The sequence below is a fragment of the Triticum aestivum genome, chromosome 3B (assembly GCF_018294505.1).
Source record: "Triticum aestivum cultivar Chinese Spring chromosome 3B, IWGSC CS RefSeq v2.1, whole genome shotgun sequence".
Lineage (NCBI taxonomy): Eukaryota > Viridiplantae > Streptophyta > Magnoliopsida > Poales > Poaceae > Triticum > Triticum aestivum.
In genome coordinates, this window is record NC_057801.1 from 193395840 (window position 1) to 193467928 (window position 72089).

Consider the following 72089-nt stretch of genomic DNA (forward strand, 5'->3'; position numbering starts at 1 on the left):
GTTATTATTTATTTCTTTATTTCATGATAAATGTTTATTATTCATGCTAGAATTGTATTAACCGAAAACTTAGTACATGTGTGAATACATAGACAAAACATATTGTCCCTAGTATGCCTCTACTTGACTAGCTCGTTAATCAGAGATGGTTATGTTTCCTAACCATAGACGTGTGTTGTCATTTCATGAACGGGATCACATCATTAGGAGAATGATGTGATGGACATGACCCATCCGTTAGCTTAGCATTACGATCGTTACAGTTTCATTGCTACTGCTTTCTTCATGACATATAGATGTTCCTCAGACTATGAGATTATGCAACTCCCGAATACTGGAGGAACACTTTGTGTGCTACCAAACGTCACAACGTAAATGGGTGATTGTAAAGGTGCTCTATAGGTGTCTCTGAAGGTGTTTGTTGGGTTGGCATAGATCAAGATTAGGATTTGTCACTCCATGTTTCGGAGAGGTATCTCTAGGCCCTCTTGGTAATGCTCATCATTATAAGCCTTGCAAGCATTGTGACTACTGAGTTACTTGCGGGATGAAGTATTACATAACGAGTAATGAGACTTGCCGGTAACGAGATTGAACTAGGTATGATGATACCAACGATGAAATCTCGGGCAAGTAACATACCGATGACAAAGGGAACAACATATGTTGTTATGCAGTTTGACCGATAAAGATCTTCGTAGAATATATAGGAGCCAATATGGGCATCCAGGTTCTGCTATTGGTTATTGGCCGGGGATGTGTCTCGGTCATGTATACATAGTTCTCGAACCCGTAGGGTCCACACGCTTAACGTTCAATAACAATTTATTACGAGTTATGTGTTTTGATGAACGAAGTTTGTTCAGAGTCCCGGATGAGATCACAGACATGACGAGGAGTCTCGAAATGGTCGAGATATAAATATTCATATATTGGAAGGCTACATTCGGACACCAGAATGGTTCCGGTCATTTCGGATAAGTTTCGGAGTACTGGGGGTTACCGGAACCCTCCCCGGGAAGTTATTGGGCCTCATGGGCCTAGTGGTGGAAGAGAGGAGGTAGGCCAAGGAGTGGCGCACGCCTCCTGAGGGAGTCCTGGACTAGGGGGTGTCCGGACAGCCGGACTATCATCATCCACCGGACTCCAAGACTACGAAGATACAAGATTGAAGACTCCGTCCCGTGTCTGGATGGGACTTTCCTTGGCGTGGAAGGCAAGCTTGGCGATACGGATATGTAGATCTCCTACCATTGTAACCGACTCTGTGTAACCCTAGCCCTCTCCGGTGTCTATATAAACCGGAGGGCTTTAGTCCGTAGGACACAACATACATTACAACAATCATACCATAGGCTAGCTTCTAGGGTTTAGCCTCCTTGATCTCGTGGTAGATCCACTCTTGTACTACCCATATCATCAATATTAATCAAGCAGGACGTAGGGTTTTACCTCCATCAAGAGGGCCCGAACCTGGGTAAAAACATCGTGTCCCTCGTCTCTTGTTACCATCCGCCTAGACGCACAGTTCGGGAACCCCTACCCGAGATCCGCCGGTTTTGACACCGACATTGGTGCTTTCATTGAGAGTTCCTCTGTGCCGTCACCGATAGGCCCGATGGCATCTTCAACCAACAACGCTGTCCAAGGTGAGACTTTTCTCCCCGGGCAGATCTTCGTATTCGGCGGCTTCGCACTGCGGGCTAATTCACTTGGCCATCTGGAGCAGATCGAAAGCTACGCCCCTGGCCGTCAGGTCAGATTCGGAAGCCTAAACTTCACGGCCGATGTCCGCAGAGACTTGATCTTCGACGGACTCGAGCCACAGCCAAGCGCGCCACACTGTGATGATGGGCACGATCTAGCTCTGCCGCCGAACAGTGCCTTGGTGGCCGCACACGAATCCGCTCCGGCCATTAGTCCGGAGCCGATCGCCCAGATCGAGGGTCGGTGGATAGACGCCGCCCTGGGGGCTTCAACATCCACGGCGATGGAGCCGAACACTAATCTTGTCCCCTGCGAAACTCGTGATTCCGAGGCGCCGCACTCCTTGCCGGACTCCGAACCTCCCGCGCCCCTACCAATCGATTTGGATTGGGCGCCGATTATGGAATTCACCGCCGCGGACATCTTCCAACACTCGCCCTTTGGCGACATCCTAAACTCGCTAAAGCATCTCTCGCTATCGGGAGAGCCCTGGCCGGACTATGGCCAGGATGGTTGGGGTACGGACGACGAAGAAATTCAGAGCCCACCCACCACCCACTTTGTAGCCACTGTCGACGATCTAACCGACATGCTAGACTACGACTCCGACGACATCGACGCTATGGACGACGATGCCGGAGACGAACAGGAACCAGCGCCTACAGGGCACTGGAAGACCACCTCGTCATACGACATATATATGGTGGACACCCCAAAAGACGGGGACGGCGAAGAAGCAGCGGAGGCGGACTCTTTAAAGAAGCAGCCCAAACGCCGGCGTCAGCGGCGCCGCTCTAAATCCCGCCACAGCAAGAATGGAGATTCCGGCACAGGAGATAATAATACCCCAGAGAGTGCCGAAGACAATCCCCTCCAGCAAGACTCAGCGCAGGAGGATGCAGAAGCAAGCCCTCACGAGAGGGCGGTAGACGAAGAGGTTGAGGATCATAATTATATGCCTCCCTCCAAAGACGAAGCAAGCCTCAACGATGACGAATTCGTCGTACCTGAGGATCCCATCGAACAAGAGCGTTTTAAACGCAGGCTTATCGCCACGGCAAACAGCCTAAAGAAAAAGCAGCAGCAGCTTCAAGCTGACCAGGACCTGCTGGCCGATCGATGGACCGAGGTCCTCGCGGCCGAAGAGTATAAACTCGAACGCCCCTCCAAAAGCTATCCAAGAAGCAAGCTGCTCCCCCGATTAGAGGAGGAAGCATACATACCTCCATCACCAGCGCACGCTACGGCTGACCGACCACCCCGCGGTCGTGACAGAGAGGCATCCAGGCCCCCAGCCAAGACCGTACCCCGGCATCGCTCCAAAAGTACGAAGCCAAGAGGGAACGCGCCGGACTTGCGAGATATATTGGAGGACAAAGCAAGGCAATCCAGATCCATCTACGGATCACGTGGGCGCCCCACGACCCATGACGAATACCGTCGTATCGGATATAATAACCCCGGCCGGGCCAAACACGGCAGACAGCGCTCTCTCGAGCTGCGTCGTGATATTGCTCAATACAGAGGCGCCGCACACCCACTATGCTTCACTGACGAATTAATGGACCATCAAATCCCAGAAGGGTTTAAACCCGTAAACATTGAATCCTATGATGGCACAACAGACCCCGCGGTTTGGATAGAAGATTATCTTCTCCACATCCATATGGCCCACGGCGACGATCTCCACACCATCAAGTATCTCCCACTCAAGCTTAAAGGACCAGCTCGGCATTGGCTTAACAGCTTGCCCGCAGAGTCAATTGGGTGTTGGGAAGACCTGGAAGCCGCATTCCTCGACAACTTCCAGGGCACGTATGTGCGACCACCAGACGCCGATGACCTAAGCCACATTATTCAGCAGCCAGACGTATCGGCCAGACAATTCTGGACACGGTTCTTGACAAAGAAAAACCAAATCATCGACTGTCCAGATGCAGAGGCCCTTGCAGCCTTCAAACATAACATCCGGGACGAATGGCTAGCCCGGCACCTGGGGCAGGAAAAGCCGAAATCCATGGCAGCCCTCACATCGTTAATGACCCGCTTTTGCGCGGGAGAGGACAGCTGGCTAGCTCACAGCAACAATCTCCGTAAAATTTCTGGCAGTCCGGATACTAAGGACAACAACGGCAGGTCACGTCGAAACAAAAACAAACGCCGCATTAACGGCGACGATAAGGAGGATACGGCAGTCAACGCCGGATTCCGAGGCTCTAAACCCGGTCAGCGGAAGAAGCCATTCAAAAGAACCACTCGGGGTCCGTCCAATCTGGACCGAATACTCGACCGCTTATGCCAGATACATGGCACCTCTAAAAAGCCAGCTAACCATACTAATAGAGATTGCTGGGTGTTCAAGCGGGCCGGCAAGTTAATTGCCGATAACAATGACAAGGGGCTAAACATCGACGACGAGGAAGAGACCCGACCGCCGAACAATAGAGGACAGAAGGGTTTTCCCCCACAAGTGCGGACGGTGAACATGATTTATGCAACCCATATACCCAAGAGGGAGAGGAAGCGCGCACTAAGGGACGTCTATGCGATGGAGCCAGTCGCCCCGAAGTTCAATCCATGGTCCTCTTGTCCGATCACTTTCGATCGAAGAGACCATCCGACCAGCATACGCCATGGCGGATTCGCCGCATTGGTTTTAGACCCAATCGTCGATGGATTTCACCTCACGAGAGTCCTGATGGACGGCGGCAGTAGCCTGAACCTGCTTTATCAGGATACAGTGCGCAAAATGGGCATAGACCCCTCAAGGATTAAACCTACAAAGACAACCTTTAAAGGTGTCATACCAGGAGTGGAAGCCAACTGTACAGGCTCAGTCACACTGGAAGTGGTCTTCGGATCCCCGGATAATTTCCGGAGCGAAGAGTTAATCTTCGACATAGTCCCGTTTCGCAGCGGCTATCACGCTCTGCTCGGACGAACCGCGTTTGCAAAATTCAATGCGGTGCCGCATTATGCATAGCTAAAGCTCAAGATGCCAGGCCCTCGTGGAGTCATCACGGTCAATGGGAATACGGAACGCTCCCTCCGAACGGAGGAACATACAGCGGCTCTCGCGGCAGAAGTACAGAGTAGTCTCTTAAGGCAATTCTCTAGTCCGGTCGTTAAACAGCCGGATACAGCAAAACGCGCCCAAAGCAATACCAACCAAGACCACCTGGCGCGATCAGAGCATGCGTAGCAATGCGGCCCCAACCCTCACCCACGCATGATCGCAATAATAACACTCCGCGTACATCATTACACTTTGGAGATACCATGGGCACAGGGGAGGGGGCACGATCGCAACGGACCCAGAGTGCGGTTCGACCACACCGGGGGCTCGCAAGTGTGCCCCCCCTTTTTTTATTTTTTATTTTCCTTCTTTTATGTACACAGGACTCCGTTAACCAGAGGCCCTGTCCGGTGATGAACCTGCCGAACTCATGATGCAATAGTCAGGGACGAAAGAAGGCTGCGACGAACACTCAGGTGGTCTCAATTATGAGCATTAAATTCGATTATATATGCCAAGTCCGCAGCTCACCCCTGGAGGGGGACATGTTTATTTAGTCCAAATCCCTTGCTTACCACACTATTTGTATCAGTCCGCTCTCCTAGGAGACTTTCTTTCATAAATGCAGCACCTTTTTGATTGCAATTGCATTACCTTATATATATATGTTCATTACATGACATCTTGCACCCGTATATTTTGGTACGGCCGAATACGCTAGGGGCTTCTGTTCCCCAAATTATGGTGTGATAAAGTCCGAACACTTTCATAAGTGCGGCACCCCGAACTTATAGCATTATATGAATCGGCTCCGAATCATGTCTTGGGTCAATAGTTGGGTTTGCCCGGCTCCCACATTTTGGTGCCTTACGTTCCGTTCTGTCGGCTAAGGTGGCACTGGGAGAACCACTGCGATTGCGCCCCGATTGAGCCGGGCGAGCGCCTCAGTGGAGAAAGCTAAAACTGACTGGCATGATAAGGCGAGAGACTGGTCGCTGTTCGAGAGGTTTTTTTGGGTCCTTAAAGACTCATGCCGCTTCGAGCGAAGTTCCGGACAATGTTCGACGAAGGCGTGGATAGCGCCCCGGATTCGGTCTCCCGAATACCAGGGGCTTCGCCGAAATTTAAAATTATAGAATTCTATGGCTAAGTGAGAGTGTTCAAGCATTATAAGTCCGGTTGCCTTGTTCGTTGTGTTGAGCGCCTCCCTAGATGGACCCAAAAATGGGAACAAGAGTGCTCAAGTTTATCCCGAAGACCCCAGCACTCGTGGCTTGGGGGCTCAAGCCAACAACTTGCCATCTCTCAGATTTTATAAACGGCCGCACAGAAGGTAATATTTTAAATTAAACAAGCGTTGCTTAACGCGCACATGAACAAAGTCTCAGCGCAAAGGATAATACATAACGAGTCTACTCAAAGATTACATTTCTGGGGCACTCATCCGCAATATCGCAGGCTCCCTTCAGGATAGTTTTATAATACATTTCGGGCGTACGATACTCCTTGCCCGGTGGCGGTGGGTCCGTGAGAAGCTTCTCCGCATCCAACCTGCCCCAATGCACCTTTGTGCGGGCAAGGGCCCGGCGAGCGCCTTCAATACAGGCGGAGCGCTTGATGACGTCCACCCAGGGGCATGCATCCACCAGCCGCCGCACGAGGCCAAAGTAGCTCCCAGGCATGACCTGTTCAGGCCACAGCCGGACTATAAGGCCCTTCATGGCCTCCTCAGCTACCTTGTGGAGTTCGACCAGTTGCTTCAGTTGGTCGCTTGGGGGCACCGGATGGCCGGCCTCAGCGTACTGAGACCAGAAGACCTTCTCCGTCGAGCTCCCCTCCTCGCCACGATAGAATGCGGCGGCATCAGACGCACTACGCGGCAGATCTGCAAACGCCCCTGGAGAGCTCCGAATGCGGGTAAGTGTCAGGTAGTTTACATCAACATGCCTGCTTTGCATGAAAAATGCCTTACCGCCGCTATCTTATTTATATCTTCAACCTCCTGAAGGGCCCTATGGGCCTCGGCCTTGGCGGACTTGGCACTTTCGAGAGCCGAGGCAAGCTCGGACTCTCGAGTCTTGGAGTCACGCTCCAAACTCTCATGCTTTTCCATGAGAGCCTGGAGCTCTTGCCGAACTTCCGCCACCCGTGCCTCCTGCTTTTCTCGCTCTGCCCGTTCCGCGGCCGCACTGCGTTCGGCCGCAGACACAGCCTCCTTCAGGGCTGCCACCTCGTTAGTGGCCCCTGCAATACACATATTATCCTTGTTAACTTTATTGCAACCAAAATCCTTTTTTATAAGGTAACTATTCAAAGTGGTGTTACTCACCTTCTTTGTCCTCGAGCTGCTTCTTTGCATGGCCGAGCTCTCGCTCGGACCGCTCGAGATCCTGCTTTAGCACATCGACCTCCGCCGTTAGTGCGGCAGAGGTCAGCAGCGCAACCTGCAAACCCATATTAACATATTTTAAGCAACCCTGCGTATATCTTGTTAGATCCTCAGTCCGGCTTTTTCTTTCCGAACACCGAACTGAGCATCAGGGGCTACTGTCTAGGCGGTATTACATTACATAATTTTAACTTCTTACCTCAAAGCCTGTTAGAAGGCTGCTGCAGGCTTTGGTCAGTCCGCTTTTGGCGAGCTGAACCTTTTGAATCACCGCACTCATGATAGTGCGGTGTTCTTCCTCGATGGAAGCGCCTTTAAGCGCCTCCAACAAGTTATCCGGCGCCTCCGGTTGGACGAAGGCCGCCGGTGTCACGGTCTTGCCCTTCTTTCGAAGTGGCCGCTTGCCGAACTCTGGAACCACTGCGGGTTCCGATGTAGAGTCCGGCGCAAAGTCCGGGAGGCTGCCTGACGGCGCCTCCGGAGCCTCCTCCTGATGGGTCCCTCTCTGGGATCCCACCTCGGCGTCCTCGTCGGCGCGTGGGGTAGAGGCAGTCGGAAGTGAATCCACATCCGACGGGGCCAACGACCCGCTCGATGAGTCGGGGAGATCGTCATCGGCCGGACTACGGACAGAATGCGGCGTTAGAAGGACACTACGCGACGTAAAAGATATTGCATATCAAGGATCCGGATACTTACGATCTCGCCGGACGCCTGGCCCTTGGAGGCCATTCATCCTCGCCAATGGTGGTATTGGCGAAACTGTCCGGGGGGATAGTTCTCCCCCTCTTGGACCCTTTGGCCTCCCCTATTGGGGAAGCCTTCCTCTTCTTCTCTCCCTCATCCGGGAGAGAGTACTCCTCCTCCTACTCGTCTTCTGGGGAGGAGTACGCCTCGTCGTCAGACGCCTGATTGCGGGAACTCGTTCGAGTCCCCGCGGCCACCTTCTTGGCCTTCTTCTCCGGCACCACGTGCGGTGCCGGAACCAGCAGCCCTGCTAAACGGGCGTCCACTGGGTCTTCTGGCATGGGAGCCGGGCTGATAAGCAGCTTGGCCTTCTCCATCTATTCCTGTCAAAGGAAGAGGCAGAATGAAACCCCTCTAGAATCAATTTGATTACCACAAGTGTCCCGTAAAGGGGTTGAATCACTTACCTCGTCAGCCGGATGCTGCGAGCGAAATCCACGATCTTCTATCGCGGATGCGGGGGCTTCGGCGCCCTTAAACAGCACCCTCTAGGCGCCTTCATATGTCGTATCGAAGAGCCCGCTTAGCGCCTGGTGCTGTTCCGGATTGAACTCCCACAGATTGAATGCCCGTTCTTGGCATGAGAGGATCCGGCGGATGAGCATGATTTGGACCACGTCGACGAGCCTGAGCTTACCGCTCACCAGCTTCTGGATGTAGGCTCGGAGTCCCGTCAGCTCCTTCGGATTGCCCCACAACAAGCCCTTCTCTTTCCAGGAGGTGAGTTGCGTGGGGACGCCAGATCTAAACTCGGGGGCCGCCGCCCATGTGGCCTTGCGCGGCTCGGTGATGTAGAACCACCCCGATTGCCACCCCTTGACGGAGTCCACGAAGGCCCCTTCGAGCCAGAGGACGTTGGGCAACTTACCCAACATGGCGCCTCTGCATGTTTCGCCAACACCATCGTCGGCGAGGATGAATGGTCCCCAAGGGCCAGGCGTCCGGCAAGATCGTAAGTATGCTGGTCGGATGGTCTCTTCGATCGAAAGTGATCAGACAAGAGGACCATGGATTGAACTTCGGGGCGACTGGCTCCATCGCATAGACGTCCCTTAGTGCGCGCTTCCTCTCCCTCTTGGGTATATGGGTTGCGTAAATCATGTTCACCGTCCGCACTTGTGGGGGAAAACCCTTCTGTTGTCACATCCCTGGTCCTGTTATGCACTAGGCTAGACCTCATGTGAGCATCATGTTTAAATTCAAATGAAATTGAATTGAGGAATTTTCAAAGCCTCAGAAGACCTCTAAAAATAACCAACATTTAAATTTCATCAAATGAGTCCAAGAAAATGTTCCTGTTATTCCATGGAAATATTGGTGAGAGGTAAAATTTAAACCAATATTTTTGGAGTCACAGAGATATTTATTTTGGCCATTTGAATTAATCCAATAACTATTTGCTTTGGATTTATATTTAATATATATTAAATATGACTCCAAATAATTCTGGAAGTTTGTGAGTGGCTTTGTATATATTTTAGTAAGCCACATAATAAACTACAGAATTTATTAAAATGGTTTAGTTGCTAAACTAAATCAAAACAAAGACAAAAAAAATAGAAAACAGAAACTAATAAAGAGAGGGAGAGAAGGCCACCAGGCCACCTACCTAACTTACCTGGCGCCCACTTACCTGGCCCAGCACGGCCCAGCCCATCTCCACTCCTCCCCTGTCGTCTTCCCCGCGCCAGTAGGCAGCGCGCGTGGCCGACGGGCGCCGACGCTGCCTCGGCCACCTCCTGCTTCCCCTGGCCACCTCCTGCTTCCTCCCCGAGCCCTCTAGCGACGCCACGCACCCCTCCTGGAACCCGTCGCTCACTCTCTCGTCCCCATCCTCTCCTCTGCTCTCTCTCCCTCTCACCCGAACGGAGCCACCGCCGCCGACGAGCGTCGCCGTGGCCACAGCCACTGCCTCGCCTCATCGTTGCGCCCAGAGGCTCCGCCTCGACCCCCTCTTCCTCTCCACCAACCCATGCCCCGCCGGACGCCCTGCATCGCCGCCCACGCCGTCTTCCCCATCTCCGGCCGCCGAGGATCTTCGCCGTCGATTCGCCACCATCGTCGCTTCCCCGAGCCCGCTTCTACGGCCCCTGCAACCGCTGTGAGGCCACGACCCTTTTCCCTCTAACCCCATGCTCGATTGCCTCCCCTAACCGCCCTAACCACCTTGACGAGCGCTCCTCGCCGCCGGCCATGGCACCGCCGTGACCACAGATGTCTTAGCTCGCGTCTGAGCACGCCCTCGGGCTCGAGATGTTCCCAGGAGCCGAAAACTCCCATCGGTTCGTCCGTAGCTGCACCATAGCATCGTCTTAGGCGATGCTCGAGCTCCGGCCGCCGCCTCGCTCGCCGTAGTTGCCGCTACCGGCCACCCCAGCCGCGGCCACAGCCACCGCTGGACGCGCCGCGTCGCGGACGTTCCAATGAGCCAAACCATCGCCCCTAGCTCAAATCCGAGCCGCGCCGCCGTACGGAATGGTCGCCGCCGGCGATACTCCGGCGACTACCGACGTGGCACGCTTAATTAGTGTTAATGATCCAACTAATTAAACCCACAACCACTGACAGTGGGCCCCACCCCTGGTCAAACCCCAGTCAGCGCTGGGTTTGACCGGGATTAGCTCCTGTGTCACTGACGTGTGGCCCCAACACGTCAGGTTTGACCTGGGGCGCCCAGTTGACCCTGCTGACGTCACCGTGACGTGGTGCTGACGTCATAAATCATTTCTGGATTTATTATTATTTCAGGAATTTCAGAAAATGCCCTAAACCTCAATAAATCATAGAAATTCAACCGTAACTCCAAATTAAATAATTTATATATGAAAAATTATCAGAAAAATTCAAGGAATCCATCTGTACCATTTTCATGCATGTTAGAACAACTTATAGCTGCTGTTTAGCACAAATCAATTAAATGGCATTTGAATAATCACATATGGAGTTTGAATTTGAATCTTGTATTCAAACCAACTTCATTTAACCTGTTGCTAGTTGCATTAGCTCAAAACACATTCATATTGCCATGTCATGAGCATGCATCATATTGTGCATTGCATTGATTGTGTTCTTTCTTGTTTGCCAGTAATTGTCCCCTCCCGATAGACGTGATACCGATGATGTGATCGTTGACACTGATGAAGACTCAATGTTATCTTCAGAAGTGCCAGGCAAGCAAAACCCCCTTGTTCATTCCGATACAATCCTACTCTCTCGCTCCTGCTCTCTTTTACTGCATTAGGTCAACAACGACATATTTGTTACTTGCTGCGGTAGCTGAACCCCTTTATCCTTTGCATGACCTGTCATTGCCACAGTAAATAGATGAAACCCACTAGCATGAGTAGGAGTTGTTTGAGCCCTGTTGTGCCTACTCATTCATGCTTGTTTGTCATGCCTGCTACTGCTTAGAGTTGTGTCAGGTCTGATTCATCCGGGATGAATCAGAGGTGTGTGAACATGTCCTACTGTGTGTGAGCTAAGTGTGTGAACACGATTTGGTAAAGGTATCGGTGAGAGGCCATGTAGGAGTACATGGTGGGTTGTCTCATTGAAGCCGTTCTCAGGAACTGAGTTCTGTGTTTGTGATCCATGATTCAGCTACTACCATACATTGGGCCCTGAAATATGACCCCGCTCGACTTCTTATTCACCCTTGTTCTCTGTCCAGGAGTTGCAAGTAGTTTCTGGTGTTTGTAGTATGCTGGAGGCCGTGGACAGCGCTGACCGTAGGGGTGGGCTGTGATGCGGTAGGCACGTGGCCGGGTATACCGGGCGCCCGTTTGGTGTCACGGAACCCTGTTCACATCGTTTGGGGCTGTGAGCGAAACTCCGGCCGGATCTCCTCATGGATGGAACCCGAATAGGCGATAAACCTGGACTAGAGACTTGAGTGTTTAGGTAGGTCGTGGTCTACACCCACGTCGGCTTTCGCTTGAAGTCTGCCGAGCACATGTCGTGTGCAGACGCTAAGTGGTGGAAACATGTATGAAGAAGTACACCCCTGCAGGGTTAACATCATCTATTCGAATAGCCGTGTCCGCGGAAAAGGACTTCTGGGTTGCTTATATCAGTTCATAGACAAGTGAAAGTGGATACTCTAAAATACGCAAGATAAGCGTGAGTGCTATGGATGGCGTTCTCGTAGGGAGACGGGAGCGGATCCATAGTGGTGTATTGATATGGTGAATATGTGGACTCGTGTGCGCCACCTCAAAAGAGTTACTTGCAGTCGTAGTTTAGGATAGCCACCGACTCAAAGCTGGCTTGCTGCAGTTAAACCCCACCATCCCCTTTGTTGATAATGATGCATATGTAGTTAGTTCTGATGTAAGTCTTGCTGGGTACATTTGTACTCACGTTTGCCTATTTTATGTTTTTGCAGAGAGACTTCAGTCTCACTAGTAATTCCGCGTGGTCTTCGACGTTTAGCTTGTTACCTCAGCTACGATCTTGTGCCCTCGGCAGGATCTGGTAGATAGTCAGGCTTCTCAGCCTTTTTCATTTATAGATGTCTGTACTCAGACATGATAGCTTCCGCTTGTGCTTTGACTTGTATGCTCTGAGTGTTGGGTCATGAGACCCATGTTTGTAATATCTCGCTCCTCGGAGCCTATTGAATAAATACTTGAGTCGTAGAGTCATGTTGTGATGCCATGTTGTGTTTGCACATATCGAGCATATTGTGTGTATGTTATTGAAATGCTTGGTATGTGTGGGATCTGACTATCTAGTTGTTTATCTTTAGTAGCCTCTCTTACCGGGAAATGTCTCCTAGTGCTTCCACCGAGCCATGGTAGCTTGCTACTGCTCCGGAACACTTAGGCTGGCCGGCATGTGTCCTTCTTCGTTCCTGTGTCTGTCCCTTCGGGGAAATGTCACGCGATGAATACCGGAGTCCTGTTAGCCCGCTACAGCCTGGTTCACCGGAGTCCTGCTAGCCCAGTGCTACAGCCTGGATTCACTCGCTGATGACCGACACGTTCGATGTTGGGTCATGGATGCCTGTCCTTGTAAGTTTGTGCCACTTTGGGTTTACGACTAGCCATGTCAGCCTGGGCTCCTTATCATATGGATGCTAGCGACACTATCATATACGTGTGCCAAAAGACGCAAACGGTCCCGGGCAAAGGTAAGGCGACACCCGTGGGAATACCGTGCGTGAGGCCGCAAAGTGATATGAGGTGTTACATGCTAGATCGATGTGGCATTGAGTCGGGGTCCTGACAGCGTTGGTATCAGAGCTTGACTGCCTGTAGGATTACCAAGCCAAACTGGTCGAAGTTGAGTCTAGAAATTCTTTAGTTATATAAGGGAATTGATTGTGGGATGGAACGTAAGGCTCTTTTTACTCCTTATACCTTATGCCCTTCTGATCTGAGTCATCTTATCTTTCCTACGGGGTTAAGGAACTAGGCTATCTCTTCTTTCTATCAGGATCACGTGTTACTAATCCGTAGACTTATAGGATTGTTGGACTTAAGCCTCGTTTCAGTTCCTATTACTTCCGTATGTTAATTGTTGATCTCGAAACCTTGATGTTGTGCTTCTGAGTGGTTATGCCACCATTTTTGTGAATGTCTCAAATCTTTTCTGAGCATTTACAGCCGTTATGCTGTCCGAGTCATCCCAGGTTTCTAAATAGTCGGATGCATTTGCAAATCCCTTCCTCCTGTTTCCGATGTGCCTTTGGTCAGATTAATCACACAAATCAGTGAGTTGAGGTACTTTATTGCCTTGACATATATGTTGGAGCTAGTATTATGAACCTAGGTGTCTTAGGGGATCATCTAGTAGTCTAGCCATGATCTGTGTTTCCAGTGTGGTGATTCTGGCCATCATTATCGAAAGCATCCCGTGATGCCATTTAGTTAGTAGGCATTCTATTTCTGGGTTCTTGAACCCGAGATTCACCCTACTTACATTATGTTGATAGTGTTGCTAGTTCCTTTAGGATATTAGTAACCTTTACGATAGTCCTTGAAGTCCGTGGTATCTTCTTCTTCCAAATACCATGAACTACTTATGGCAGAAGTTCCTCGTTGAACTGAACGATCATAACCAGAGTGCTCTCGATGAGTTCTCCATTATATATTGTGGCTCTGCCAGTTCTACCTTTCTGCATGGGTTATCCGGAAGAAATATGTTGAATTTGGTTCGACATACTAATCTATGCATCCACAACTTAGAACATTATATGTTCCTTTGAGTTGTCCCTCTTTAGTTATCTACTGACCTTCGTCTATCAATTGATAGTCAAGGGTATGCATGCATTCGTTTATCGATGCCTATTACCCTTGTGGTCCGTCAAGCCATTCTGTCCTGAATGACTTGGAGAAACAAACTCCAGTACCTCTTCCATATCCAAGATTGGGTCAAAGAAGTTGTGCTCCACAGAACAAATTGCTAATCCAGCTTTTGTTCTGCTCTACCTTGGAGTATTACCATATTTTATATTGGGATTGTTATAGGAATTGCACACCATCCTATGAACTCTTGATACAGTGATACTTCTTGCCATCATTGTTCATTCCTCGGTTCCTGTGTTATTGTAACTGGAATGCCAACAAGTGAATCGTGATGTGTGAAATCAATACTGCTAGCAACTCTGTTGTTTGGTAGTTAATGGACAATAGTTTCATTCCTAGTGTGTTGGTTCTTGAATCATCATTCTAAGACTGATTGTGCTACCTAGTCCTTATTTCCTGGTGCACTCCTCGATCAATGAGTTAGGATTTGGCAATCCCTCGCTCTATTGATCATATCGTCTTGCCCTCAAAAGCGAGATTGTTCTCGAGCTTAGTAACATACCGGTGGTTCATGATATTCCGAATTTCTTCTCGGAAGTATCACCAGGTTGTCGCCTGACCGCTATGTTGATCTCGTGATCAAGTTGGTTTCTTGTGAACCACTTTCTCTCCAAGAATCGGTGTTAGATATTCCTGAGCTAGTTGGTTAATCTAGGCAACAACTTGGAGAGTTGGAAGATAAAATCTTGCCTGACTTAGTTCGTTCCAAAGGGATATTCTTGTGTAGTGTGTGTTGAAGAAAGATGATATCTTCATCGATTGGTCCCTGTGATCAGTTGCTGGACCTATTGTCTTATCAATCCTTTGATTGGAGTATGGGCTATCATCCAATCAAGTCAGAACCAACGATGTTCGTAATGTTGTCTTACTCGTGGTTTTTCCTCGAGCATACACCGTTATATTCTTGGGTCTGACCAATGCTATCACCATGTTCACTTAACTATGGAATTCCTTTTAAAAGGAAACCCAGATGAATTGTTGTTGAGCCCATTGACAACATCCTTGTCTTCTCCATAATTTTGCTGAACATTAAGCTAGTGTTGGAAACTTTTGAAAGCATTTTCTTCATGCTAGCTCATGAAGTACTTGTTTGATGAAAGGAGTGACTTCCTCTTATACACGTGCATTTGGTGAAAGTTGCCGCCGTGAATTTGAGAAAGTTAGTTTTGCTTCCTCTGGAATCATCCCAAATCAGTCATGCATACGTGCGAAGTATTCTGTGGTTTGAAGACTTGCAACCTTCAATCTATTTGTATCCCTAGCACACCAAGCCACTGATTGAGTTGTCCAAGGAGAAGGAGTTCCTTCATAAGAGCTAGTCCGGACTTATGTAAGGACTTCGATACCCTCGTTGATGGTTCCCCACCTGAACTCGGTAGTGTTTTATTGTAAGACTACCACGTGGTCATGCTTGTCTGGGACAACGTGTTCACATGTTGTAGCAGAACCAGCTCATGTTTTGGAGCTTACTATCGTAGTTCATTTCCCGAGAATCTCGCAACGTCATCTCGTCGAATTGTGTTGCAAACTTTCATTTTTCTTCCTAGACTCGATGAGTCTGGAATATCCTGACACCAACCAGATCTGAATCTCAGGCAGATATGATGTTTGGAACATTTCCCAAGAACTATAATATTGGTCCCTCGATAACCGGTAAAGTGGATGTCGTGGCCAACACACCCAGCCGGAAGACCCATTATTATAGTATCTTGATTGAAGCAGTTGGCCACCTCCCCATAGGGATCTCGTGGGATTTACTCCCTAGTTGTTCCTTATGGATTTTTGTGCTCCCGAAGTCCGACCTTTTACTTGATGTTCTAGATATCAAACCATATCTATGGGTGGATTACGCTAGCACATCAAGGAGAACATTAGAAGCGGAGTGCTAAATGTCTCTGGGTCGATCATCCAGATTTCGTTCCCTTGGCCTCGCTAAGATGAAATCTGAGAAGGTGTTATCTTCCTTTGCATCTGCATCTTCCACCGGTATTCATCATGGTAGTACGTTGTGTTGCCAGGATCCTTGACACGGATGTTGGTAAAACCTTGATGAATATGGAAATGCTCAAGTTCTTGAGAGCACGCACAAGCGCTACGTGTTATCATCGGCACCAACTGGGATTCCTCTCAGTTTCCTCGGAAATGCTATGACCTTTCAAACAGTGAATTCACTCTCTATTGTTGGGTTCTTCCCCAGTTACCAGAATCATTCCCAGCATTTGCATTTTGTTCCCAGCTTGCACCGCCAATGTGCCATTCTACCATGGGTCTCTTCCATTTCCGGTGGTAAGCAAATTCATCCATTACGTTGTCTTCAACAAGGTAATCCACATCATCCAAGTCCGAGTATGCCATTCTACCGACCCCCTCCAAACGATCGCTCGAGAATTGCCTTAGGCTGGTATAAAGAGTTTCAATGATCTCTGAATCAAAGGTAATTCTTTTTGCCACTTAAGGGGATATATCTACGAGTCACGGTTCCTAAGGTGTCTCGTTATGGTATCATAGCAACTCAACTCCTCGCTACTTGACAACCGTTCACCACCCTCTTAGGTGTGGAATTGTTGTCTACCTAGTGAACCCTCATCATCTGTTCCACTCCATCCCTCTAGAGGTGTGCTTCGTCTCTCAGCTCGAGAGATGTTGCTACGTCTCATTCCGAGAGTTAACCCTGAGTTGTTCGACCTTCGAGAAGATTGATCCTTCTAGAGTTCCCTTCTCCTCTCGTTGTCATGTTGGTTGGAGTTCCCAGAGCAAGACGTCGAGACAAGATGGTGATTTAATCAACGTTCATTTGAAGTGCACCCTGGATCGTGAAGATTATACTAGTTTGCGTTCCCCCTTCACCTTACCCTACGCTTGAATCTCGGGACGAGATTTTTGTTTAGTGGGGGTGAGTTGTCACATCCCTGGTCCTGTTATGCACTAGGCTAGACCTCATGTGAGCATCATGTTTAAATTCAAATGAAATTGAATTGAGGAATTTTCAAAGCCTCAGAAGACCTCTAAAAATAACCAACATTTAAATTTCATCAAATGAGTCCAAGAAAATGTTCCTGTTATTCCATGGAAATATTGGTGAGAGGTAAAATTTAAACCAATATTTTTGGAGTCACAGAGATATTTATTTTGGCCATTTGAATTAATCCAATAACTATTTGCTTTGGATTTATATTTAATATATATTAAATATGACTCCAAATAATTCTGGAAGTTTGTGAGTGGCTTTGTATATATTTTAGTAAGCCACATAATAAACTACAGAATTTATTAAAATGGTTTAGTTGCTAAACTAAATCAAAACAAAGACAGAAAAAAATAGAAAACAGAAACTAATAAAGAGAGGGAGAGAAGGCCACCAGGCCACCTACCTAACTTACCTGGCGCCCACTTACCTGGCCCAGCACGGCCCAGCCCATCTCCACTCCTCCCCTGTCGTCTTCCCCGCGCCAGTAGGCAGCGCGCGTGGCCGACGGGCGCTGACGCTGCCTCGGCCACCTCCTGCTTCCCCTGGCCACCTTCTGCTTCCTCCCCGAGCCCTCTAGCGACGCCACGCACCCCTCCTGGAACCCGTCGCTCACTCTCTCGTCCCCATCCTCTCCTCTGCTCTCTCTCCCTCTCACCCGAACGGAGCCACCGCCGCCGACGAGCGTCGCCGTGGCCACAGCCACTGCCTCGCCTCGTCATTGCGCCCAGAGGCTCCGCCTCGACCCCCTCTTCCTCTCCACCAACCCATGCCCCGCCGGACGCCCTGCATCGCCGCCCACGCCGTCTTCCCCATCTCCGGCCGCCGAGGATCTTCGCCGTCGATTCGCCACCATCGTCGCTTCCCCGAGCCCGCTTCTACGGCCCCTGCAACCGCTGTGAGGCCACGACCCTTTTCCCTCTAACCCCATGCTCGATTGCCTCCCCTAACCGCCCTAACCACCTTGCCGAGCGCTCCTCGCCGCCGGCCATGGCACCGCCGTGGCCACAGATGTCTTAGCTCGCGTCTGAGCATGCCCTCGGGCTCGAGATGTTCCCAGGAGCCGAAAACTCCCATCGGTTCGTCCGTAGCTGCACCATAGCATCGTCTTAGGCGATGCCCGAGCTCCGGCCGCCGCCTCGCTCGCCGTAGTTGCCGCTACCGGCCACCCCAGCCGCGGCCACAGCCACCGCTGGACGCGCCGCGTCGCGGACGTTCCAATGAGCCAAACCGCGCGCCAAACCATCGCCCCTAGCTCAAATCCGAGCCGCGCCGCCGTACGGAATGGTCGCCGCCGGCGATACTCCGGTGACTACCGACGTGGCACACTTAATTAGTGTTAATGATCCAACTAATTAAACCCACAACCACTGACAGTGGGCCCCACCCCTGGTCAAACCCCAGTCAGTGCTGGGTTTGACCGGGATTAGCTCCTGTGTCACTGACGTGTGGCCCCCACACGTCAGGTTTGACCTGGGGCGCCCAGTTGACCCTGCTGACGTCACCATGACGTGGTGCTGACGTCATAAATCATTTCTGGATTTATTATTATTTCAGGAATTTCAGAAAATGCCCTAAACCTCAATAAATCATAGAAATTCAACCGTAACTCCAAATTAAATAATTTATATATGAAAAATTATCAGAAAAATTCAAGGAATCCATCTGTACCATTTTCATGCATGTTAGAACAACTTATAGCTGCTGTTTAGCACAAATCAATTAAATGGCATTTGAATAATCACATATGGAGTTTGAATTTGAATCTTGTATTCAAACCAACTTCATTTAACCTGTTGCTAGTTGCATTAGCTCAAAACACATTCATATTGCCATGTCATGAGCATGCATCATATTGTGCATTGCATTGATTGTGTTCTTTCTTGTTTGCCGGTATTGTCCCCTCTCGATAGACGTGATACCGATGATGTGATCGTTGACACTGATGAAGACTCAATGTTATCTTCAGAAGTGCCAGGCAAGCAAAACCCCCTTGTTCATTCCGATACAATCCTACTCTCTCGCTCCTGCTCTCTTTTACTGCATTAGGTCAACAACGACATATTGTTACTTGCTGCGGTAGCTGAACCCCTTTATCCTTTGCATGACCTGTCATTGCCACAGTAAATAGATGAAACCCACTAGCATGAGTAGGAGTTGTTTGAGCCCTGTTGTGCCTACTCATTCATGCTTGTTTGTCATGCCTGCTACTGCTTAGAGTTGAGTCAGGTCTGATTCATCCGGGATGAATCAGAGGTGTGTGAACATGTCCTACTGTGTGTGAGCTAAGTGTGTGAACACGATTTGGTAAAGGTAGCGGTGAGAGGCCATGTAGGAGTACATGGTGGGTTGTCTCATTGAAGCCGTCCTCAGGAACTGAGTTCTGTGTTTGTGATCCATGATTCAGCTACTACCATACATTGGGCCCTGAAATATGACCCCGCTCGACTTCTTATTCACCCTTGTCCTCTGTCCAGGAGTTGCAAGTAGTTTCTGGTGTTTGTAGTATGCTGGAGGCCGTGGACAGCGCTGACCGTAGGGGTGGGCTGTGATGCGGTAGGCACGTGGCCGGGTATACCGGGCGCCCGTTTGGTGTCCCGGAACCCTGTTCACATCGTTTGGGGCTGTGAGCGAAACTCCGGCCGGATCTCCTCATGGATGGAACCCGAATAGGCGATAAACCTGGACTAGAGACTTGAGTGTTTAGGTAGGTCGTGGTCTACACCCACGTCGGCTTTCGCTTGAAGTCTGCCGAGCACATGTCGTGTGCAGACGCTAAGTGGTGGAAACATGTATGAAGAAGTACACCCCTGCAGGGTTAACATCATCTATTCGAATAGCCGTGTCCGCGGAAAAGGACTTCTGGGTTGCTTATATCAGTTCATAGACAAGTGAAAGTGGATACTCTAAAATACGCAAGATAAGCGTGAGTGCTATGGATGGCGTTCTCGTAGGGAGACGGGAGCGGATCCATAGTGGTGTATTGATATGGTGAATATGTGGACTCGTGTGCGCCACCTCAAAAGAGTTACTTGCAGTCGTAGTTTAGGATAGCCACCGAGTCAAAGCTGGCTTGCTGCAGTTAAACCCCACCATCCCCTTTGTTGATAATGATGCATATGTAGTTAGTTCTGATGTAAGTCTTGCTGGGTACATTTGTACTCACGTTTGCCTATTTTATGTTTTTGCAGAGAGACTTCAGTCTCACTAGTAGTTCCGCGTGGACTTCGACGTTTAGCTTGTTACCTCAGCTACGATCTTGTGCCCTCGGCAGGATCTGGTAGATAGTCAGGCTTTCAGCCTTTTTCATTTATAGATGTCTGTACTCAGACATGATAGCTTCCGCTTGTGCTTTGACTTGTATGCTCTGATGTTGGGTCATGAGACCCATGTTTGTAATATCTCGCTCCTCGGAGCCTATTGAATAAATACTTGAGTCGTAGAGTCATGTTGTGATGCCATGTTGTGTTTGCACATATCGAGCATATTGTGTGTATGTTATTGAAATGCTTGGTATGTGTGGGATCTGACTATCTAGTTGTTTATCTTTAGTAGCCTCTCTTACCGGGAAATGTCTCCTAGTGTTTCCACCGAGCCATGGTAGCTTGCTACTGCTCCGGAACACTTAGGCTGGCCGGCATGTGTCCTTCTTCGTTCCTGTGTCTGTCCCTTCGGGGAAATGTCACGCGATGAATACCGGAGTCCTGTTAGCCCGCTACAGCCCGGTTCACCGGAGTCCTGCTAGCCCAGTGCTACAGCCTGGATTCACTCGCTGATGACCGACACGTTCGATGCTGGGTCATGGATGCCTGTCCCTGTAAGTTTGTGCCACTTTGGGTTTACGACTAGCCATGTCAGCCCGGGCTCCTTATCATATGGATGCTAGCGACACTATCATATACGTGTGCCAAAAGGCGCAAACGGTCCCGGGCAAAGGTAAGGCGACACCCGTGGGAATACCGTGCGTGAGGCCGCAAAGTGATATGAGGTGTTACATGCTAGATCGATGTGGCATTGAGTCGGGGTCCTGACAGCGTTGGTATCAGAGCTTGACTGCCTGTAGGATTACCAAGCCAAACTGGTCGAAGTTGAGTCTAGAAATTCTTTAGTTATATAAGGGAATTGATTGTGGGATGGAACGTAAGGCTCTTTTTACTCCTTATACCTTATGCCCTTCTGATCTGAGTCATCTTATCTTTCCTACGGGGATTAAGAACTAGGCTATCTCTTCTTTCTATCAGGATCACGTGTTACTAATCCGTAGACTTATAGATTGTTGGACTTAAGCCTCAGTTTCAGTTCCTACTACTTCGTATGTTAATTGTTGATCTCGAAACCTTGATATTGTGCTTCTGAGTGGTTATGCCACCATTTTTGTGAATGTCTCAAATCTTTTCTGAGCATTTACAGCCGTTATGCTGTCCGAGTCATCCCAGGTTTCTAAATAGTCTGATGCATTTGCAAATCCCTTCCTCCTGTTTCGATGTGCCTTTGGCCAGATTAATCACACAAATCAGTGAGTTGAGGTACTTTATTGCCTTGACATATATGTTGGAGCTAGTATTATGACCCTAGGTGTCTTAGGGGATCATCTAGTAGTCTAGCCATGATCTGTGTTTCTAGTGTGGTGATTCTGGCCGTCATTATCGAAAGCATCCCGTGATGCCATTTAGTTAGTAGGCATTCTATTTCTGGGTTCTTGAACCCGAGATTCACCCTACTTACATTATGTTGATAGTGTTGTTAGTTCCTTTAGGATATTAGTAACCTTTACGATAGTCCTTGAAGTCCGTGGTATCTTCTTCTTCCAAATACCATGAACTACTTATGGCAGAAGTTCCTCGTTGAACTGAACGATCATAACTAGAGTGCTCTCGATGAGTTCTCCATTATATATTGTGGCTCTGCCAGTTCTACCTTTCTGCATGGGTTATCCGGAAGCAATATGTTGAACTTGGTTCGACATACTAATCTATGCATCCACAACTTAGAACATTATATGTTCCTTTGAGTTGTCCCTCTTTAGTTATCTACTAACCTTCGTCTATCAATTGATAGTCAAGGGTATGCATGCATTCGTTTATCGATGCCTATTACCCTTGTGGTCCGTCAAGCCATTCTGTCCTGAATGACTTGGAGAAACAAACTCCAGTACCTCTTCCATATCCAGGATTGGGTCAAAGAAGTTGTGCTCCACAGAACAAATTGCTAATCCAACTTTTGTTCTGCTCTACCTTGGAGTATTACCATATTTCATATCGGGATTGTTATAGGAATTGCACACCATCCTATGAACTCTTGATACAGTGATACTTCTTGCCATCATTGTTCATTCCTCGGTTCCTGTGTTATTGTAACCGGAATGCCGACAAGTGAATCGTGATGTGTGAAATCAATACTTCTAGCAACTCTGTTGTTTGGTAGTTAATGGACAATAGTTTCATTCCTAGTGTGTTGGTTCTTGAATCATCATTCTAAGACTGATTGTGCTACCTAGTCCTTATTTCCTGGTGCACTCCTCGATCAATGAGTTAGGATTTGGCAATCCCTCGCTCTATTGATCATATCGTCTTGCCCTCAAAAGCGAGATTGTTCTCGAGCTTAGTAACATACCGGTGGTTCATGATATTCCGAATTTCTTCTCGGAAGTATCACCAGGTTGTCGCCTGACCGCTATGTTGATCTCGTGATCAAGTTGGTTTCTTGTGAACCACTTTCTCTCCAAGAATTGGTGTTAGATATTCCTGAGCTAGTTGGTTAAGCTAGGCAACAACTTGGAGAGTTGGAAGATAAAAGCTTGCCTGACTTAGTTCGTTCCAAAGGGATATTCTTGTGTAGTGTGTGTTGAAGGAAGATGATATCTTCATCGATTGGTCCCTGTGATCAGTTGCTGGACCTATTGTCTTATCAATCCTTTGATTGGAGTATGGGCTATCATCCAATCAAGTCAGAACCAACGATATTCATAATGTTGTCTTACTCGTGGTTTTTCCTCGAGCATACACCGTTATATTCTTGGGTCTGACCAATGCTATCACCGTGTTCACTTAACTATGGAATTCCTTTTAAAAGGAAACCCAGATGAATTGTTGTTGAGCCCATTGACAACATCCTTGTCTTCTCCATAATTTTGCTGAACATTAAGCTAGTGTTGGAAACTTTTGAAAGCATTTTCTTCATGCTAGCTCATGAAGTACTTGTTTGATGAAAGGAGTGACTTCCTCTTATACACGTGCATTTGGTGAAAGTTGCCGCCGTGAATTTGAGAAAGTTAGTTTTGCTTCCTCTGGAATCATCCCAAATCAGTCATGCATACATGCGAAGTATTCTGTGGTTTGAAGACTTGCAACCTTCAATCTATATGTATCCCTAGCACACCAAGCCACTGATTGAGTTGTCCAAGGAGAAGGAGTTCCTTCATAAGAGCTAATCCGGACTTATGTAAGGACTTCGATACCCTCGTTGATGGTTCCCAACCTGAACTCGGTAGTGTTTTATTGTAAGACTACCACGTGGTCATGCTTGTCTGGGACAACGTGTTCACATGTTGTAGCAGAACCAGCTCATGTTTTGGAGCTTACTATCGTAGTTCATTTCCCGAGAATCTCGCAACGTCATCTCGTCGAATTGTGTTGCAAACTTTCATTTTTCTTCCTAGACTCGATGAGTCTGGAATATCCTGACACCAACCAGATCTGAATCTCAGGCAGATATGATGTTTGGAACATTTCCCAAGAACTATAATATTGGTCCCTCGATAACCGGTAAAGTGGATGTCGTGGCCAACACACCCAGCCGGAAGACCCATTATTATAGTATCTTGATTGAGCAGTTGGCCACCTCCCCATAGGGATCTCGTGGGATTTACTCCCTAGTTGTTCCTTATGGATTTTTGTGCTCCCGAAGTCCGACCTTTTACTTGATGTTCTAGATATCAAACCATATCTATGGGTGGATTATGCTAGCACATCAAGGAGAACATTAAAAGCGGACTGCTAAATGTCTCTGGGTCGATCATCCAGATTTCGTTCCCTTGGCCTCGCTAAGATGAAATCTGAGAAGGTGTTATCTTCCTTTGCATCTGCATCTTCCACCGGTATTCATCATGGTAGTACGTTGTGTTGCCAGGATCCTTGACACGGATGTTGGTAAAACCTTGATGAATATGGAAATGCTCAAGTTCTTGAGAGCACGCACAAGCGCTACGTGTTATCATCGGCACCAACTGGGATTCCTCTCAGTTTCCTCGGAATGCTATGACCTTTCAAACAGTGAATTCACTCTCTATTGTTGGGTTCTTCCCCAGTTACCAGAATCATTCCCAGCATTTGCATTTTGTTCCCAGCTTGCACCGCCAATGTGCCATTCTACCATGGGTCTCTTCCATTTCCGGTGGTAAGCAAATTCATCCATTACGTTGTCTTCAACAAGGTAATCCACATCATCCAAGTCCGAGTATGCCATTCTACCGACCCCCTCCAAACGATCGCTCGAGAATTGCCTTAGGCTGGTATAAAGAGTTTCAATGATCTCTGAATCAAAGGTAATTCTTTTTGCCACTTAAGGGGATATATCTACGAGTCATGGTTCCTAAGGTGTCTCGTTATGGTATCATAGCAACTCAACTCCTCGCTACTTGACAACCGTTCACCACCCTCTTAGGTGTGGAATTGTTGTCTACCTAGTGAACCCTCATCATCTGTTCCACTCCATCCCTCTAGAGGTGTGCTTCGTCTCTCAGCTCGAGAGATGTTGCTACGTCTCATTCCGAGAGTTAAACCTGAGTTGTTCGACCTTCGAGAAGATTGATCCTTCTAGAGTTCCTTCTCCTCTCGTTGTCATGTTGGTTGGAGTTCCCAAGGCAAGACGTCGAGACAAGATGGTGATCGAATCAACGTTCATTGAAGTGCAACCTGGATCGTGAAGATTGTGCTAGTTTGCGTTCCCCCTTCACCTTACCCTACGCTTGAATCTCGGGACGAGATTTTTGTTTAGTGGGGGTGAGTTGTCACATCCCTGGTCCTGTTATGCACTAGGCTAGACCTCATGTGAGCATCATGTTTAAATTCAAATGAAATTGAATTGAGGAATTTTCAAAGCCTCAGAAGACCTCTAAAAATAACCAACATTTAAATTTCATCAAATGAGTCCAAGAAAATGTTCCTGTTAGTCTCTGAAATATTGCAAAGAGGAAAAACTCAAAACAATATTTTTGGTATCTCAGAGTTAATTATTTTGGGCCTTTGAATTAAATAAATAGCTATTTGCATTGGATATATATTTGATATATAAATAATATATGTCCAATAATTACTGGAACATTTTATGTGGTTTGGTATATTTTAGTTCTAGCCACATAACTATTTTCAGGATTTTATAAAATGTTTAGTATATTACTAAACTAAAACAACACAGAACAAAATAGATAAATAAAAACAAAAATAGAAGAGCAGAGACTACCTGGCGCTCACCTCAGCCCACCTGGCCCAGCTCCTCCAGCCGGCCCAGCCCACCAGGGGCTCCCCTCCTGTCGTCTTCCCCGCGCCAGTAGGCAGCGCGCGTGGCCGACGGGCGCCGACGCTGCCTCGGCCACCTCCTGCTTCCCTGGCCACCTCTTGCTTCCTCCCCGAGCCTCTAGCGACGCCACGCACCCCTCCTGGAACCATCGCTCACTCTCTCATCCCCATCCTCTCCTCTGCTCTCTCTCCCTCTCACCCGAACGGAGCCACCGCCGCCGACGAGCGTCGCCATGGCCACAGCCACTGCCTCGCCTCGTCGTTGCGCCCAGAGGCTCCGCCTCGACCCCCTCTTCCTCTCCACCAACCCATGCCCCGCCGGACGCCCTGCATCGCCGCCCACGCCGTCTTCCCCATCTCCGGCCGCCGAGGATCTTCGCCGTCGATTCGCCACCATCATCGCTTCCCCGAGCCCGCTTCTACGGCCCCTGCAACCGCTGTGAGGCCACGACCCTTTTCCCTCTAACCCCATGCTCGATTGCCTCCCCTAACCGCCCTAACCACCTTGCCGAGCGCTCCTCGCCGCTGGCCATGGCACCGCCGTGGCCACAGATGTCTTAGCTCGCGTCTGAGCACGCCCTCGGGCTCGAGATGTTCCCAGGAGCCGAAAACTCCCATCGGTTCGTCCGTAGCTGCACCATAGCATCGTCTTAGGCGATGCCCGAGCTCGGCCGCCGCCTCGCTCGCCGTAGTTGCCGCTACCGGCCACCCAGCCGCGGCCACAGCCACCGCTGGACGCGCCGCGTCGCGGACGTTCCAATGAGCCAAACCGCACGCCAAACCATCGCCCCTAGCTCAAATCCAAGCCGCGCCGCCATACGGAATGGTCGCCGCCGGCGATACTCCGGCGACTGCTGACGTGGCACACTTAATTAGTGTTAATGATCCAACTAATTAAACCCACAACCACTGACAGTGGGCCCCACCCCTGGTCAAACCCCAGTCATGCTGGGTTTGACCGGGATTAGCTCCTGTGTCACTGACATGTGGCCCCACACGTCAGGTTTGACCTGGGGCGCCCATTTAACCCTGCTGACGTCACCGTGACGTGGTGCTGACGTCATAAATCATTTCTGGATTTATTATTATTTCAGGAATTTCAGAAAATGCCCTAAACCTCAATAAATCATAGAAATTCAACCGTAACTCCAAATTAAATAATTTATATATGAAAAATTATCAGAAAAATTCAAGGAATCCATCTGTACCATTTTCATGCATGTTAGAACAACTTATAGCTGCTGTTTAGCACAAATCAATTAAATGGCATTTGAATAATCACATATGGAGTTTGAATTTGAATCTTGTATTCAAACCAACTTCATTTAACCTGTTGCTAGTTGCATTAGCTCAAAACACATTCATATTGCCATGTCATGAGCATGCATCATATTGTGCATTGCATTGATTGTGTTCTTTCTTGTTTGCCGGTAATTGTCCCCTCTCGATAGACGTGATACCGATGATGTGATCGTTGACACTGATGAAGACTCAATGTTATCTTCAGAAGTGCCAGGCAAGCAAAACCCCCTTGTTCATTCCGATACAATCCTACTCTCTCGCTCCTGCTCTCTTTTACTGCATTAGGTCAACAACGACATATTTGTTACTTGCTGCGGTAGCTGAACCCCTTTATCCTTTGCATGACCTGTCATTGCCACAGTAAATAGATGAAACCCACTAGCATGAGTAGGAGTTGTTTGAGCCCTGTTGTGCCTACTCATTCATGCTTGTTTGTCATGCCTGCTACTGCTTAGAGTTGTGTCAGGTCTGATTCATCCGGGATGAATCAGAGGTGTGTGAACATGTCCTACTGTGTGTGAGCTAAGTGTGTGAACACGATTTGGTAAAGGTAGCGGTGAGAGGCCATGTAGGAGTACATGGTGGGTTGTCTCATTGAAGCCGTCCTCAGGAACTGAGTTCTGTGTTTGTGATCCATGATTCAGCTACTACCATACATTGGGCCCTGAAATATGACCCCGCTCGACTTCTTATTCACCCTTGTTCTCTGTCCAGGAGTTGCAAGTAGTTTCTGGTGTTTGTAGTATGCTGGAGGCCGTGGACAGCGCTGACTGTAGGGGTGGGCTATGATGCGGTAGGCACGTGGCCGGGAATACCTGGCGCCCGTTTGGTGTCACGGAACCCTGTTCACATCGTTTGGGGCTGTGAGCGAAACTCCGGCCGGATCTCCTCATGGATGGAACCCGAATAGGCGATAAACCTGGACTAGAGACTTGAGTGTTTAGGTAGGTCGTTGTCTACACCCACGTCGGCTTTCGCTTGAAGTCTGCCGAGCACATGTCGTGTGCAGACGCTAAGTGGTGGAAACATGTATGAAGAAGTACACCCCTGCAGGGTTAACATCATCTATTCGAATAGCCGTGTCCGCGGAAAAGGACTTCTGGGTTGCTTATATCAGTTCATAGACAAGTGAAAGTGGATACTCTAAAATACGCAAGATAAGCATGAGTGCTATGGATGGCGTTCTCGTAGGGAGACGGGAGCGGATCCATAGTGGTGTATTGATATGGTGAATATGTGGACTCGTGTGCGCCACCTCAAAAGAGTTACTTGCAGTCGTAGCTTAGGATAGCCACCGACTCAAAGCTGGCTTGCTGCAGTTAAACCCCACCATCCCCTTTGTTGATAATGATGCATATGTAGTTAGTTCTGATGTAAGTCTTGCTGGGTACATTTGTACTCACGTTTGCCTATTTTATGTTTTTGCAGAGAGACTTCAGTCTCACTAGTAATTCCGCGTGGTCTTCGACGTTTAGCTTGTTACCTCAGCTACGATCTTGTGCCCTCGGCAGGATCTGGTAGATAGTCAGGCTTTCAAGCCTTTTTCATTTATAGATGTCTGTACTCAGACATGATAGCTTCCGCTTGTGCTTTGACTTGTATGCTCTGAGTGTTGGGTCATGAGACCCATGTTTGTAATATCTCGCTCCTCGGAGCCTATTGAATAAATACTTGAGTCGTAGAGTCATGTTGTGATGCCATGTTGTGTTTGCACATATCGAGCATATTGTGTGTATGTTATTGAAATGCTTGGTATGTGTGGGATCTGACTATCTAGTTGTTTATCTTTAGTAGCCTCTCTTACCGGGAAATGTCTCCTAGTGCTTCCACCGAGCCATGGTAGCTTGCTACTGCTCCGGAACACTTAGGCTGGCCGGCATGTGTCCTTTTTCGTTCCTGTGTCTGTCCCTTCGGGGAAATGTCACGCGATGAATACCGGAGTCCTGTTAGCCCGCTACAGCCCGGTTCACCGGAGTCCTGCTAGCCCAGTGCTACAGCCTGGATTCACTCGCTGATGACCGACACGTTCGATGTTGGGTCATGGATGCCTGTCCTTGTAAGTTTGTGCCACTTTGGGTTTATGACTAGCCATGTCAGCCCGGGCTCCTTATCATATGGATGCTAGCGACACTATCATATACGTGTGCCAAAAGACGCAAATGGTCCCGGGCAAAGGTAAGGCGACACCCGTGGGAATACCGTGCGTGAGGCCGCAAAGTGATATGAGGTGTTACATGCTAGATCGATGTGGCATTGAGTCGGGGTCCTGACATCTGTCCTCTATTGTTCGGCGGTCGGGTCTCTTCCTCGTCGTCGCTGTTTAGCCCCTTGTCATTGTTTTCGGCAATTAACTTGCTGGCCTGCTTGAACACCCAGCAATCTCTATTAGTGTGGTTAGCTGGCTTTTCAGAGGTGCCATGTATCTGGCATAAGCGGTCGTGTATTCGGTCCAGATTGGACGGACCCGGAGTGGTTCTTTTGAATGGCTTCTTCCGCTGACCGGGTTTAGAGCCTCGGAATCCGGCGTTGACTGCCGTATCCTCCTTATCGTCGCCGTTAATGCGGCGTTTGTTTTTGTTTCGACGTGACCTGCCGTTGTTGTCCTTAGTATCCGGACTGCCAGAGTTTTTACGGAGATTGTTGCTGCGAGCTAACCAGCTGTCCTCTCCCGCGCAAAAGTGGGTCATTAACGATGTGAGGGCTGCCATTGATTTCGGCTTTTCCTGCCCCAGGTGCCGGGCTAGCCATTCGTCCCGGATGTTATGTTTGAAGGCTGCAAGGGCCTCTGCATCCGGACAGTCGACGATTTGGTTTTTCTTTGTCAAGAATCGTGTCCAGAATTGTCTGGCCGATTCGTCTGGCTGCTGAATAATGTGGCTTAGGTCATCGGCGTCTGGTGGTCGCACATACTTGCCCTGGAAGTTGTCGAGGAATGCGGCTTCTAGGTCTTCCCAGCACCCAATTGACTCTGCGGGCAAGCTGTTTAGCCAATGCCGAGCTGGTCCTTTAAGATTGAGCGGGAGATACTTGATGGCATGGAGATCGTCGCCGCGGGCCATATGGATGTGGAGAAGATAATCTTAGATCCAAACCGCGGGGTCTGTTGTGCCATCGTAAGATTCGATGTTTACGGGTTTAAACCCTTCGGGGATTTGATGATCCATTACTTCGTCAGTGAAGCATAGCGGGTGTGCGGCGCCTCTGTATTGAGCAATATCGCGACGCAGCTCGAGAGAGCGCTGTCCGCTGTGTTCGGCCCGGCCGGGGTTATTGTATCCGGCGCGACGGTATTCCTCATGGGTCGTGGGGCGCCCACGTGATCGTAGATGGATCTGGATTGCCTTGCTTTGTCCTCCAATATGTCTCGCAAGTCCGGCGCATTCCCTCTTGGCTTCGTACTTTTGGAGCGATGCCGGGGGATGGTCTTGGCTGAGGGCCTGGATGCCTCTCTGTCACGACCACGGGGTGGTCGGTCAGCCATATCGTGCGCTGGTGATGGAGGTATGTATGCTTCCTCCTCTAATCGGGGGAGCACCTTGCGTCTTGGGTAACTTTTGGAGGGGCGTTCGAGTTTATACTCTTCGGCCGCGAGGACCTCGGTCCATCGATCGGCCACCAGGTCCTGATCAGCTCGAAGCTGTTGCTGCATTTTCTTTAGGCTGTTTGCCGTGGCGATAAGCCTGCATTTAAAATGCTCTTGTTCGACGGGATCCTCAGGTACGACGAATCCGTCATCGTTGAGGCTTGCTTTGTCTTCGGAGGGAGGCATATAGTTATGATCCTCAACCTCTTCGTCTGCCGCCCTCTCGTGAGGGCTTGCTTCTGCATCCTCCTGTGCTGAGTCTTGCTGGAGGGGATTGTCTTGGGCACTCTCTGGGGTATTATTATCTCCTGTGCCGGAATCTCCATTCTTGCTGTGGCGGGATTTAGAGCGGCGCCGCTGACGCTGGCGTTTGGGCTGCTTCTTTAAAGAGTCCGCCTCCGCTGCTTCTTCATCGTCCCCGTCTTTGGGGTGTCCACCATATATATGTCGTATGACGAGGTGGTCTTCCAGTGCCCTGTAGGCGCTGGTTCCTGTTCGTCTCCGGCATCGTCGTCCATAGCGTCGATGTCGTCAGAGTCGTAGTCTAGCATGTCGGTTAGATCGTCGACAGTGGCTACAAAGTGGGTGGTGGGTGGGCTCTGAATTTCTTCATCGTCCGTACCCCAACCATCCTGGCCATAGTCCGGCCAGGGCTCTCCCGATAGCGAGAGATGCTTTAGCGAGTTTAGGATGTCGCCAAAGGGCGAGTGTTGTAAGATGTCCGCAGCGGTGAATTCCATAACCGGCACCCAATCCGAATCGATTGGTAGGGGCGCGGGAGGTTCGGAGTCCGGCAAGGAGTCCGGCGCCTCGGAATCACGAGTTTCGCAGGGGACAAGTTAGTGTTCGGCTCCATCGCCATGGATGTTGAAGCCCCCAGGGCGGCGTCTATCCACCGACCCTCGATCTGGGCGATCGGCTCCGGACTAATGGCCGAAGCGGATTCGTGTGCGGCCACCAAGGCACTGTTCGGCGGCAGAGCTAGATCATGCCCGTCGTCACAGTGCGGCGCGCTTGGTTGTGGCTCGAGTCCGTCGAAGATCAAGTCTCCACGGACATCATCCGTGAAGTTTAGGCTTCCGAATCTGACCTGACGGACAGGGGCGTAGCTTTTGATCTGCTCCAGATGGCCAAGTGAATTAGCCCGCAGTGCGAAGCCGCCGAATACGAAGATCTGCCCGGGGAGAAAAGTCTCACCCTGGACAGCGTTGTTGGTTGAAGATGCCATCGGGCCTATATGTGACGGCACAAAGGAACTCTCAATGAAAGCACCAATGTCGGTGTCAAAACCGGCGGATCTCGGGTAGGGGGTCCCGAACTATGCGTCTAGGCGGATGGTAACAGGAGACCAGGGACACGATGTTTTACCCAGGTTCGGGCCCTCTCGATGGAGGTAAAACCCTACGTCCTGCTTGATTAATATTGATGATATGGGTAGTACAAGAGTGGATCTACCACAAGATCAAGGAGGCTAAACCCTAGAAGCTAGCATATGGTATGATTGTTGTAATGTATGTTGTGCACTACGGACTAAAGCCCTCCGGTTTATATAGACACCGGAGAGGGCTAGGGTTACACAGAGTCGGTTACAATGGTAGGAGATCTACATATCCGTATCTCCAAGCTTGCCTTCCACGCCAAGGAAAGTCCCATCCGGACACGGGACGGAGTCTTCAATCTTGTATCTTCGTAGTCTTGGAGTCCGGCGGACGATGATAGTCCGGCTGTCCAAACACCCCCTAGTCCAGGACTCCCTCAATCACCCAATCCTCGAGGGTCATCGTCATCTCCCCGCATGGGAGATTGAAAGAATGGGTCTCCAGTTGCCACCGGTCAATCAAAGCTTTCTGAGCTGCATGGACAAGCGTCAGCGGCTAACACTTGAACTTCAACACGAGACCCAACAATCGGGCTCTCAAAGAACGATGTGTAGCGCTCATCGTAGTCCATATTCCAGGCAACCCTATGACCCCTCATGCACAGTGGCTGGAGCATCTGTCAAAAAGTGGACGGCAAGAGTTAGGAACTTATTTTCATAAATCTGAAAACGTTGATCAATATTTCCTTCATATTGCTTAGCACTCCGTTCTCTATGGAACGGGCACGATGACCCTTGTCGAATGCGTAGTCAAGCATGGAGTACCGTGGGCCAATGTTGTCCGCAAGAGGTGCCCGCCTTAATAAAATTTCATAAACAAAAGCATAATAAGCATACATAAACAAAAAAAATGAAATTTCTTGGGTAAATGAACTAGGGTTCATCTTAAGCATATTCCTCCAACAACATCTAGTACACATGATGGATCACATCATATCAACATGCATCATATCAAAATAAAATCCTCCAACATGCATCATATCATCAATTTTTTAACATTTTTTTACAAATAGAGTTCATCTTGAATGTATTCTCTCCAAACAACATCTTCATATCATCATATCAGCATGCATCATAAAACAAAACAAGTCCTCCGACATGCATTACATCATAATTTTTTTAACAAAAAAATTATGAACTAGGGTTCATCTTCACACTAACACATGAACTATTGATTAGAGTTCATATTCAATACCACTAGTTACTAAAGAACTAAGAACTAGAACTACAATCAAGCTAAAACAATCCTAGGTGAATTTTTTTTCCAATCTAAGTTCAAAAAGATGAGGGATTTCAAGCAAATAATGCATCGAATCGGAAGCAAGTTTACAAAAACTACTTGGAGGGATCGGAGGAGCTTACATTTCTCCCTTCGGGGCCATCTCGATCCGCAAAAACGATGAAGAAACAGTGAAGATCCAAGGGGGAGAGTGGAGGAGATGAGAGAGGGAGAGAGGGGCGAGGGGGGAAAGAAGAGAAACTGCCAATGGGGGAGGGGGAGGGGTGGGAAGATGGGCAGGGGCGGTGGGTCGGGTGAAATAACTACTCGCACCCTACCGCCAGGGGTTCTGGCGGTAGGGTTAGACAGCCTACCGCCAGTGTCCATGGCAGTAAGGTGCAATGGAGGGGGATGGCGGCCGTCTCCACATGCTGACGTGGATTAGTATCCTACTGCCAGGGACCCTGGCGGTAGGCTGTTTAACCCTACCGCTAGCGCCCCTGGCGGTAAGAAAAAGGGTGAAATCCCAAAATTGTTTCCAGCCGGGGTCAGATTCTGAATTGGAATACAAGAAGGGCCAAAACACGAAATTTTGACATCTTGCTAACTTATTCACTTCAGAGTATATGTTGTTGTCGTTGTTGTAGTGTTTTCCCATTTACTTTTTGGCATTTACTATTGACAAGTGCGTAAAACTTTTCTGAATTGCCGTCTGGCGAATGTCAGATTTCTGCCATGTCCCAACGAACACATCGACTCTCGTGTCATGTTAGATTTCACTATACATTCTTGCCGAACACCCCACCCCCCCCCCACAACACAAAAATAGCACTCAGGGGCATCGGGGTCTCAAATATGTGGCCTCTGAAGCAATGACGGGGCGCTTGGACTGAAGTTGTTTATGAACAAATGTGGTAACACTTTATACGTATATTTTGAAGCTAATATGATATTTTTAATTTGGTGTTTCATTAAAAAAACTGTCAGAAAAAATCTCAACCTTTTCCATATATTGAAAGAACAAAAATCCCTAACTTTTATAATGTGCCAGTGCAAATACCAAAAGTTGCCATGTTTTTAGAGGAACACATTTTAAATTTTGATGTATTTTCAAAGGAGATTTTTTTCCAAACTTTCCATGTGCAATCTTATTATATGTGGCACGGCAGTTTCATTTACTTATACCATGGATTTTTTTTCAATTAGTCCATGCCAATTTTTTATTAGTTACACCATGGTAGATCTTTTGTAGGTACCCTTGAAATTTCATTTTTAGACCATGGTAGGTTTTGTAGGTTGCATGACATTTTCATTATTGTAGACCATGGCAATTTCATTTTTACACCGTACCAATTTTATTAATCTGCCGTGGCAATTTTTTCAGTTAAACTATCGAAATTTTATTATTTACACCATGAAAATTAATTTAATTATACCATGGCAAAATTATTGTTTACACCATGACAAATTTTTTTAATTACACCACGACAATGTTATTAGTTAAACCATGGCAATTTTACAAGTTAGACCATGTCAATTTTATGGTAGGTAGCATGACAAATTAAAATATTAGAATGTGACGTTTTGAATTTGAATTGTAGGTAGCACTTTTCAACTAGGACAAGCAACTACTTTTTACTTTAACATGGGTCGTTTCTATCCTATATAACATGACATTTTTCGTTTGTGTTTTTAAGATCGTAACTTCTTTTAATAGTTGAATCTTGAAAATGGCCCCAAAATCAACGTATAGGAGATTTTTCATCACAATTTTTCAATACTTATATATATATATATAGGACTACACTGTTCTAATCCTAGGATTAGAATAGTTATTTGGATCGCAAAGCCTCTATAAGGGCCCGACAGGGCCCTCCCGAACTTTGCCGAACTGTCGTTCCGGCCCGACAGGATCCCAGATCCCGATCCCGATCCCGAGCCGCCCCAGCCCCCCTCCTCCCCTCGATCCCCCGACCTCCCCCCGTGGTCACCGCCGATCTTCGCCGGATCCGCCGCCTCCCCACCCCGTCTCCACCTCCTGGCCGGCCGGATCCGTCGGATCCCCTCCATCTCTAGAGCCCGATCGACCGGATCTGCCACCACCCCTTCGTCCCACCTCCTAGCCGACCACCGGCACGGGCGAGCGAGCGACGGCGGGAGCTGGCGTGAGGGAGCCCGCGTCGCTTGGACGCGGCGAAGCCGCCATGGACTTCTGGAAGCCGCATCCTCCTTGCATCTTCACCGCCCGACGCATTGGCAGAGTAGATGACGGCCCTAATGGAAGCAACGGCGAACGGCGCGGCCAACGGGGCAACTCCACGGCGGAGGCGGCATCGGCGGCACCTTCAAATCCAGCAGCGGTACATGAACTTCCTCCCACTTGTCGCCTTCTTCTTCAATCGTCCCTTGCCTGACCTTCTTGCTTCGTGCAGATGAACTTCGCGCCCTATGCAAGACATGGATTGCCATGCGGTTCCTCTCCTAGCTCTCTGGCAAATTGCTCACAAGGTGGCCTATCAGCTGCTGGAAAAAGGTTGGCCGAACTTCTAGCCAGGGTATGGTTGAACTTCTTCCCTCTGCTTGTTATTTTCTTACTGCCATGTGAAGTTCACGTGGTGTGTAGCATCATTCCAGGCTACAAAGGCTTTTTCAAAATCTGCCTGCTCACATGCATGTGAAGTTCAGGTAGTCTGTGAGCATCAGTCCAGGCTGCCAAAGATAGTAGTAAATCTGCCTACTCACATGCATGTGAAGTTCAGGTGGTGTGTAGCATCAGTCCAGGCTGCCAAAGATAGTAGTAAATCTTCCTGCTCACATGCATGTGAAGTTCAGGTAGTCTGTGAGCATCAGTCCAGGCTGCCAAAGATAGTAGTAAATCTGCCTGCTCACATGCATGTGAAGTTCAGGTGGTGTGTAGCATCAGTCCAGGCTGCCAAAGATAGTAGTAAATCTGCCTGCTCACATGCATGTGAAGTTCAGGTAGTCTGTGAGCATCAGTCCAGGCTGCCAAAGATAGTAGTAAATCTACCTGCTCACATGCATGTGAAGTTCAGGTAGTCTATGAGCATCAGTCCAGGCTGCCAAAGATAGTAGTAAATCTGCCTGCTTACATCCATGTGAAGTTCAGGTGGTGTGTAGCATCAGTCCAGGCTACAAAAAAAGTTGTAAATCTGCCTGAACTTCACATGTGAAAAAGCCATGTGAAGTTCAGGCTGTGAATAATGCTAAGTTCAGTTAGAAAGGTATAGGCAGATGTAACTTGTGTGCTAATAAACATTTTTTCTTTTATGATAGGAAGACGAGAGATGCATGAAAAAGCTCAGAAGTTCCCAAAAGCAAGTACTCAATCCCAAGCCCGTACGCGTTGCACCACCCCCTCAATGGGTCACCCCACAAACGCACCAACAACATTGCTAACCGGCTCAAAATGGATGACACCCGAAGCATATGGAGACTTCCAAGATGCTGGGTCACAGACCTATCTGCACAACTTTGCGGCTCCACCTAATTGGGTGATGCCAGAAATCCCACGTGGATTCTTTGTATCCACGAGCAGACTCCCAAGCACGCCGATGGAGGAGGGGGTTAGCTCAAGTCCTGCGTGTAACTCTGGAGGTTATTATGGTGTGCCTCGTCAACGCCAAACGGAAGCAACTAAACAAGATCCCAGGACAAATCAAACAGGAACACACACACGGAGGAGAGTGCTCTGCACACTACCACCGTTGGATCCTCCTCCTGCTGCTGCTACAAGTCAGAATTGTACGGGACATAGGGTAGATGGATTGCTTCACAAAACAAAAGTGCAAACCAATACCAGGATCACAAAACCTCCACAACCACCTCAAGCAAAAAGGACGCAAACAAGAGAGAGGCCATCTTCAGCCCTCCTTCCTCCTCGTGATCCACTCCTGCATCCTGCTATGATAACTCCACCATGCCCCATCCCATAGGGCCAGCAGCAGACTCTAGTGGAGTTGCGATCATACACGCACGTAAGTGAAACAAAAAAATATTTATATACACATCTTGTATTATCTACAAATTTTCTGCTCCCTCTAGGATAACAAGTTCATAAACTGAATTTTAACGCGCCGTTTGGATTATTTTTTCTTTTTCTGCAGATGCCGGATCTCCTGGATTATCTAATACCAAGACTAAAGATGCAATTCAAAGATGTAGAGAAAGCAAGGGAATTTTATAACAGATACGTCAGACACGCTGGTTTTGGAATCAGGAAGATGGGAGGGAATGACAATCACAAGTATTTTGTTTGCGCGTTCCAAGGGAAACACACCACTACCGTTTCAGAGGCTGACAGGCAGCGAAACAAAACATCACAGAGGATAGGCTGCAATGCAAGAATGAGGGTGAAGGTGCAGGAGGATAACACATGCGTGGCAGTGGACATTGAGTACAATCATAATCACCACCTCATGCAAACTGATGACATGCTGGTTTTCTTGCACTCACACAAGAATTATGACCCCACTATTCTGGAGTACGTAAAACTCCTGCAGTACCATGATGTCAAGCACACAACAATCATGTCCATGCTATCTGAAAATGAAGATGGAAGCTACTTCCTAAGCATGACCGGACGAGACTTACTAAACCAGTGAGTATTCAAACATCCACATACTGCAATGCACATAGCATCCTAAGTCACAACCCTTTGCTAGCAAAAATAACAAAATGAACGTTTGCATCTAATTTGTAGGAAAGCCATGAATGCAAGGAAAGATGATTTGGATGATGTGTTGAAACTCGTTTCATTCTTCAAGGACATTAAGGCAATCAATGATGAGTTTTTCTATGACATGCAAGTAGACAAGGACAAGTCAATCAAAAACATTTTCAGGTCCAATGCAAGCTGTCGAGGAGCGTATCAAGACTTTGGCGATTGCGTAACCTTTGACAAAACTTACAAAACCAATAGATTTCATATTCCTCTGGGAGTATTTGTTGGAACAAACCATCACTTGCAGTCAACAATATTTGCTGTTGCCCTTATCAGAGACGAAGATTCAAAGTCATTCAAGTGGCTGTTTGATACATTTGTACGGTGCATGAACAACAAGCACCCAACTTGCATTCTAACAGGTGAGTTCAAATAAAAAACTGTACAAGTTTCATCATCTTTTCAGTCTATGGGTCTGTATTGGGTATATTTGGTTTTATCTGAAAATAATATACAACAAGCAGTTCAACCACTATTAGCACAGAGTTCCAACTAACAGTAGAAGAAAGCAAATTTATCTGTCACATGTTTAGAAAAAAAGTGCAAAATTATCTGTCACATGTTTAGAAAAAAACTAGTCATGAATGTGAAGTTCAAGTACATGAATCATAGAAGTTCAAGGACAAAAACATGTAAAGGAAAAAATATGTAACATGTTCAGAAAAAAATAGTTATTTATGTGAAGTTCAAGCACTGGTACCACAGAAGTTCAAGAACACTGCTGTTAGAAAAATTTGAGTGTGACACTACTAGGTAGTCCTACTGGTACCTGTTAAGTTCAATCACTGGTACCACAGAAGTTCAAGAACACTGCTGTAAGAAAAAATACATGTGCCATTTTTAGATAGTCATATTGCTTCATGTGAAGTTCAAGTACTTGTACAACATAAGTCCACCATCACTAAAAAAAAGGAGCAAGTTACATTTTTTAATTCATGCAGACCAGTGCCCGTCGATGGTGAAAGCTATACCACAATCATTCCCAAACACCGTCCACAAGCTATGCCATTGGCACATCCTGAAGAAGTACAAGGAATACCGCTGTACAAAAAGTACAAAACATTCAAAGAGGAGTTCGCAGCTATATTAAACTGGTCGCTGATGCCAACGGAGTTTGAAACTGCCTGGGCTGAGCTCGTGCACAGGTACAACCTAGAGAACAACCAGATGATGATGCAGCTCCGGAATGATAGGAAAATGTGGATTTCAGCATATTACTAGAACATTTTCTGTGCCAGAATGACTTCCACACAACGAAGCGAGAGCATGAACCATGTGCTCAAGAAAGGGTTTGTCAAGGGGACCCAGAACCTACACAAGTTTGCTAGGCGGGTAAATGCTTGCATACAAACTCGTATACAGAAGGAGAACGAGCAAACAATGACCAGCATGGTATGAACACACACACAAAAAAAGAACCACATCATATTGTGTTTTCCTTCAAACATGTGCACTTTGAATTTTAAAAAATGAAACCCATGACTCTGCTTCTACTAATATCTTTTTTTTGACATGTGCAGACCAATCCTGTGACAAAAACAACATACGGCTACGAGGAAGACATGTCTATCAAGTACACAAGAGCGGTGTACACCGAGATGAGGACTAGGATGAGAAAAGCCACGCTATTTCGCGCAAAGCCTACAACAGAGCCCACTAAGTACCTTGTGTACTACCACAACAAGGCTGGCCATGATGATGAAGAAAGATTTTCCTGGTCAAAGCATGAATTCCAGGTTGTAGCTGACCCTGATAATGAAATATACGAGTGTGAATGCAAGCTATGGACACACACAGGTGAGCGGAAAAATAAACTCACTAAATAGCTAAACTAGTAGTATCATATCAAATTATGTGAAACTCATTGCTGGCTCACAAACTATGTATTCTGCACTCATCACAAAAATGCAGGCCTCTTCTGCCTTCACATCATGAACATACTGGATCACCTGAAGCCTGACAAATTTCCAAACAAGTATATCCTCAAACAGTACACAAAAGACTGCAAAATCACAACCAACCTTTGATACAAGGGGCTACAACACAACCGCATCGGATGGCAGCTCAAGACTATCGAAGCAAGACATCTTGCTGCAACTAAATTTGATGGTTAACAAGAAAGCGATGAGATGTGACCGGCAATATGACAGAGCCTACTATGTTCTCAAGAGGCTCATGGAAGAGCTTGATGCAATACATTCAGCAAATCGAGCGAATGCTGACCAAAGGATGGCCGAAGAGGATGCTGAAATTGAAGATGACCTTCATTATTATGCAGCTGAAATGCTAAACGCCGATGCTCATGCCAACCAATGCAAGCAGGATGTTGACCAATCAATGGAGCAGCGCCAACAAGAGACGATGAAACTGCCGCTGTACTCTAAAACAAAGGGTAGGAAGAAAATTTCTACAACAAAGGAAAGTGGCAAGGGAGCTCAAATAAAGGCACCACCTGCAGGAAGAGTCGTCGTGCTCGATCAGAACGGAGTGCCACTTGGACACAGGAAATGTAGTGTGTGCAACCAAGTTGCGGGACACAACAAGCTCACCTGTCCAACACTCTTGGAAAGAAACGATGCAGAGGAGGTCAAGCAACCCAAAGTTCAGAAACAACAGCCCAAACTTATAGAAAGAAAGAAGGGACCACACCCACAGAAAGAAAGCAGCATGCTTTGTAGCATATGCAAGCAGTATGAACCACATAATGCAAGAACATGCCCGCAGCATGCTAATGCTGCAAAGACAAGCAAAAAGCCAGAGAAGAAATAGAAAGCAAAACCTAGAGCCAGCAACAAGAAAGTGGTGGAATATGAAGAGGAAGAAGAAGATGAAGATGCAATCGAAGAAGAGGAAGACGAAGAGTAAGAGGAAGAGGACGATGAAGAGGAAGAGGAAGAGGATGATGAAGAGAAAGAGGACGATGAAGAGGAAGATAGAGAAGAAGATGAAGAGGAAGAGGTACATGTCAAGCAAAAACCACCACAACCAAAGCCTAGGAGGAGCGCAAGGCTGATGAACAGTTATCCTAGGTCAATTAAACGAAGCGAACTTATGTCATCCAATGTGCAGAATATTATTCCACTTTTGAAACAATAGTTTAGGAGAAAGCTTACTTGAACTTTTATTGCTGAAGTTTCAAAATAGATTATACAGTAGAAGTTCAAGTAAGCTTTCTGCAGAAGTACTAGTATAGTATAAGAGGAGGTGCTAGTGATGTATTGCATGAGAGAGCAAGCGTTAATAAAATGAAAAAATATGCATTGTGAAGTTCAAGTAATATTACAGCAGAAGTCCTGATATATTATGGCAGGAAGTGCTGTGCTGGTGATGCATTACATGCAGAGTGCAAGGAAGAATAAAATTGAAAAATATACAATATGAATTTCAAGCAACATTACAGTGGAAGTTCTAGTATACTATGGGAGGAGGAGGTGCTGGTGTTGTATTCCATAAAAGGGCAACCAGTAAATAATTATACAGTCTGAAGTTCAGGTTAGCTTGCAGAAGAAGTTCTGGTATATAAAATCATATAAAATCGATGTAGGAAAAAAATATACTTAAAAAAATTTAAAGTTTTGCCGTATGAACTAAGGTTAGCAAGCCTTAGACAACGCGCTCAGATATGAAGTTCTGTTTGGATACATGCAGAAGTTCATGTACAATGCCAACAAAAGACAAAAAGAAAAGTTAAGGAATGAATGAGAATATTTTTACACAAAGTTATAGTTGAAATCCGTTCGCAGTTGAAAAATCACAAAAAAAACAGATATAGATTCTATGCAAAAGGCTACGTATTGGTTGGGTTGAAAAATAACAATACATTACACAACACAGAAAATCCTATCCATCTGAAACCAGCAACCCAGCCAGATCTCAAGCAGAAGTTCAAGTCAAAGATCATATGTTGGGGCCCAAAATTAAACAACACAAAAAATAAAAAAACGAGCAGCTCAGCCATAGCCCAGGGAGAAGTTCAGGTACGTCTGTTGCTGAAAAACATACTACACATGGATACTGAAAACGATGCATTATATTGAAATTCACAAGCCAAATCATTCTTCACACCAAATACACTTGTCCTCAAATATCATAAGTAATAGTGCTGCAACTATAGATACACAAATCACTAAACAATTCTTAAAACCAAACCTTTACAGAATCGTTCCAATCACTATCAAACATAAATCTTTACAAGATCAAATCTGCACTATAAACTAATGCTTCGACTTCACGGGCCAAAGGACTGAATCTCTTTAGGAAGCTCTGCACGCATGACTTCATTCTTCTTGCTAAAGATTAGAGTGTGCATGAACTCGGCCTTCCAGTTATTTGCAGCAGCCTACCAACAGGAAATGAAATGATAGTTTAGTAAAGGATAACTAAGACCACAGCAGGAGTGTCTCATTAAAAACAAACAACAAAAATGAAATGATGATCAGACAAGAACAAGGACAAAACGTACCTCCACATCACCAATATCATCAACAAGCTCATCGCCATCATATATAGAGCAGAAATTCACGGCAAAGAAATCACAATCATTATTCACTTGCTTTGGAACATCGATAAAAGTCGGCCTCTTTGCAATAGTCACCCAGTTAGGCTGCTTGCTTGCTTTGTACGCAGCCTTGCCATACACCTCCTCGAGCAACCCAACAAATCTCTTGATCTGCAGGAAATGCCAAAATAAGATGAAGTCAAAAACATGTTAACCAAAATAGTTAGGTTTCAGGTACATAAAAGGGACACTTGCATACAATCCAGCTAAACACATAGGATAAGTTCAACTATCAAATGATAGTCAGTTCAAGAAGTATTACCAAAATAGAGACAGAAAACATATTTTGTCAACACAAGCCAGAGTAAACTTCGTTTCAAACAAGCAGATATGAAAGGAGGTTCAGGCTAAGAAACACTCACGATATTTTGGCAGTCTCCATGGAAACTTGTTCGCGACGTTCCCTTATTGTTGTAAGGTAGTTAATCAAGGATGTCAATGCTCCCACGATATCTATTCAGCACATACACACTTTAGTGCGCCATTGTGTCAAATGGATTGAATAGTACCAAAAAACCTGCCAAGAATGAAAGAAACGGTGAACACAAACTATAAAGCATAGATATTGAACAACCGGGATGAACACAAGCTTCTTTACAAACTTAGAAAAAGGATGTACATAAAATTTTAAAAAACAGGAGTTATGAAAACCTAACCAGCTTTGCATTAAGAAGGTCTTCTCCCTTGCGAACAAACATTGGGAGGAGTTTAGCTGAATTTTTTGCATCGAACTTTGGAACTGTTGCAGCGAAGAAATCATACTCCAGGCAGTACTGTACATTCACAAAAACACAATTAAAACACCTCCCAAATGCCTCTACAACAAGACTAGAGCAAAAAAAGGGAGATAGGGATGCAAAGAATTAAAACCTGTATGAAGTAGGGGCTAAGTACAACCCTGTCAGCACTAGTGAATATCTCAGAGGTCTCTGGCTGATCCTTCCACAAATTTATGAGATAATCCATTATGTCTCCTTCCATCTGTTGCCCTTCACCGAAAAGGGTATAAAGGACACGTCCTGTGAGGTCAATCACATTCCCAGGGATGGTAAACATGCAGTAGCTTGTCCTGTAGATTTAAAAGTATGGGAAAATTTATTAGAAGTTCAGACACAATAGCAAACAGAAGTTCAAATACTATAACTCAAAAGACAAGGGGAGATAAACAGAAGTTCATATACTACAACAACAGAAGTTCAGACACTATAAATCAAAAGACAAGGGGAGATAAACATAAGTTCAGATACTACAACAACAGAAGGTCAGACACTATAACTCAAAAGACAAGTGGAGATAAACAAAAGTTTAGATACTACAACAACAGAAGTTCAGACACTATAACTCCAAGGCAAGGGAGAAATGAACAAAAGTTCTGATACTACAACAACAGAAGTTCAGACACAAAGTAGCATCTCTGGCAGTAACAAAGTTTAAAAGAAGAAAACTCACTCAGAATACTTCTCCAGACCCTATTAACTAAGCTCATACTGTCTCAACTTTCGGGCCTCAGATAGATGAGGGTAACTGTATTTTTTAGGGGAGCGACAGCAGAACGCCACTTCAAAGGCATTCTTGATGCTCGCTTGGAGGTAGTTATGTTGCAGAGTCAACTGCCGGTTTCCTCCTGGTGATGACAACATTCTTCCCACCTCTCCCAGCAATAGTACCAATAGCAGATTTACCATTCTTCGGGTAAGCAATCTTTTCAAAATCATCATCAGACGAAATCACTTTTGCTTCGGCTGCTTCGACTGCACCAACCTTCTTGGAGCAAGGGGTTCTTGGAGTACCACAAATACCACCAGCCTGCTTCCCCAACTTGGAAGGAATAAGGGTTCGAGGTCTATCATCTTCTATCGGAGTTGTGCTCATCGATTCCTCCCTAGGCTGGTATTCTTGTGACCCGAGGAATGAGTAGTGGTAATCGGTCCAACGGTTCCACTGTCAAAGAAAAGAAGGACAAAAAACACCATTAAATAATACTGAAGTTCAGGCACAACACAAATGTGGTGTCCAACTAAAATATGGATGACATGTTTACTACTAAAGCTGATCTAAAAATTTAGTTGCATTTAAAAACTAAAAGAAGTTGAGGCACAACCAAAGGCACAATTCAAGATAAACTAATGAACTGGAAAACATTCAACTACAACTAACAAAAGCATAGAAAGGCATCATCTTTGAAGTTCAAGTAGAACAAATGCTCGTGTCCAGGTAAGCAATGGAAGGGAAAAAATACTGAAATAAAACACACAAGCAAAATAAAAAAGATAAAAAATCAAGTTCATGTACAAGGAATGCTCCTCTCCATCTGAAACCAGAAGCCAGCAAGATCTCAAGCAGAAGTTCAAGTTCAACAAATAATGAAGTTCATGTAGAATAAAAGATGCAGTACAGGTAAGCAGTCCAAGTTACAAGACTTACATGTGTAGTAGCCAAACAGAGCTTGGAAGTCTGTCTCAAACAGGTTGGAAGAAGCGATTGAGTACAACCACGTCTTCCTGATATCTGAGATATTTTCATGGGAGTAGTTTGCAAGAACCCCATCATGAAACGAATTAACATTCGTAAGCATGAAGAATCCGTAGTCGATACTGCCATCAAACACAAAAAAGAACAGTGTTAGAACAAAAAAGAAAGCCAACGAATAAAACAAGTCGCACCTTACGTACAACTACAGTTAAACATAAGTGATAGAGACAAAAGTGAAACTCATACTTGTTATTCTGCTGGGGGACATCAATCCAATCCAATTGGAAATGGTTAATAGTAACTGGGTTGAAGGGTGTCTCCCTGTCATTGCCGGCATCGTTCCAAAGCTTCTTGATGTTATCGGTCATCCGCCAAAACAGGCGTACCGCACAGTCATCTTCTGGTCCATAGTGGGAGTCGAGAAGCTGGAACCTTGAATTCTTCAGGTCAAGGAATATCGACACCCAATGACCGACACCGCCCATGGAAGCAGGAATCTCAGGCGGGTCAAAAGTGGGGAAAACAACCTGGAGCAACATAAACACATGTATCATTGAAAACTGAAAATAATAACAAACGGTACAAAGAAAAATAAAACAATACAAACACAATGGATTGCATACCGAATCATGTGCATCCATGCTATCTGGACCAGTCGCCAAGAAGTACTTCCTCACACGGGAATCAAATTGACCTATGAAAATCTTGTCCTAAAATAAGGCAGACAACACCAACATATGAAAAATACAAAAATGAGACAAACAAATTTTAGCTAAAAAATGGTAAGGAACAGAACGAAAAATAAATCACTATATGGTTGACTTACACAAACCCAATACGACAGGATGAGTTTGTCTGATCCCTGGTACTTCGCACGTAGACAGTAGAGTGCAACCTCAGCCACATTAGACCGAAGCATTCCGCGAGGAGCAAAAGATATTGCGACATCTTCAATAGAAGCTTCACACTCATTGTTTTGGAACATAATCATTAATCTAAAACAAGCAAATAGAAAGTAAAAGAAGTTCAGCATCAGGAAACTCAGGAAGTTCATACACATGTAAGCCCAGAAGTTCATCTACATCACAACACGCAGTACAATAAGGCCAGAAATTCAACACCAGAGAAGTAAAAAAACAGAAGTTCAACAACATAGAGTAAAGAAGTTCAGGTATGAAACCACAGGCAGTTCACAGGGGGTATATGGATGTTAAAATTGAACAGCTTCACTCACCTCTTGGAACGAACATTCTTAAGCCTAGTTACACTGAAATAAATGTCATCAACCTTCTTTCGGACGACAGCATGGTCACTATCTGCTCAGCAAAAACAAATAGCAATTAAGAAGAACATCTCAAGCACATAGATTCACAACAGTTTAATTGATAGCAACATTCAAGCACAACATTCAAACACAGGCACATCTCAGCATTACAAACACTCCCCCACATACAAAATAGGTTCACTAAACTTTATTTTAAAACCCACACGACAAAGCACTAAACCAGAAGTTCAACTTGCACCACACAGGCAGTTCACAGGGATATAATGGACAAAAATAAACAACAAAGGGACGGGGATGGGGAAAGAAGAGAGGAGCATGCTCCTCTCTTTATAGATTCTTTCCTAGACCAGTGGCAACACTGGAATGATCAACCTCCTCTCCATAGCTATCGCTTTCAGTCTCTTCATCATCATCATCATCTCCAGTTGACATTGCAGCGTTGTCGGGAAGAACACCAGCAGCAGCTTGAGCAGCTGGAGAATCTGAAACAACAAAAACAGTTGGCTCTGCAACACTATGAAGAGTTGGAGAACCAGCATCAACAACAACTGATGGCTCTGCTGCAGGAGACTTCTCCTGGCCTGTAGCAGCACTACCACCAGTCTCAACAGCAGCCTCGATGGGATTTTCCTCCAAAATGATATCTCCAGCTGCCTTGCCCTGCTCAGCATTAGAAACATCAACTGCCTTGCCCTACTCAGCATCAGAAACATTAGCTGCCTTGCCCTGCTCAGCATCAGAAACCTCAGCTCCCTTTCTTTGATCAGCATCAGAAACCTCAGCACCAATGGACGACTGAGGTTCAGTCGGGTCCACCCCGTCGGAGCAGCCGGTGCTTGAGATAGACTTGTTTGCAACCTTCTCTGGAGGAACACTAGCATCATCATTCTGCGCCAAGAACAGAAAGTCATTACAAAGGGCCACATAATGATAATAATGCACCACAAACAAGTAAAATAAAAAAAATGAGACAAATGGACAAGACAAATGATACATTATTTTCACTGCCATGAACCTCATCAACTAATACATCACTAGAGGGGCAAGGATCATGCACAGGGGCAGCTTCATGCACAGGATCATCTTCATGCACAGGTAAAACATCCGCCCTAACCCCAGCACCATCATCAACAGCCTAGAAAATAATCATGTAGAAAAAAAATACCTAATCAGCAAAAGTTCACGTTACATAATCAGAGAAGGTCAGGTATCACAACTGGCACATAATGGAAGTCCAAATACAATAAACATAGCAGACCAGATATCAAACTACCATTAAGATACAAAAGAAGACAAAAAGGGACAGTCATCAAATTCATAGAAGTTCAGGTGCTTAAGCACTTGAAGTTCAGGTCCTATAAACAGAGAAGGTCACCGAGGAAACACTAGTACCAAAAAGAAAAAAGACTAGAAAATAATCATGTAGAAAACAAATACCTAATCAGCAAAAGTTCACGTTACATAATCAGAGAAGGTCAGCTATCACAACTGACACATCATGGAAGTCCAAATACAGTAAACATAGCAGATAACATACCAAACTACCATAAGATACAAAAAGGAACAAAAAGGGCCAGTCATCAAAATCATAGAAGTTCAGGTGCTGAAGCACTTGAAGTTCAGGTCCTACAAATAGAGAAGGTCACCCTATGACTACATAACAGTAATAACTGAAAGCTAACAATGAACACTAGTGCAAAAGAAATATCAAAAGCCAACATAAACAAACCTCTTCGGTACGCTCCACATGGCCTCCTTCACGAGCCAAACGAACGGGATCCTGCCTCTGAATCTCTCTAACAACAACACTCGCCTCATCTTCAAAAGGCTTGCAACGGGCGTCCTGCATTTCCTTGAACAGCACAAAGCTAGCCCGGAGGTGGGAAGTGCCCTCACGAAGCTCAGCAAGATATTTAGCTTCAATCGACAAAAGCTCCTTTGAAGACTCAGCATCAAAACCGTGGCCGGGAGGAAGAATCCCATCCACGCGACTAAGACGCTCAACCGTTGTTGGAACACGAGCCATCTCTCCACAAACAGTTTCCAGAAGTCCATCAATCCTAGAAAGGGAAATATTTGCAGCATCGAACAAACTCTCGGAAGAAATTCCACCTGCAGCACTCACACGGGCAGAAGAACCTCCTGGATCTACAGGGGGGCACCAGTGTTAACATCCCGCAAGAATTCAAATCTCGGAGAAGTTCCACTACCTAGGCCGATGGCACGAGGCATAGTAAGAACATGATGTTCGATACACATAAAGAACACAACCTCAGCCTGTGTCTTCCACTACATATACAAAAACAAAAGTCAACACGTCGCAAAACAAATGAAAGAACATGGAAGCAGAAATACAGAAGACAGTAGCAGAAGTTCAAGTTAGTACCACAAGCTGATACTGAAAAAAAGACAATGACAAGGAAAAAAGGCAGAACAATCAGATACACAAACTACACCAAAAGTTCCACTAATGCCTACACACAGTACATTTCAGAAGTCCAACTATGTCTACATAGGCAGTACAACCATGTATGACCAGAAGTTAACATGCTTTCAAAAATGTTGGAAATTTACATAGCAGAAGTTCAACCATGTACAACAAGGCAGCACTAAAACATTTATTTCAGACGTCCAACTATGTCTACATAGTCAGTACAACCATGTATGACCAGAAGTTAACATGCTCTCAAACTATTGGAAATTTAGATAGCAGAAGTTCAACCATGCATGTGCAACAACAAGTTTAGCTTATTTCATATGAATATATCCAGAAGTTCACCTATGTACGCAAAGGCAATAATACCATATAAGCCAAGCAGTTCAGCTAATTTACTCGTCTATATGAACCAGAAGGTCATCTATGTACATAGCAGAAGTTCAACCATGCACACAAAGGTAGTCCTAACTACACAGGAAAGAAGAAACACTCACATGTGGTCTCCCAAACACTCAGTTGGCTGGGTCATCATCACCTTTCCTAACCAAGTCAGCCGCAGCGAGCTCAAGAAGCTTGGCCTGATCCATGTAATTGATGCGAGGCGTCCTCAAGTCAACATTAGGCGTCTTGCCAATGATAAGGCAGTCCAGGTACATAAGAAGCGACGCGATGGCACAACCTGTGATATCTTTTCCTCTGCTAGTACCTTGCTGATACCTAACAACATCACTTCAAAGGTCATCAACAACCAGCTGGCAGTAGTCCATATCTGCCATATCCTCAAACACAAGATTCTCAGCCATTGCTGCCTCCCTGGACACTCGTGTAGACGTTCCAGGGATAACCACCTTCATGAAAACAATTAGGTAAAACACCTGCAGAGCAAGATCATCCTTCGTCTCATCCTTCACAAGTTTCGCGAGGATATTTCGCAGATCTTTTGTCTTGATGTCGTCACTCCTAGCGTACCCAAGCTTGCCCTTCAACCTCATAACAACATCATCAAACCCATCACTCGAGGGCCTAGGAGGGGTAAAACTACCTTGAGGGAATCCAAACAGATGGTGAATAGCATCACTTGTAATACGCAGAACCTTGTTCGCCTCACCCGTGTCCAGAATCATGGTTGCAGGGTCAATCCTCATGTAGATGTTGCCCATCAAAGGACGAGAAATGTTGGAATCAACCTTCAAGTCAAACACACAACCAAAACCAGCCTCGATAACCCTTGTCTTGTGCCTAAGCTGTAGCATTTTCGCACACGTCTTCACCTCTCCTAGTGAGTAGCGAACCGTCTTGTTAAAATGTTTCGCCTCACCTCCTCCTTGGCCACCTTCTTCGGGCGCTTTGCATCCTCTCTTCCTCCTCTCGGGCCGCTCTATCACTGTCAAAACTGGCGGATCTCGGGTAGGGGGTCCCGATCTGTGCGTCTAAGGCTAATGGTAACAGGAGGCAGGGGACACAATGTTTACCCAGGTTCGGGCCCTCTCAATGGAGGTAAAACCCTACTTCCTGCTTGATTGATCTTGATGATATGTGTATTACAAGAGTTGATCTACCACGAGATCGTAGAGGCTAAACCCTAGAAGCTAGCCTATGATGATTATGATTGTTCCCATCCTACGGACTAAACCCTCCGGTTTATATAGACACCAGAGGGGGCTAGGGTTACACAGAGTCGGTTACAAAGAAGGAGATCTAACATCCGGATTGTCAAGCTTGTCTTCCACGCAAAGGAGAGTCCCATCCGGACACGGGACAAAGTCTTGAGTCTTGTATCTTCACGGTCCAACAGTCCGGCCAAAGTATATAGTCCAGCTGTCCGGATACCCCCTAATCCAGGACTCCCTCAGTAGCCCCCGAACCAGGCTTCAATGACAATGAGTCCGGTGCGCAGTTTGTCTTCGGCATTGCAAGGCGGGTTCCATCTCCGAATACTCCAAAGTAAGTCTTCGAACACTTAAATCGTGTCCGGATCTGTAAGACGATTTTCACATGCCATCATAGAGAGAATGATATTCCACAAATATAACCTGCTGACATCTTTAGATGATGTGATATCACACCATGGTCGAGTCATTATTGAACCATCTTCCCACAACCAGCCATCGCACATATTGCGAGGTGGTTTCCCGGGCACGTCTTGTGGAAGTAGAGATCGTGTTCCCCTTATCGCAAGGCTTTCATCAATACGGGCACAGGTAGCCCAATCGCACCACCAATAGCGGTGAGTGGGGAACGAGCGGGTTCCACCAGGCAAGTAGGGAGGTGCAAAAGTTTTTATTGCCTCTATAAAGAGATAAGGCCTTTTCTTCTTTACCCGTGCCTTTCCCTTCCGCTCATCCATTCCCCTTCGCTCGAGCCCTAGCGCCCAAGCACTCATCTCTCCATCGAAAAGAGGTTCGTTGAAGATGTCTGGATCCGAAGCAGGAGGCAAATGGATGGCCTCTACCGTCCGGGAGAAGGATATCAAAAAGCTTCGAGAGGCCGGGTACCTGGCCAAGAAAATCGGCCACCGTCTCCCGACGGCGAGACAGATCGTCCCCAATCCGGAGCCCCACGAGAGGGTCGTGTTTCTTCCTCATTTTTTCCACGGGCTTGGGTTTCCCCTTCACCCATTTGTTAGCGGCATCATGTATTATTACGGGATTGATTTTCATGATCTGTCCCCTAATTCTTTCCTTAACATCTCGACGTTTATCGTCATGTGTGAGGCCTTTCTCCGTATTTCGCCTCACTTCGGCTTATGGCTGAAGATCTTCAATGTGAAGCCCAAGGTGGTGAACGGCGAGCACGCTGAGTGCGGCGGCGCCATGGTGAGCAAGATGCCCAAGGTCACGTGGCCGACAGGCACCTTCAACGATTCCATCAAGGAGTGGCAGCAGCAGTGGTTCTATATCACCGAGCCGCGTGGTAAAAAGTGGGCCGCCGCTCCTGAATTCAGATCTGGAGCCCTCCTGCGGCTCACGTCCTGGGCCGAGAAGGGCCTGAACTAGTCCTCATCCGATGAGCTGTCGGTGCTCCAAACACGCGTCCAGAGCGTGGTAGACAAGGATGTCAAACTCGTCAACATAGTCCAGGTGATGTTAGTTTGCCTGGTTCTCCCTTGCTAGCACCGAGCCTGCAATTTGTGGGAGTACGACCCGGCCGAGCACCAGACCCTACGGGAGCTCTATGGCTCCTCACACAAGGACATCTTGAAGGTGCTCTTCAAGTCCGGTAAGCCGTGGCCGGGCTCCGCCGAGGACCGCGGGTATCAACTATCCCGCTCCGCAAGTCCGGTAAGTTATCGCTACGTTTTGTCTATCCATATTTAGCTGGCATATCCTGAGGGAGACACTTTATCATGCTTTCCGCAATCATCCCAGGAATGGACGAAGAAGGTGGGGCAGATACATTGTCCGGCCTCGCTACTGGAGGAACCGGCAGGACCTCTTCTGACGAAGATGCTGGTCCCAGCGCCTTATAAGGCGCCGAAGAAAGAGGCCTCCAAGAAGGCCAAGGAGACTCGGAGCGGCCTCCGTCGCCGTGGTGCTTCGGACACAAAATCCGAGGACTCCAGCGCCCATCCTTCCTCCGAAGACGAAGAGGAGGAGGAAGAAGACGAGTCCTCCACTGGGGGAGGAAAGAAAAGGACGGCCTCCTCATCCTTGGAGGCCGAATTGCCGAAGAGGGGAAAAAATTCCCTCCCAGAGGCGTCCACCACGACTGCCAATAGCAGCCCGGAGTGGGATCCCAGGGCCCAGCCCCTGGTAAAATCGTGAGTACATGAAATCTGAACACGCCTACACTCCCAGGATTACTAGGGTGCAGTTGTTTAACTGTCGCCATACTTTGTGCAGCCCAACGAGGTCTCACGCCGAACAGTCCTCATCGGAGGATTCACTGAGCTCAGATGCCCTGGAGAGCGAGACGCCTCCGGAGGCCCCTTCCCCGAAGCCTGCGCGTTACACGGAGGTGTCGTCCCAGGAGGACCCAGACCAGGGGAGGCACGCCTCTGGGGCCGGATACATGGGAGCAACGGTTCCCATGAACGTCGACGGCGGGGGCGATCTTAGATTCGGCCCGCAGCCGGACACGGTCCTGGAGACCTTTAAAGCTCCAGGATTGGGCGAGCAGCCCCCCTTGATGGAGGGAGGCAAGCCCGCTCTGCCAGCAACCTCTGTCCAAGCAGAGCTGCAGGGTGGCCTATCAACAGCGCTAAAGAATGCGTCCATCGTCGACGAACACCGCGCCCTCATGGGTGTGGTGATTGAAAAGATTCAGTCCGCTGAGAGCGGACTGAATGAATCCTGCCTTAGCCTTATAAAAGGCTTTTAGGCATGTTTATAGAAACCTTTGAAGATTATCATAGTATGAACGGTAGCCCCTGATGCACTGTCCGGTGAAAGAGAGAGAACCGGATAGGGGATCAAATTTCCGCTTCCCAGGAGACTCGGTTGATGACATATATCTCTTTGTTTAAAAACAGGCGTCTGTAGCGACGACCACCTCTCATACTGCAGGTTGTCCGGACTAAAGCAGAGTCTGGAGCGGTCCGAAGAAGAACTTGGCCGAATGAAGAAGAAGTTGGAGGACAAGCAAGTTATGTTGAAACCTTTTGATAAGTTAAGCACAAATGAGTAGTTGTGCCTGATGAAAATACTAGTATTGTGTGCTCCAGGAGCAAATGCCGAAATTGAGGCACTGAAGAAGGCTGTGGCCGAAGCTGACAAGAAGGCTGCCGCAAAGCAGGCTCTTTGTGAGAAGCACGAGGCCAGGGTTATTGAAGCTGAACGAGAGCTCCAGGAGGCCGTGAAGAAAAGCGAGACCTTGGAGCAGAGTCTAGCAGGGAAAGAATCCGAACTCGCCCAAGCTCGCGAAGCCGCAAGTGATGCTCGGGAGGAAGCCCGAGGTGCTCTGAAGGACATTCAGGAGGCAAGGAGGATTGCGGCTGGTTAGGCTTTTTTACTCAAAGCGATTTTTACATAGTAATAGGAGAAACTCTAAGTGACAAACTGAATTCTTGTTTCTCTAGGAGCTTTTGCGGACCTGCCACGCAACATATCTGATGCTGCCCAATTCTACCGGGCTGAAGAGAAGAAGTCTGCGGAGAAGCATTTATGGTCGCAGTATTTGGCGCTGAATTATCTGGTGCCCTTTGTCGATCAGCTGAAGCAGCTGGTCGAACTGCACCAAGCGGCCGAACTAGCCATGAAGGACTTAGTTGTCCGGCTGTGGCCCGCTGAGCCAATTCCAAGCAGTTACTTTGGACTCGTTAAGCGGATTGTTGGTGCTTGACCTCGGCTCGAATTCATTAGGCGGTCGGTCTGTATAGAAGGTGCCCGCATGGCATTTGCCCACGCGAAGGTGCACAGGGGGAAGCTTGATGCTGAAAAGCTGATGAATGAGGGACCACCGGAGGGCATGGAGCATCGCAAGCCCGAATTATATTATGATGGTGTCCTGAAAGGAGCCCGCCTTGTGGCGGAACAGTGTACCAAAGACACTATATTTCACTGAAGGCAGTCATGCTGTCCTTTGTAATGCGGGATACTGGCACTATTATTATTTATTGCCTGTTATAAGAAAGTTTTTTTCTTCTTGTGTGGCCGGTTAGTATATATAAATCCTGAGAGTCGGCCAGTCGTCGGCTTCTGCCCCCACGTAGAAAGTACGGGGGTGTTCGGGACATACCTGAACACTCTTTACCCCATTTTTGGGTCCTTGAAGGAGGTGTTCATCACAGCGAACCAGGCAATCAGACTATAGGGCTTTATCACTCTCACTTAGCCATAGGAATTCGAGTATGGTAGGCGCAGCCCTTGGTGTTCGGAAGACCGTATGAGGGGCTCTAATAGCGCCTGATCAGAAGGCCGATCCGTCGCACTCTGCATTTGTTATGGCATTATGCGGAATAAATCCTTAAAGATTTTACAACCTCTCGAACAGTTGACTAGCTCTCACCGTATCATGACAGACAGTTTTCGGCTTTCTCTATTGAGGAGCTCTTCCGGAAGAACCGGGACACAATCGTAGTAGTTCTCCCAGCGCTACCTTATCCGATAGAGCGAAATGTAAGGTACCAAAACATGGGAGCTGGGCAAACCCAACTAATGACCCAAGACATGATTTGGAGCTGATGCATATAGTGCCATAAGTTCCGGGTGCCGAGTGACCGAGAAGGTGGCCAGACTTTGTTGCCATATTATGAGTACAATGAAGCCCCTGACATAATGGGGCATGACACTATGTGCGGGTGCCGTTATGACGAAAAAAAGCATCAATGAGGAACGACGACCGTTAAGCATTATTTAGTTCTACCTGTTGTAGTGGAGTGATACGTGTATGCGTATGAGTACGGTTTATGCTATAGAAAGGGGTATGCTGGCGAAACCTGTCATGGCCGGACAGGAGGAAGCTGTGTGCGGATCCTAAGTGTATGCTCACTGTCTTCTTGGGGAATACTTGTGTATTCCCAACTTGTGCGTCCGAGCTGATTCCATGTCGCGGGTCCTATTCTGCGTAAAAGTGAGCCTGTAAAGAAAAATTCTTAGAGGCATTTGCGTGTTATAGGGTGGTTGAACCGAGGGGTTCTTCTCTAGCTTATGCCGGAGTGCTTGATCGGAGCCTGGTCGAGCCGGGCTATCGTGTCGTAAAGTAGCTCGGACTCCTCTGTTGGTGTTCGGGGGGGTTGACTGTCAAATCGAAGTTCGATTGAAGGGCGCAACTTGCTATCTCAGCAGCGGTATAATTTCCACTGTCGGGGTGGAGTTCGGCCTTGCCCATAATTGTGACCATGTCACATGGGTTTGGCATGATATGGTACCACGTTAAGTCGAGCCAACGCGGTTCGTCCCGGTAGTATATAGTAGTTACTGCATAAGGGGACAATGCCGAAGACTTAGTCTTCGGCATGGTGTTTGTTTGGTGATCCGAAGACAACCTCCAGGGTAATGGGCCTGTAAGACTTGGCCTTTACACCTAGAGCGACATCTTTGAGAAGATGTTTTTAGTGGGTTTGATCCTTGAGCGATCAATACCTATCTGGTGAACTGTGTCTTGGTGCAGTGAGTTTGAGCTGCTGTTTATGCCCATAGGGGCTCCTGTGAGGTGGAACCCACCAACTATTGGGTCGATGGTAGGTGCAATTAAATTGCGATGGTTGATATTGCCCAGATGGTCTATGTGATCGGAGATGATTGGCCGTATTTTTGTATCATGGGGTGACATGTATTGTTGAGTCGGTATCCCGAGGAGTACACATTCGTTCCCTTGTTGGTTTGCGGAGGATTTTCCTTTGACCTCACAATGTTTGGTGGTTGGGGCTCCTCGTTGTTTGAGGCCTCTTTTCATTGTTTCTGGCGCATGGCCGACCGTTTTGTTTTGAGGATCCGGCATTCTCTATTGGTATGCTTGGCCGCCATTCTAGGGGTACCATGGATTTGACATGGTTGGTCGAGTATGCTGCCCCGGCCGGATGGGCCTGAGCTGTTCTTTTTCCGCTGACCGGACTTGGGGGCGCAGAATCCGGCACCAACCCCCTTGTCTTGGTCGTCACATCATTTTTGTGACGCTTATGTCTGCTGCGTCGAGGTTTATGGATGATGCCTCGCGTTTCCTGCGTATTGCCCCGGACCATGATGTATTGGCGTCGGGGTGTGGGCTTTAGGACCTCCTTCTCAGGTTGAGGTAGCGAATTGTGCTTTGTGTACCCTTTGGTGGGGCGGTCGAGTTCGTATTCCTCGGTTGCCAGGACCTTGGTCCATCTGTCTGTGAGCAAATCTTGGTCAGCCTGGAGCTGTTGTTGCTTCTTTTTCAAGCTTCTCGTCGTGGCCATAAGCCGTCGCTTAAAGCGAACCTGCTCTACGGGATCCTCCGGCACGCCGAATTCATCGTTGCCGAGGCTTAACTCATCTTCGGAGGGGGGCATGTAGTTGTCCTCCTCGAAGTATCCATCCGTTGCCTGTTCGTATGGACTAACCTGCCCGTCTTCCTGTTCGGTCTGCTCGTAGGCAGACTGATCGGGATTGTATTCATATTCGGCACCATCCGGATTGTTTTCGTCTCCTATGCCGGTATTGCTGTGGCGGCGCTTGGAGCGGCGCCGATGACGCCCATGCTTTGATTTCTTCCTTGAGGGGTTATCCTCCATTGCCTCATCATCATTGGTTTCTTTGGGAGTGTCCACCCTATATATATCATACGAGGAGGTGGCCATCCAGCGCTCCGTGGACGGTGGTTCCTGTTCTTCTTCTGCATCGTCGTCCACACCGTCGATGTCTTCAGAGTCGAAATCGAGCACGTCGGTCAAATCATCGACAGTGGCGATGAAGTGTGTGGTGGGTGGGAAACAAATTTCCTCGTCTCCTGCTTCCCACTCAAGCCGGAGATAGTTCGGCCAAGAGTCTCTTGACAAAGAGAGCGACTTTAATGAATTCAGCATGTCGACAGAGGGCAAGTGTTGGGAGATATCCGCGGCGGTGAATTCCATTACCGGAGCCCAACCAGATTCGGCGGGCTCGGGGGCGCGCGGTCTGGAACCTCCAGCCGGACACAAGTGCGGGGGTCCGGTGACAGAGACTTCCTTGGGGGTGGAGTGTGTTCGGCTCTACCGCTGATGAGTGTGCAGCTTCTGGGGTGGGGTCCATCCACCTGTCCTCAGACGACGCGATCTGCCCCGGATTTAGGTCCGGAGCTATTGCAGGTGCGATATCCCGAGTATTGTCTGACAGCAGGTCTAAGCCGTGCTCGTCATGACTGTTGGACGCTCCTGGCGTAGGCCCAAATCCATTGAAGATCAAGTCTCCACAGATATCGGCTTTGTAGTTTAAGTTTTCGAACCTGACCTGATGGCCAGGGCGTAGCTTTCGATCTGCTCCAGATGGCCAAGCGAATTGGCCCGCAGTGCGAAGCTGCCGAACACGAAGAGCTGTCCAGGGAGAAAAGTCTCACCCTGGACCGCATTGTTGTTGATGATTGAAGGAGCCATTGAGCCTTGCAGCGACGACACAGAGGAACTCTCAATGAAAGCACCAATGTCGGTGTCAAAACTGGCGGATCTCGGGTAGGGGGTCCCGATCTGTGCGTCTAAGGCTAATAGCAACAGGAGGCAGGGGACATAATGTTTACCCAGGTTTGTGCCCTCTCGATGGAGGTAAAACCCTACTTCCTGCTTGATTTATCTTGATGATATGAGTATTACAAGAGTTGATCTACCACGATATCGTAGAGGCTAAACCCTAGAAGCTAGCCTATGATGATTATGAATGTTCCCGTCCTACGGACTAAACCCTCCGGTTTATATAGACACCAGATGGGGCTAGGGTTACACAGAGTCAGTTACAAAGAAGGAGATCTAACATCCGGATCGCCAAGCTTGTCTTCCACGCAAAGGAGAGTCCTATCCGGACACGGGACGAAGTCTTGAGTCTTGTATCTTCACGGTCCAACAGTCTGGCCAAAGTATATAGTCCGGCTGTCCGGATACCCCCTAATCCAGGACTCCCTCACGCTCCACAAGCTAATACTGAAAAAAATGAGTTGTACAATGAGATATGCAAGCTACACCAAAATTCCACTAATGCCTACAAAATTACACACTCAGTACATTTCAGAAGTCCAACTATGTCTACATAGGCAGTACAACCATGTATGACCACAAGTTAACATGCTTTCAAAATGTTGGAAATTTACATAGCAGAAGTTCAACCATGTACAACAAGGTAGTAATAAAACATGAATACCAGAAGTCCAACTATATCTACATAAGCAGTACAACCATGTATGACCACAAGTTAACATGCTTTCAAAATGTTGGAAATTTACATAGCAGAAGTTCAACCATGTACAACAAGGCAGTAATAAAACATGTATACCAACAAGTTAAGCTGATTTCTTCATGTATATATCCAGAAGTCCAACTATGTACACAAAGGCAGTAATATCATATAAGCCAAGCAGTTCAGCTCATTTACTCGTCTATATGAAGGTCAGCTATGTACGCCAAGGCAATGCTAAAAACAAAAAAACCTACAACAATAGCGACAAATGCTATAAAAAGCGGTAAACATGAGACATTCATACCTGATTAGCGGCATCATCATCATCGTCGTCGTCCTCGTCATCAGCGTTGAAATCAGCATCATCCTTGTCCTCTGGATTAGCACGAGAACGCTTCTTCTCACCCTTGTTGACCTTTGCAGGTGCAACCTTGCGCTTGACGCCGCATTTCTTCCCCTTACTAGATGCACCAGCACCAAGCGGATAAGGTGCAGGCGTGGAAGTGGCAAGCACACGAGGACTATGGCGTGGCGTACCACCGAGGACTAGCCCTTCATCTTCAGCAACTTCTGCAGGCCTTGAAACACGTGGGCTCCTCCGAGGAGTAACATCACCAATTATATGCTTCCTCGCAACGGTCTTCTTGAATTTCTTCTTAACAGGGACAACCATGCCATCAATGCCACCTGGCACGTCTTCCTCAGCCGTGAGCTCAGCCACATGGACAGATCCAGAACATCAGAACCTTTCTGAAGGCGGGCCGCCCTATTCTTCTCAAAATTTTCTTGCTTCTTCCTCTTACATTGGTCCTCCAGAAGAAGCTGAAGAGGCACATCCTCAGGTTGCGTGATAGGTTCAGTGCCATCAACAGACTGTGACTGCGTCTCTGACATCTGAAGAGAGCACAAAGGATCCGAAACGAAATCACAACCTTTGACTGACGGAGCCCCCTCCTCAGCAGCAGCAGGGGTTTTTGATAAATCCAACTAAGATAAAACTTCGTTGATGGTGTTCATAGCTTCCTCCTCTGTGGACACATCTGCAAAGAACACAAAAAATCAAAGCAAAAAAATAAAAAAAGTCAGGAACAAAAACAAAAAAAACTGACGTGAACCAGTTAAAAACACGCCTCGAGAATTTAAAATGAAAAGAAAAGGGGTTTCGCATACTAGGTGAAGCAAGAGCTGCAGAAGCAAGATCCTCGAGGCTTGAAAAATTCTCAAGGCCCAAAGCAACCTCGGCGATCACAGTCCAAGGAAAAATGGGTGATTTAGCCGCATCAGATATTGGAGCATCAGTATTAACTTCTGAAGCTCCATCTTGATCACAAACATTTTTTCCCAGAACTATTCAACTCATCACCAACTACAAAAAAATGCAAGTAAAAAGGCAGCTGAGTGCTAATCCACAATCCTACACCAAAAGGGACTTCTACTTTTACATCAATGTCCGATACCCTGAAGTTCAACAATAGCTAACAAAGCAGTAAACACAACAAAACAATCTAAAAATTACATACTAAATATAAAAACAATCTACACCAGAGGTGCTACTACATACAAGATTAATCTCCAGAAGTTCAACAATATTTAACAAAGCATTAAAACAAAAGGTGCATAACAGAAGTTCAACCAAAATTCATTATAAACAAACAATAATTGAAACCAGAAGTTCAACTACGTGACCAAAGCTAGTAGCACATAAAAAAGGTGTAGCATGACCACAAATAGTATTTCACAGGCAAACTAAATATCAATACCATGAACATGCTAACAAGAAAACAAAAAAACAAAGATATACACTATAAATATGAAATGACACACACATAAACTAAGTGTAAAATGCATACACACAAACCTTGTTAGAAGTTCACACTACTAAGACTGGCAGTCCAACAAGAAAACCAAATGAAGATTTGGGCAGACATATATAAGAATACTACTATTTAAAATAAAAGATACAACTACATTAAGATACCTGGAGAAGATTTTGAAGCCATGACAACACAACCGCCTTGATGAATGCAACTCCAAACACTAGACCAACTTGTAAAAACAGAACATTGCTTCCATATAGTTAGCAAGTAGGAAATCATACAACAAAATGCAAAAAAGGAAACTGAATCAAACCCTAGAGCCAACTAGAAACAACTAGAACCAACAAGTATGAATAGATGACAGTAGCACATATAGGCAAGCACAACAAAAAATGTATCCATAAACTAACTACAATGTCACAAACATAATCTAGACCTCCAAATCCATAGCACTAATGCAATTAGATACAACAGATCTAGCATCAACAATCACACCACACCCTCTCTGACATGCATCTGACTGCTAAAATCAACAAAAGGGAAATGAAAATCCACACACAAGCATATCACAAACAAATCTGGCCACGGGGGAATGCATTCCAACCACCACACGCACAAGAACCCTGCCAATGTCCCACCAAACCATCAGAAAAAGGGGGTAGGAGGCGGACGCGAGAGCAAAAAGAGCAAACAGGCAGGCCTCCACATATTTGGCTAAAGTAAATACAAGCATTAGGGGGGGAGGGGCGGGGGGGGGGGCAGCGTTTGTACCTCTCCAAACAATCTGCGGACGCATGAATCCGCGGCGGTTCTTCACTCCCCACGATGCCACGCGCAAGAGGTTGCCGCCCTTGCTTCAAAGCAGAGGAGAGCGGGCTGGGCGAGGGAGAGCGCGGCGCGGGGGAGAAATAGGAACGGGGGCATGCACCGGTTACTCCACTTGTGAGGGTAGGGGACAGGGGCAGAGAAATCGGGGGGAGTTGCAGTTGAAGAAGGAAGCAGAGCGACGGAGAGGGGGGAGAGAGCGAGCGACAGAGGGAGAGGGGTTTTCTGACAGGTGGTGGCGAGGGAGATGGTCAGTTAATGCCTATCTGTCGTGGTGAGAGTTGCAGTGCCGGTGAAATTGCAGTTTTACCCCCCAACAGCTATAAAAGTAAATACATCTATAGATAAATGAATGCACCATTTGAATGCATCTATAATAATGAGATAAGATCATACAACAGCACTGCTGATATCCTTAAAACAAAAAATAGATGGCAAATACACTACCAAGGGAAGAAAAATAGAAACAAAAAATATGCACCTAAAAAAACAAGAGAAAAGAAGTTCAGAAAATAAAGAACAGAAGTTCAAGTACACTAATTAAAGAAGTAAAGGCACATGAATAAATAAACACTAAGTAACAAAAAGAAGAAGTTCAAGTACAAAAAGAGATGAAGTTCATACCTAACTAAAATACACAACATAAAAACATGATAGATAGTGGGGTCACGGATGTGACGGACTCGCCTCCGCATGCGACGACGTGGCACGCTGCGTCATCGCCTGCTCCGGTTCGTTCCTGTCTCGGCCTCGCAGGGGGAGGGGAGGGGGGGTCCCGACCCCCTCCCCCCTGCTTGGCCTCGCGCTACCACATTGCTGCACTAGGTTTTGATAGGACGCAATGCGGTTATTCTATTTCCACCCCCATCGCACACACCCCAGAGCCACACCCCTAAGATAGATAGTGGGGTCACGGATGTGACGGACTCACCTCCGCATGCGACGACGCAGCATGCCGCATCGTCGCCTGCTCCGGCTCATTCCTAGCTCGGCCTCGCAGGGGGAGGGGAGGGGGGGTCCCGACCCCCCTCCCCCCTGCTCGGCCGCGCGCTACCGCATTGCTGCGCTAGGTTTTGACAGGACACAATGCGGTTATTCTGTTTCCACCCCCACCGCACACACGCAGAGCCACACCCCTAAGATAGATAGTGGGGTCACGGATGTGACAGACTCGCCTCCGCATGCGATGACGCGGCACACCGCGTCGTCGCCTGCTCCGGCTCATTCCTGTCTCGGCCTCGCAGGGGGAGTGGAGGGGGGTCCCGACCCCCCTCCCCCCTGCTCGGCCTCGCGCTACCACATTGCTACGCTAGGTTTTGACATGACGCAATGTGGTTATTCTGTTTCCACCCCCACCGCACACACCCCAGAGCCACACCCCTAAGATAGATAGTGGGGTCACGGATGTGACGGACTCGCCTCCGCATGCGACGACGCGGCACGCTGCTTCGTCGCCTGCTCTGGCTCGTTCTTGTCTCGGCCTCGCAGGGGGAGGGGGGCTCCCGACCCCCCTCCCCCTGCTCGGCCTCGCGCTACCGCATTTGTCAATAGGCCCAATGCCTATTTCAATGGCTACAAATATTTAAATCCTAAAATAACAAACATAATTATAATTAAAGAAGTTCAAATAGAAAAGATAGAGAAGTTCAGGGATTTGTCAAAACCTCAAAATTAACATTTTAAAAACAATTAGCATATAGAAGTTCAGGATAGTTATTCACTGAAGACCAACAACTACTATAAGTACGAAAACATACTAGAAAAAATAAGAAATATACGCATATCCGTAGGCCAATTACATGGTTGCTCATGGGACTATCAAAAAAATCCAAAGCAATGCAGAAGAATGAAAAATAACATAAAAACAGAAAGAAATACATAGGACTTGCTCCATTACCTTTGCAAAGAAGGAAAAACAGAAGTTCAGGTATGAACAGTATAGAAGTCCAGCTTGTACAACGACCCTTAGATGATCTGGAAAAAGTGCATGCATACTTGGACTAATCCCATGATTGCCCACGAGACAAACTCTAAAAATAACATCTCAAGAACTAAAATTATAAAAAAAACAAAAATATATATATATAGCACCATGCACCTTCGCCTTGCGAATATGGAATGCAATGTGGAAAACCAAAAGATCAACCATTAATTAGAAAGAAGTCCAGCATCTACTAAAGATAGTGGATGATTAAAAATAACAACCATCGACTGAAGTCCAGCATCTACTTAGAGCATAGAAGTTCAGGTACGAAAGTTCTAGCAGTCCAGCTTGTGGAACAGAATGGAAATTGATTGAAACAACAACCCCGATTAAATTTGGTTCGCAGATTTAATCGTTTGGGTCAATTCCGACACGTCAACAGCCATTTCGAACGTCGTCATACTCCAGATAAAACATCCAAAAAAGATCCGCCATCAAGTAGTGCGCTTGAACAACAAACCACGACGGGAGGCAGAAAGTGCAATCCACAATTTCGGAATGAATGAGCCAGCAAAATCGAATTAACAAAACGGGAAGGATTCAATCACCATTTGAATGTCATCATGCTCTAGATAAATAAGAAAATGATCCCCATCATATTGTCGCTCGAACAAAAAACCACGGCGGGAGGCAGATGATCCAATCTCCGGATTTCGATTTGTATGAGCCCGCATAATCAAATTAACAACATGGGCAGCATTCTGTCTCACTAATGCACGCAAATTCACACCCAATTTGAACAGAAAACCTACAAATCTACAACAGCGGCCAAAACCAATCCCGCAGACGAAGAACAGAGGTGGCGGAACACCAAATCGAATTCGTTCAAAAATAACAACAAAACATTCAGTAAACTCGTACCTCAACCCAATTCTCATCCTGTTAGAGATCCTAGAACATCCAGTACATGCAAAACACTTGTGACAGACCCATGTTCATCACCGCCCGAGAGAAAATCCGCCAACGAGCTAGATTCCTAATCAAAACAAGAATTTAGATTCAAAAAACCGTGTAAACATTATACTTACATCGCGAACAACACGAATGATCAGAAAAACTCGTGGTGGAAGGCACGGTTGAAAAGATAGACCGAAGGTCGGGTTTGTACAGATGGAAGTTCAGGCGCGTTACTCCAGCAGTTCAGGTTGTGATCAGAATATTATCCTGATCCCGTGATCAGAATAGGGTATATATATATATATATATATATATATATATATATATATATATATATATATATATATATATATATATATAGGACAAATTTTTCCTACTACCGGGCGTAGTTACTCCCAATTTTGTTTTATACGTTTTAGTTAATATCTATCATATTGGAGTATATCCAGGTGTAGTATGTACTATATAAACATGTTTTGATAGTATATATACTACTTTTTAGGTAGTATGTATTATATTTTGAGCATACTCTTTTTTACGTACAAATATATACGTATTTCACAAATATGATAAAAACATAAGCTCACATGCAATTTTTTCACATAACTCGCTTTGGAGTATCTTAGATATAGTATATGAACATACTAAAAATGATAAATTAGTATATATAACATCACAGGGTAGTATATGAGAAATGTGGTAGTATATACTCTACTTTATTATTTTTAATATGTTCACATACTATATCTAAGATACTCTACAACGAGTTATGTGAAAAAATTGCATGTGAGCCCATGTTTTTATAATATTTATGAAATACGTATATATTTGTACGTATAAAGGTGTATGCTCAAAATATACAACATACTACCTCAAAAAATAGTATATATACTACCTAAACATTCTTACATACTACATACTATGCGTACATACTCTCTCATATGATAGATACTACCTAGAACGTATGAAACAAAAGTGGGAGTAACTACACCCGGTAGTAGGAAAAAATTGTCATATATATATATATATATATATATATATATATATATATATATATATATATATTTATAGGGTCGCGCTATTTGTCATCCTGGATGAGGAATAGTTATTCTTCACACCCCCTCTATTTTAACATGAATGCACCGTAATTTTATGTTCCGTAAATTTTGTCTTATTTCAGACATAAAAAAAGAACGTAAGAAAATATATAATGGCCGTAAAAAATATTTAATGGTACGCAAATTTCAAATGTAAAAACATAGTGTAAAATTTACATAAAATGTAATTTTTCTGGTCTTTTGACTTTTTCTATGCCAAATTTTACGCAGTGAATCAATATGACTGTAACTATTAGTATTTAAAACTTAATTTATTTATGAAATGATCGTAAAATTACCTCGGGTGAAGAATAACGTATTCTGGGCCCTGGGTGATGAATAGTAACACTATATATATATATATATATATATATATATATATATATAGAGAGAGAGAGAGAGAGAGAGAGAGAGAGAGAGATTGAATATTCGTCACCCTGTGTGAGTAATAGTTATTCCTCACCCTACTCCATTTTCACATCAATGCAACATAATTTTTTTATGCTGCTAAAATTACAAACGTAAAAACATACTGTAAAATATACATAAAAATGCATTTTTTCTGGTCTTATGATCTATATTTTTGTTTTCTTATGCCAAATTTTACATAGTGAATCAATATGCGAAAATGCTAAATGGAAGCCGAGCTCCATGTAGCTCTTTATTTTGAAAATTTTGAAAATCACATTTTGAAGTTACCAAAAAATCTAAAAAATCATACGGGTTCTTACGGATGTGTAATACATGTGTGTAAAATTTGAAGATGATATACATTAAGGTGAGAGCTACACAAAAAGGACAAAGTTGTGATTTTGAAATGGAAAACAGTACATGTACTGTTCACTATAAAAATGCATGAAATTGTCTTTTTTGTGTAGCTCTCACCATAATGTATTTCATTGCCAGACTTTACAGACATGTAAAATGCATTCATATGAACAAGTATGATTGTTCGCAAAAAAAATTGAAACTTAAAAATATGATTTTTGAATTTTAAAAAAACGAGCTCCATGGAGCTCATCCTTCAAAATGCTGCACACATCAATGTGAATGTAACTATTTGTATTCAAACACTAATTTATTTATGAAACGATTGTAAGAGTACCTCGGGTGAGAATTGTTGGGGAACGCGGTAATTTAAAAAAATTCCTACGATCATGCAAGATCTGTCTAGGTGATGCATAGCAACGAGAGGGGAGAGTGTGTCCACGTACCCTCGTAGACCAAAAGCGGAAGTATTTAGTTAATGTGGTTGATGTAGTCGAATGTCTTCGCGATCAAACCGATCAAGTACCGAATGCACGACACCTTCACGATCTGCAGACGTTCAACTCGGTGATGTCCCACGAACTCTAGATCCAGCTGAGGCCGAGGGAGAGTTCCGTCAACACGACGGCCTGGTGACGGTGATGATGAAGCTACTGGCGCAAGGCTTCGCCTTAGCACTACGACGATATGACCGAGGTGGAAAACTATGGAGGGGGGCACCGCACACGGCTAAAGATCGACTTGTGTGTCTATGGGGTGCCCCCTCCCCCGTATATAAAGGAGGAGAGGATGGGGCCGGCCGTCCACAAGGGGTGCGCCTAAGAGGGGGAGTCCTACTCCAAGTAGGAGTAGGTTGCCCCCTTTCCTAGTCCAACTAGGAAGAGAAGGAAGGAGGGGAAGGAGAGAAGGAAAGGGGTGCCACCCCCTAGTCCAATTCGGTTTGGGCTAGGGGGGGCGCATGCCACACCTTGGCCTGCCTCCTCTCTTCCACCACTTGGCCCATGAGGCTTTTTTAACCCCCCCCCCCGGGGGGGGGGGGGTGTTCTGGTAACCCCCTGGTACTCCGGTTTTATTCGAAACTTCTCCGGAACACTACCGATGTCTGAATATAGCCATCCAATATATCAATCTTTATATCTCGACCATTTGGAGACTCCTCGTCATGTCCGTGATCTCATACGGGACTCCGAACAACCTTCGGTACATCAAATCACATAAACTCATAATACCAATCATCATCGAACGTTAAGCGCGCGGACCCTACGGGTTCGAGAACTATGTAGACATGACCGAGACACATCTCCGGTTAATAACCAATAGCGGAACTTGGATGCTCATATTGGTTCCCACATATTCTACAAAGATCTTTATCGGTCAAATCGCATAACAACACACGTTGTTCCCTTTATCATCGGTATGTTACTTGCCCGAGATTCGATCGTCGGTATCATCATACCTAGTTCAATATCATTACCGGCAAGTCTCTTTACTCGTTTCGTAATAGTTCATCCCGCAACTAACTCATTACTCACAATGCTTGCAAGGCTTATAGTGATGAGTATTACCGAGAGGTCCCAGAGATACCTCTCCGAAAACAGAGTGACAAATCCTAATATTGATCTATGCCAACCCAACAAACACCTTCGGAGACACCTGTAGAGCACCTTTATAATCACCCATTTACGTTGTGACGTTTGGTAGCACACAAAGTGTTCCTCTGGTATTCGGGAGTTACATAATCTGATAGTCTGAGGAACTTGTATAATTCATGAAGAAAGCAGTACCAATGAAACTGTAACAATCATAATGTTAAGCTAACGGATGGGTCATGTCCATCACATCATTCTCCTAATGACGTGATACCATTCATCAAATGACAACACATGTCTATGGTTAGGAAACATAACCATCTTTGATTTATGAGCTAGTCAAGTAGAGGCATACTAGGGACAATATGTTTTGTCTATGTATTCATACATGTACTAAGTTTCCGGTTAATACAATTCTAGCATGAATAATAAACATGTATCATGAAATAAGGAAATAAATAATAACTTTATTATTGCCTCTAGGGCATATTTCCTTCAGTATCCCACTTGCACTAGAGTCAATAATCTAGATTACATAGCAATCATTCTAACACCCATGGAGCTATGGTGTTGATCATGTTATGCTCATGGAAGAGGCTTAGTCAACGGGTCTGCAACATTTAGATCCGTTATCTTTCAAATCTCTATGTCCCCTTCCGACACTTGATGACAGATGGAATTGAAGCGTCTCTTTATGTGCTTGGTTCTCTTGTGAAATCTCGATACCTTTGCCAAGGCAATTGCAGAAGTATTGTCACAAAAGATTTTCATTGGACCCGATGCACTAGGTATGACACCTAGATCGGATATGAACTCCTTCATCCAAACTCCTTCATTTGCTGCTTCCGAAGCAGCAATGTACTCCGCTTCACACGTAGATCCCGCCACGACGCTCTGCCTGGAACTGCACCAACTGACAGCTCCTCCATTCGATAAAAATACGTATCCGGTTTGCGACTTAGAGTCATCCGGATCAGTGTCAAAGCTTGCATCAACGTAATTGTTTACGACGAGCTCTTTTTCACCTCCATAAATGAGAAACATATCCTTAGTCCTTTTCAGGTATTTCAGAATGTTCATGAACGTTGTCCTGTGCTCCACTCCGGGATAACTTTGGTACCTCCCTGCTTTGCTTATAGAAAGGCACACATCGGTACACAACATTGCATACATGATAGATCCTGTGGCTGAAGCATAGGGAATGACTTTCATTTTCTCTCTATCTTCTGCAGTGGTCGGGCATTGAGTCCGACTCAACTTCACACTTGTAACACAGGGAAGAAACCTTTCTTTGATTGATCCATTTTGAACTTCTTCAAAACTTTATCAAGGTGTGTGCTTTGTGAAAGTCCAATTAAGCGTCTTGATCTATCTCTATAGATCTTGATGCCCAATATGTAAGCAGCTTCACCAAGGTCTTTCATCGAAAAACTCTTATTCAGATATCCCTTTATGCTATCCAGAAATTCTATATCATTTCCAATCAACAATATGTCATCCACATATAATATAAGAAATGCTACATAGCTCCCACTCACTTTCTTGTAAATACAGGCTTCTCCAGAAGTCTGTATAAAACCATATGCTTTGATCACACTATCAAAGCGTTTATTCCAACTCCGAGAGGCTTGCACCAGTCCATAAATGGATCGATGGAGCTTGCACACTTTGTTAGCCTCCTTTGGATCGACAAAACCTTCTGGTTACATCATATACAACTCTTCTTCCAGATATACATTCAGGAATGCAGTTTTGACTTGCATCTGCTAAATTTCATAATCATAAAATGAGGCAATTGCTAACATGATTCAGACAGACTTAAGCATCGCTATGGGTGAGAAAGTCTCATCGTAGTCAACTCCTTGAACTTGTCAAAAACCTTTCACAACAAGTCAAGCTTTGTAAATAGTAACATTACCGTCTGCGTCGATGTCGGGGAAACCAATCACCTATCGGTCACAAGGATCCCTTCTATGTTGGGCAAGGGGTTAGTTGCATGAAGAGCAGGTTGAGTTGTTAGCACACAGAGGATTTTTATCCAGGTTCGGGCCACAAGGATGCGTAAAACCCTAGTCCTGCTTTATTTGGTTTATGGTTGTTCTTGAGCTTTTGAACTAGCTTCCATGCGTGCTTTACCCAAAAGTATGAATTCTCTCTCTGTGTGCCTTGGGCCTCCTTTTATACACGAAGGGGTTGCCACAGTGGCACATAGGAGGTGGCAAGCTACAGCGATACAAGCTTATCGCGCGATCACGTAGGACAAGTGCATTTAATGTGATGCCTACGTGTCCCCTCGCTTTATTGGGGACGGCAGCAGAGGCCATCCCGTCCTTCATCGCTTCTCCCCGCCTGACCATGTGTCCTGGTCGATGGGGCATGCAGCGCCACGCTGGCAAACTAGCTGCTATGTTGGTAAAGTGATAAGCTTCGACGAAGATCTGGATGCCGCCACACAGACGTCTGCTTAGCTGGTATGCTTATCGTCGTGCTGGAGTGGTGGTGAGGTAGCAGAACCCTGCCGAGCGCGGGCCTGGTCGCGGCCCAACATCGTCCCCGGCAAGGCTTGCCGGGGGTCTTAGTCATTTGGCCCCACGTGGACTCGTGGGTTGTCGATCTTCGTGAGGAGCCACATGCTACTTGGCATGTGCTCCTCAAGCCTTGATCTTGAACAGTGTTGATGGTGTCAAAGCTCTCAACCCCAAGGGTTGTGGCCTTGCTGGTCTCTTCGCAAGCTGCCCCGGCAAGGGGCTTGCCGGGGAGGCCTCGTAGGTTGCCTCGGCAAGGCCTGTTGCCGGGCCTGGCTCTGCTTGCCTCTTGCTGCTTGTGGCTCTAAGCAGCTGTCTTTATGTCCTTCATTCTTGCCTTCTGTTGTTGCCTTCCTCTGCCTTGCCGTGCCCTGCCACGGGGGTGGCTGCGACCGTCCGTGCACAGGTAAAGGGTACAGAAGCACCCACTCTTTTGTACACCGACAGGAGCCCCCGGGACTGGGCCACACATAAGCGCAAGGCGTAGTTGGGCCAGGCCCAGAGCGGTGGGCGGGCGTGGCAAAGGGGAACCGCCATGATTTTTATGGCAGTTGCGCTTCCCCATGCCCCGTGTCAAGTGCGTGACGTGGGGGTCGCGCGCGGGATGGGCGTGGCACGCATGCGTCATCTCGTAGTAAATGGTAAAGAGTTGGCTCGTGCCTTTCCCATAAAAAGGAAAAACCACGAGAGCACTGCTCATTTACCTCCTCTGTTTCTCCAATCTCGGAACCGTCGTTCCCCTCTTCTCCCCCAAATCCGAACCAGAGCTTTGCGCCTCCGCTGTCTACCGCCGCGCCTCTACTGCCTCTTGATCCCTCGCCCCTCCATAGCCGCCATGGCGCCTAAGGCTAGCAAGGGCAAGAAGGCGGCCAAGGCCGCCGCGGGGAAGGAGTTGCCGGAGAGCGAGCTGGTGAAGATGCGGAAGGAGCACGCCCTCTTCCCTCTGATGATTGATGTGCTCACGCTCAAGGATTAGTTCCTGTGCTTGTGGGGGAAGAAGACAATGGGGCATCCTGCCACCAAGGAAATTCCTGCCCCCTCCGCCAAGGCCGGCTGAAGGTTTACCCCTTCTTTGTTGACTATTTTTCCTGCGGCCTCTGCCCCCCTTTCTCCGATTTCTTGAACGACATCATGCACACCTACGGCTTCCATCTTCTGGAATTCACGCCGAACGTAGTGGCGTGCATGGCCTTTTTTGCCCAGCTCTACGAGGGCTTCGCCGGATTCTACCCCAGCACGACGCTCTTCCGCCATTATTTCTTTCCTCAGATTCAACAAGGGGATGCCATCTCTAGCTTCATCACTTGGATCCCGAGGCCTGTGTGCAAGGGTGCATATCCGGAGGCCGGTGGTGCTGGATCGAGGAGGAAGATCCACAACACTTCTGCGAGGTTTGTCAGAGCCCGTCGGTCCGCGGCGGCGACTGGAGCGACTCCGACCCCAACGACGTGAAGCTTACAGTCGCCACCACCAGGATCCTCCGTCTGGTCTCTGCTGGCCTCACATTGGAGATGGTTGGGGACAATTTCATTCACCGCGGAATCACCCCCTTGCACTAGAAGGGGAGGCCGGCCTGGGGTTTTAGGAATGCAGCGGACGTCATGAGGCTCCGCTGTGGCTTAAAGCACAATTTCACCGTGATGCAACACACATCCATCTGCCAGAGGCTCTTCCAGCTCAAGGCGGACGAGGACGGCAACAATGAGTGGGTCGGCAGGGCCGCGAAGGCCGGCAACAAAGGCCACCCATTCAGGTTGCCGGCAGGGGTGCACCCGATGAGCAATTACTCTCGCCAAACCGAGATTATCGCCATGATGCCCGCCTTCAATGTTCACGGCCTGGATCCAACTTGGGTCGAGCCAATGCCGGAGGATGTGCAGTAGTTCTTTGACAACTTGTCGGAGGGCCACGTCCGTGATGAGCCAGAACTCATCCACCCTACCACCGCTCAAGAGCTGGCGTATATTGCCGCCAGGGCGAAGGAGGCGGATCTTGCCGCGGAGGCCAGCAGCTATGGCGCCATGGAGAACGAGGCCGAGGAGGCCGAAGAGGAACAAAGATTCCTCAAGTGGGTGGAGCCTGCTGCAGAGACCAGCGGCACGGGCGTCGGGGCTTCCCCCGCAGTGGAGGCGGCCGAGGAGGCGTCTGGAGTGGACGAGTGCTCGGCCCCGAAGAAAAGATGCATCCTGCAACGGGCCGGCTC